The sequence below is a fragment of the Culex quinquefasciatus genome, chromosome 3 (genome assembly GCF_015732765.1).
Source record: "Culex quinquefasciatus strain JHB chromosome 3, VPISU_Cqui_1.0_pri_paternal, whole genome shotgun sequence".
In the NCBI taxonomy this organism is placed as follows: domain Eukaryota; kingdom Metazoa; phylum Arthropoda; class Insecta; order Diptera; family Culicidae; genus Culex; species Culex quinquefasciatus.
In genome coordinates, this window is record NC_051863.1 from 28,309,287 (window position 1) to 28,381,375 (window position 72,089).

The 72,089-nt window shown below is 38.0% G+C and overlaps 2 protein-coding genes across 4 annotated transcripts; one reads left to right on the plus strand and one right to left on the minus strand.

Annotated features, from left to right (window-relative positions):
• Positions 1-5,600: 5,600 nt before the first annotated feature.
• Positions 5,601-49,044, plus strand: LOC6042203 (protein tramtrack, beta isoform). 3 transcript variants are annotated; one of them, XM_038258624.1, is made up of 4 exons: positions 5,601-6,520; positions 30,402-30,650; positions 34,317-35,178; positions 47,937-49,044. In XM_038258624.1, the coding sequence occupies exons 2-4, from the start codon at positions 30,513-30,515 to the stop codon at positions 48,971-48,973; spliced, it is 2,037 nt and encodes a 678-aa protein (XP_038114552.1). In that variant the 5' UTR covers positions 5,601-6,520; positions 30,402-30,512; the 3' UTR covers positions 48,974-49,044. The 3 variants fall into 3 exon arrangements, with proteins under 3 accessions (XP_038114552.1, XP_038114550.1, XP_038114551.1); XM_038258622.1 differs by lacking the exon at positions 47,937-49,044 and adding an exon at positions 38,769-41,228 and having other exon boundaries at positions 5,602-6,520; XM_038258623.1 differs by lacking the exons at positions 5,601-6,520; positions 47,937-49,044 and adding exons at positions 21,637-21,881; positions 38,769-41,228.
• Positions 12,691-18,020, minus strand: LOC119768917. The gene is made up of 2 exons (XM_038260710.1): positions 16,098-18,020; positions 12,691-16,032 (listed from the first exon to the last, which is right to left on the minus strand). Exons 1-2 carry the CDS (start codon positions 18,018-18,020, stop codon positions 12,691-12,693), a joined length of 5,265 nt encoding a protein of 1,754 aa, XP_038116638.1.
• Positions 49,045-72,089: the final 23,045 nt, after the last annotated feature.

Below are 72,089 nucleotides of genomic sequence, written 5' to 3' on the forward strand. Positions count from 1 at the left end.
CAGCAAATGTCAGTAAGGGCCCATTTTGCCCCGTTACCCCATTTTATGTGTTTTTCGCGAATATCTTTAATTGCCATTGTTTTTACATTTTGAAAGTATACTATTTTATGAAAAAAATCACGAGAAATCGATTGGTGACACTCCCATTGGTGGTAAATGACGGCAAGGGCCCATTTTGCCCCATTTAACCCCTTTCTAATGTATTTTTCGAAAATACCTTGAAATTACATTATTTCTTACAGTTTCAACGTATATTATTTTATGAAGAAAATCACGAGGAATCGATTGGTGGTTTTCTCATAAGCGGCAAACGACGGCAAAGGCTCGTTTTATCCCATTTACCCCATTTTATGTATTTTCTTTTATATCTTGAATTGCCGTGGTTTTCCAAACCTTAAATAAATGTTATTTTATGCAGAAAATCACGAGAAATCGATTTAGAACACTCTAAATTGCGGCAAATGGCGACAGACTGTCTGTGGTTAAATTGAGCTGCTTACTTTTGAAAATGATTATTTGTTTTTCTTTTTCCAAACAATTAATAAAAATTTGATAAATCAGTTGTATTTTTTCTTCATCTTTTTTAAATCCTCCTTTCAAGCTCGAAAAAACCCTCGACGTGGAAAACCGTGCGGACGGCCTTTCGCTCACCCTCCCACATTTCCCCCAGCAGCTCTCGCTCTCCCTTTCTTCCTCCCCCTTCGTTCGCACTGGACACACAATGCTCCTTCTGTGCTGCTGCTGCTGCGCGCAACACCACATGGGAATCGGCTCATTGCGTGAGAAAAACTTCCTCTCCAACACACTCTCAAACGACGATGAAGAAAAAAGTTAGATTTTAATTTATTCTCCCCCTCGCTCGCGATCACACCGTTTCTCGTGCGATCGTGCTTCCTCGTGTCGTGTTTGTGCAAGGGATTTTTTCCCTCTTCTCTATGAGAATTTTATCCCCCCGAAGAAGGGCAAGAGCGGAGAACCTGCCAGGCACGATCCAGGCGCGCACACACACAAGTGCTAAACTTTGCTGGTGGTGGTGCTTTTAGCCTGTTGAATTCATTCATTTATTTTATCGCACTGTGTTGGTGCGCACCCTTCTAATAGGAATATTTATTCACCGCGATCGTGGCTTTTGATTCGACTTTTCCAAGCCCTTCACGATCAATAAAAAAGACAATAGAGTGTTTTTTTTTGCTTCTCACAATTGACATCGTCGTCGTCGTTTCCGTTGCAGCCCACGCACACTCACAAACACACAAGCGCACCGTAGTAGGCTGAGCTCCCCTTTTTTCGAAAGTGTGTGTGTGTGTGTGCGGGTAGGATCACCATCGCAGTAGTCGGGAGATGTGTGTGCGCGCGCTAGCCTATTTCTATGAAGAGTTGATGATTTTTTTTTCATTGCACGGACCTCGCGTTGTCGTCGTTGTTTGGTGGTGTGTGCGAGAGAGCGAGTGAGAGGCAAAAGGGGTTAAACGAACGAGTGAGCGAGATGGAGAGGGACAGAATTGAAAGGAATCGTGTGTCTATTTTATCTTGCCTGTGGTAAAATATAACCCCAAACCGAGCGTGTGGGGTGGACTGGGCGGGGGAGCAATGAAAGAGGACAAAAGGGGAACTTGCCATAGGAGAGAAAATTGGAATTAGAAAATCCCGAGATGTGAAATTGTTGGAGCTTCTTCTTTGGCCTGTTCCTCCTTGGTTCGGTGATTTCGTTGCCTTGAAGCAAGGAAGATAAGGGGAATTTGGTAGATCGTTCGTCAGGGATTGTGAACGAAACAGAAAAAATATATAGAAAGAAAGAACGTGTCCGTGGGACTGATGGGGGACCGAATTAGACGAAACGTGGTTGTAGTGGTAAGGAAAAGCACTCCGATGCTACGAGGAGAAAGAGGAATAAACGATTGAGCGACTTGACTTCCTACTTGACTTGCTTGATGATCGTCCCGCTAGAGTTAGCTACCCCCAAAAGAAGGAAAGGAATCAAGTGGATTTTATTGCGATGCATAGTTTTTTTTTAAATAATTTTATCTTTGACTATTCAAATTAATACCATTCGAATCAATACAGAAAACATCATGTTTTTACTTATCTGGAAGTTCATTATTTTTTTATAACATTAAAGGAATACAGTGGATAAATGAATTATTATCGAAAATCTAGTTAAAATTTGAATTTAGTACACTATTTTACACTAACAAATTTACTGTAACAAAATAAAATAAATAAGCAACTTAAAAATAAATAAAAATGACGAATTAACAATCAAAATTTAAATAGCGTTTAATCTGTTCTAACCCTCTCAAGATTCAGGTTTCTAATTGACCCGATAAAAATTTTATTTAAAGTTTTGGTAATCTTGTGATTCGATTAGTGAAATCTTCAGATAATAGAATCTGGACTGTTTATCAAACAATACAGTCCAGACTCGGTCATTAGTAGTCTCAATTATCTGAAATTTTGATTATCCGAAGTTCGATTAACCAAAGATCTTTATCGGCGATTAGTTGCATTGTTAATTCTTGTTCCCTGCTTCTTAGAGCAAATTTCAAAAAAAAGCGACAAAAATTTGAAGGGGCCATCCATATACCACGGGGACACTTTAAGGGGGCTATTGTCCACGCTCCATATAAAACATTTTTTGTATGGACAGTTATCCACCCAAAAAAAATCCCATTCAAAACTGCTTTCACCTTCTGTATTTTTTTTATTTTTTTTTTTTGCAATATTAAAAAAATGCACTTAAAAATCAGAAATCACTCACTCATCGTCGAACGAATCATTGCCGACTGGAGGGCGCAACCATTCGCGAGCGAACGCGACTCGACAGCTAGCTACCAGCGACTTGGTCAATCGCCTCACAAACCGAGCGAATATGTTCAGAGAAAAGAGAATCTATCAAAATACCAGCACCCGATTGATGTGAGAGGGAGAGCAAACGAGAGAGTTTTCAGTAGCGATTGGTGTGGAAGTGACACACGGTAGGGAAATGGATCAGAGTAGTTTTGCTTTGCGTTCCATTTGTGGTCACGAGAGAAAGGGTATGTTTTGAGCATTTATTTTGGTTCATTTCACTATGTCTATTATATTAGAGAATGAAAATCATGTTTGATTTTTGACTCAGTTTATACAAAAATGGTTAGAGTAAACTTTTTAAAACAACACTCAATTCACAAAAAAAAATTTGTTATTTTATAGACAACAAAATATTCAAAATTTACTAAGGCCATTGCAAATATTTTTCAAAGTTTATGTCGCCCCAATAATTCAACAAAAATCTTGATTTTCAAACCAACAAAATGTTTTGTTGATTCAAATATGCCTTATTTTTCTGCGTGAACTAATGATTGGAAAGCAACTGAACGCCTGTAAAATGCATTTTAAATCACTTTTTTTCATCCAATTGTTGAAACCTAGGCTTGTAATTTAAATTTTTTTTTTTTTTTGCCCCTCCTCGACTTTGGTCAGAGCCGAGGGACATAAGCTTCAATAAATATTTGCAACGGCCTTAATAGGATCGTTAGAAAATAAAAAAAAACGAAACAAATTTTTTTTGGTTGTATTTCGATTAGGCCGATGCAAATATTTAAAAAAGTTTTTGTCCCTCGGCCCTGGCCGAGGTCAAGGGGGAGGCAAAAAAATAAAAAAAATATAAAAATTTAAATAACAAGCCATTGTCTTCACATTTAAATGAAAAAAGTGTTTTAAAATGCATTTTACACTAGTTCAGTTGTTTTGCAATCATTAGTTTTCAAAAAATCTATGATCTGACAAAAACAAAAATTGTATCGAAAAAAAAGATTTTGCATCGAAAATTTTCAAAAAATCTTAGGATTTTTTAATAAAGCCAAACATGCTAAAAATGATTTTAAACGCAGAAGAATGTATTTTAATTTGATTTCAGCTGGTTGCACTTGAATTTTCATTGAAATTTTAAAGTTTAAGGCTGGTACAAATATTTTTGAAAGTTTTTGTCACCCCCCCCTTCAAAATTGGCCCGAAAAATCAGGGGGCAAAAAAAATATTTTTACAATAAACTTCAAAATTTCAATGAAAATTCAAGTGCAACCAGCTGAAATCAAATTAAAATACATTCTTCTGCGTTTAAAATCATGTTTAGCATGTTTGGGTTTACTAAAAAATCTTAAGATTTTTTGAAAATTTTCGATGCAAAATCTTTTTTTTTTTTCGATACAATTTTTGTTTTAGTCAGATCTTAGTATTTTTTGAAAACTAATGATTGCAAAACAACTGAACTAGTGTAAAATGCATTTTAAAACACTTTTTTCAATTAAATGTGAAGACTATGGCTTGTTATTTAAATTTTTATATTTTTTTATTTTTTTGCCCTCCCCTTGACCTCAGCTAGGGCCGAGGGACAAATTTTTTTTTAAATATTTGCATCGGCCTTATCCGAATTCTTATACCAACCATCGGATAATAGAACTTAGGATAATCGAAACTTCGAATAATCGAGGCTTCTGATCATTGTGTCTGGACCGCATTAATTTTTTTTGTCATTGCCGAAATTGTTATCCTTTTTTATTTTTATTAAAAAATTCTATTCTCTTTTCTATTAATTCTGTTCTATTCTATTAAATTTCTAATTTTTTTTCCTGGCCCTCGACTTCGTTTATAATCAAGGTACCTACATAAACTTTAAAAAATATTTACATCGCAATAAGGTTGTTGCACACATTATCTAGACTCGATCATCCGAAGCCTCGATTATGCGAAGTTTTCTTTAGGACGGAAAACCAAATCACAATTTAAAACAGACGTATTTTTTTTATTTTCATGCTTGCATTTTTGCAAATGCATTTTTTCAAAATTTCATCACCGCCTTTTTGGCTGCCATCTTGGTTTAATTTTTTTTAAGACTCGTAAGAGTAGTTAAGCGTTGATACTTAAACTCGACAATCAAAAATAAGACAGAGAAAAAAATATGTTTTTCGTTATTCGATTATATGAAGATTCGATTATCCGAAGTGATTTTTTTTCAAGGCCTCCGGATAATCGAGTCTGGACTAATTTTTTACAAGTTTTTGTCCTTTCAAAACCAAGTTAAACTTTTCACAATTACCGAATCAACCTATTAAATCCCCATTCAATTGACTGTTCACAAATTATAAACTGCGTTCCATTACGCAGAAAAGTGCCATTCAATCATACGACGACGACGACACACAACTTCTAACAACGATTCCAAAATTCACCCTCGCCCACTATCCTTTAGCCCGCATTCTCGTACACATTCACAGTCACACAACGCCGCATCGCCCATGCTCCACCGACTTAATCACACAGTCACACACAGTTTCAAAGAAACGCTCCCTCTCAATGAACACTGGGAGCTCATGAACCGTGAAGTCGATCCAAGTGTGCGTGCGCCTCTCCCTCTCCCACGGCTGCGCATGTATTGAGCGGAGGGTTGAAAAGTGCTTTCCACGCGATCCTGCCGAGTAGGCGCTTCGGGATCGTCGGCGCACTCACACTCATCTAATTGAACAAGAGAGAGAGGAGAGCAACGGTTCATCGTCGTCGTCGGTTGCTTCGGTGTGTGCGCGCGCGCTCGGCGGTGTGTGGTGGAAGTCAAAAAGTTAATTTTAACATACTTTTAGTTGGATTCGTGCCGCGGCTTGAGCAACACAGCGATTTTTCCACCCCGGGTCGACGGGGACTTCCGCGCAGGACCTTCTTGCATTTACACACCACTCTAGTGCCGGACGGGGAGAAGAGCAGAGGTTTCTTTTTGCTCACACTCTTTGCAATCGCGCTGACAAATCCTTTTCGGCAAAAAAAAACCCCGAGTGTCGTGCGCCGATCTAGTGAACTGGTTTTAGTTTAGTTTCTAACTTCTGCTGATTTTTTTTGAGCGGATTGGAGAGAAGAAGAAGAACAACCGATCTTGTGTGAGAGGAAAAAGGATTAAAAGTTGACGGCAAGCAAAAGAAGAATATTTTGAAAAATATTCAGTTGTGCAAGTTTGGGAAAAATACAAAAAAGTCACAAAATAAAATAATCAGCTCGTGCTCCGTGAGAGATTCGACAGTGTGTGAGAGAAGTTCCCCGAAAGTGTGTGCGTCTTTTATCAGAGATAACAAAAAAAAATAAAGAAGGAAGAAAAGTGTCCCGAAATCGAATTCGCCCGCAAGTTGAGAAAAAAAAAATCAAAAAGTTTTATCAAAGTGTCGAGGAAGTGACGAAGGAATTTACACACAACACAGTGCTTGGGCTTGGCCTGTTGTAACCACACACAGCAGCAAGTCAAAGTAGTCGCGCGCGCACACAGCAAGTCAAGCAAGCGAGTGTGCGAGAACGAACGGTGCTGTATCGGAACGTGAATCAAAGTAGTCGTCGTCAGCGGCAAGGAAGAACGACGACGACCGACGCCCGCCGCCGAGGGGAAAAGTTACAAGGAAGGCTGAAAAATATATAAAATATTGCCTTCGTGCTTCAAACTGAGTGCGTCGCGGCGCTGAGTTTGCGGTTCCAGACAGGACAGGAGAAGAAAAATGTAAAATAGGTACGTGGCGTGGCAAATAATGGGGCTTGGGAAATTGTGGGGAAAGTGTTGAAAAAATGTTTGTGTCGAAAAACTTAAACTCGTAAAAATATTGCTCCATTGGATGCATATGTTCATAGGACCTTTTGAAAAAGTATGCGAGAAATCTATACAAACAGAGTATTATTTCTTGTTTTGTAGAAACTAATAGTTCCAACTTTGGTAAACACGATTTAATCCTTAAAAATAAAGTGTAATAGGTAAATTTTGTCTAAACTTTGTAAACGTGTAGTTTTATGTCATGTAAATTTGTTAAAGATTCCAATGTGATCCGAGTTAATTTTAAAAAGAATGGCGATACTAATTATTTGTCAAACAGACAAAATATTGTTTGTAGATGCAAATTAGGCATAATATTGTCGTACAAACTTTGTCAGTATTGGCTCAAAACACAAGAAACGTCTAAACTTTAGAAAGTTAAAAAGTTTTTAAAAATAAAGTTGGCATTCCGTTTTAAATAATCTTTGTTGACTGTTTAAAACAATGAAAATCAACGAATATTTAGATTCGTCTTTTCTTATATTTTCAGGTGATAGTTTTTTTGACATAGGACTATGTCTTTACTTACTATATTGGGGGGCCAGTTCAGAAATTCGATCCAAAGCGTCACTTTTAAGCGTTAAAAAAGGGGACATTTTGAACGCTTATATCTTTTTTCCCTGTGAATCAATCCAGATGGTTGGACCACCAATCGAAAGAGGAAGACTTCAGCTATTGTTTAACTACATAGATAGTCTGACTAAACATAGTTAAAGCACTTAAAACATGCAATCAAAATGAGTAATTTTTCAGTACAAATCGGACAGATGACCAATCAGAGCGAGCGTATGCATTCGAGACCGCGCCCCTTTTGTGCCGTTCTCCGGCTGTGCCGCTATTTAAGCAGAAAATTTCGCAAAAGCAAGTCACTTTGGAACGAGCACTCGAACTGTGCACGTCGGGCCGGCGCGGAGCAGCAGCAGCAGCGGCCAATAGAAGAAGAGGACCAGCAACCAGAAGGAAGAACCACCGGCAGCAGAAGGAGGAAATTCGAGCGAAGCGGACGGCGTGGAAGTCGCTATGATGCGGCGGTTCTCATGAAAAATGGCCAATTCGACAGTGGTGGCCAAAACCAGGAGTGGCCGATGCCCTCAAAGAAGGTTCCCCCCGGGGCCTGGGGGGACATTTACAGAAACATACGAGTTGTGGCAATATGGGTATCAAAATTCATGGTTTTTGATACTGAACATAATAATGGCCATTTCGACAGTAGTGGCCACAACCTGGAGTGGCCGGTGATCTCAAAGCAGGTTTCCCCGGGGCCCGGAGGGTCTTTAACAGAACCATACGAGTTGTGGAAATATGGATATCAAAATTTATGGTTTTTGATACTGAACATGAAAATTGACATTTCGACCGTAGTGGCCACAACCTGGAGTTGCCGGTGCCCTCATAGAAGGTTCGCCTTGGGAGAACATTTATGACAATTTTGCCGACAAATCTATGAAACAAAATAAAATAATCTTATTTCAGATTTCACTAGCAATCCAAAAACACATTCAAATTGTTTGGTCCTATGTCTTTCGGTTATGTCTCTGACATACCATCTTGAACTTTTTTTTTGAATTCCCGACTTTTTCCCGACTTTCCCGATTTCCCGACATGAGTGGCCGCCCTGCATAAACTTTTGTTTTTCATAAACATATTTATGGGATTTAAAAAAACCTGTTCAAAATAAACTCTAGACATGTTTATGGAAAAGAAAATCTGAAAAATATATGTATAATTAAACGAATATATTTTCTCCTTTTTTTTTGGATTTTTTTTTTGTTATTTCCGATTGGTGTATCAGTTGACTGCAAATGTCAGGGTGGCCACTCAAGTCGGGAAAGTCGGGAAAAAGTCGGGAATTCGCCAAAATCCGCCAAAAATCGGGAAAAAGTCGGGAATTTATGATTTTATGTCAAAAAGTCGGGAAAAGTCGGGAATTCTGAGCTTTTTTAACTTTTGAATAAATTTTGTAATATTTTGTACAATTTTCAATTTGAATTCACTTATTTCTGCTTTAGTAACTTACTTTAAATTTAAGGTTATTTTCACTTTTTCAATATATTGAGTATGGAAAAGCTGTTTAAGACCTTTAAAATCTTTATGAATATTGGAGTCTTTCACACAGATTTCCAAAATATTTTTTTATGAATCAAATGATCGCTTTTAATTTTTGTTCACAAAACAAGAGGTAAAGTTGGTGAAAAACTAATATAAAAATAGAGCGTAATTGCCAGCTTAGAGTTATGATTCTATTCCATTTTGTCACATAATTGAATATTTGAAACAGGATTCGAACTTGAGTTTGGCAATAGTTTTTTTTTTGGGTAAATATTTGTAATTGTTTAACTAAATTCATTAAGTAATTTAAAATGTGTTTTTTCCCAATGTTGCCCTTGAACTTTTTTTTTGTGAGTATGGGTAAATTACCTTCCATAGATAAAGCTTGATTTTCAGTTTACGGAAAACTTAAATATCGAATAAAATCCAAAATTGAAAAACTTTTTAAGTGTTGAAAACATGAAGAAAATAATGAAATTGCAAAAAAAATTATCCAAGAAATTTTGAGTTCTTCGATAATTATTTAAAAAAATTGTCTCTTCAAACAGTCGCTTAAAATAAGTGGGAAAGCATAAAATCATATCAAACTGAATTTTCATTGAAAAAAAAAACAGTTAAATACTGACCACTAGAAAAATTAATATTCATTAAAAAATTCAATATCAAAAATTACATAATTAAAAAAGGGATCTTGGCAAAAACATTTTCTTTTATGAATTCCTTGACATTTTTCTAAACCCTTTGAATGAATAATAAAGCAATTAAGTTTTAATCATTCTTTGATTTAAAATGATTATGAAGTTAAAAAATATCAAAAACTATACGTTTGCCAATTTAAAAAATACCATGGATGGATACTTATAATTGTTGAACTTTCGATTATTTTTTCAAAGACTAATTGTTTGAGTTTCTACTCCGAATCATAATAATGAAATTACATTTTTGAAGTTTTCTTAATTTACTCGGATTAGTTTTTTGTTGTTTAGTTTCTGTATTTTCAAAAAATGCCTATATTTGGATGTTTTTTTAATTCATTGAGATTTTTTTTGTGTAATATTGACTTTTCTTATAGAAAGTTTTTTGTTTGAAATCATTCTTTAGATAAGAAATGCCTATTATTTGAGCATTCTGGAAAAGTCTGGAAAGAAGTCGGGAATTTTAAAATGGAATTTGAGTGGTCACCCTGTTTATGGGATTAAAAAAAACTCTAGATTTATTCAGTTAAAATATTATTAGGCAAACTAATACGTTTTTTTTTTAGCGAAAGACGAACATTTAGTTGCTCAATTTGTGAATGGCTGTTTTTATGCAAATAAAGCAAACACAAAACGCAGCTCAAACCAACTTTTCGCATTTTTTTTTTTTTACAAAAGTGAATTACGTGGTGAAAGACTATGAAGAAAAATATCCAAAACTTTCAAAAGAACATCAATGAGTGCACGATATTTTCATGAATTTCCAATATGACGCATGTATTGCGTGTAAGTACACGACAATGTTTGGGGAAGACTTTTGGTGTGCTAGTGTGTGTGAGATCAGGCATAGAAAACTATTTTTTCCTGTGAATGTCATACTAAGTCCTAGAGTTTTGCAATTTCTCTCTCAGTGAGTGCTCAGCAACGCGCAACGAGGGAAAGGAAAATGGTTTCGAAGACGGAAAGTGCTGATACTCTGAATTTTTAAGGGGACAAGTGAAATTCTCCACGGTTGTCCCCAAATAAGGTTTGCTTGGAGTTGGATAAGTTAGCAGAAAATTGTTGATCAAGTTGATAAAAATTTGCATGCACAGAAAAAAAAGTTGAGGTTTGGATGTTGTAAAATATGGAAGGTTGAATATTACCTCTTTTTTGAGTAATATTACATAAAAAATGTGTAAAAATGTGAACCTGATGAATATTCATCAAAAACTGATGAAAAATCATCATTTTCTGGGGTAAAATTAATCATTTTTTTGCCATAAAATCTGTCACCATTTCCTGATGAATATTACCATCATTTTTTTTTTTTTCTGTGTGAGGTAAGGAAGTTTATTTATCTAAAATAAGTGAATTTTCCAAAAAATAAGTACAATAAACTGGCCTAAAGATTCGATTTTTTAGAAAACTGACAGTAAAAAACTGGTGTCAGAACATGCAAATTACATTGGTTGTCAGTAATTTGTAGTATGGGTGTCTAGTTGATTTTTGTTAGAATTGTTTTTTTTTGTTTATATTTTGAACAATTCATTTAAACTGTGTGAAAGCAATCGATTTTATTCAAATGCAAGCTTTTCTTTTCACCCAAAGTTTCCGATTACCCCACACACTCTCTGACATCGATCCTCGACAGCTGATCGAGTGCCGGCACTGATTTCAGGCAGCTAATCGGCCTCCTCCCCCTCCCCCACCCAAACCCCCAGCGCTCCAAAGTTTAATGACTCGAAAACCGCACACTGGAAGTATGGTAAAATCGCTCTCTCACGTACAAACACACACACACACCAAGCCAAAAAGAGAGGTACTCGACAAAACCTTAACCTAAAGCAACAACAGCAACAACTTTGACGAAAAAAGGTGGAAGCAAAAGAAGAAGGAGGAAAAAAACTAGAAAATTGCATGCTTTATCACCTCCTCCTCCTGGCCACTGTTCGCTTCTCCTCCTCCTTTCGTTCGAGTTGGCCATTTTCCATTCCCAGCCCTCTTGGATGGTTTTTCCTTTTGGAGTTGTGTTTCTCTCTCTCTTTTTTCCTTCTTTTTTTATGGTGATTCCTTCTCTGCGGTTGGAAAACAGACCTCCTTGGCTTCTTGCGCGAAAAAAACAAGCAGGCCTAGCCTCCTTGCCTAGACCATAGAGAGCCGCGCACACGGTGATTGACCTCCATCGCCTGCTTGATTCTGCTTTCCTTGCTTCTCTCCTTCGTTGTTCGCCTTTGCGCTTCTTGTTGTTGTTGTGTCTGTTTCGCCACTATCCATTTTCTGCTTCACTGATTTCGTCACAGCCGTTGTCTTTCTTCCCCACCTCCTTCTTCTCTTTTTGAACTGACTTTTCTGTGTGAACCAAAAGCGTAAAGTTTGCAATACCGAAAAATTATCATTATCGGGTTAGAACTGCCGCCGACCGCAAAACTGGCGCAAATGCGCAGAGTTTCTGGTGTAATTTTTACACGAGTGCTGCAGCGGCGACGAAAAAAACGAACCTAATTCAATGAACGGATCGAAAGTGGAAAATCCAATCAATCTAACTGTATAATTGACGAAGTTTAGGGGCTGCGCTTGATTGGGCAAAAGTGTTTTTATGGCGACCAGCAGCGCAGTATTGTCGGTTGCGTCCACGATGTTCTGATTTTGATTTATGCCGAGAGCTAATGAAAGCGGAGTGTTTTTTTTTCTGTCTTGCTCTCTCTCTCTCTGGGGGTCTTTTTTGATGGGAAATCCGCTGATTAGCTAAGATTGGTGTGGCATCGATCTGGATTTTGGGACAATTTTCGGTGGAAATTGGAGCGGTTATTACAAATTTGGAGGGGAATCGGTGTCATGTAGATTGGACAATAGGTTATTGAGGTTAGATAACGAGATATTTGATTATCCTATTTGAAATTTTCCTGAGTCTTGGTTATCCAGAAGTAAAAAGGCTTGATTATCCGGACACAAATTTTAATTGAGTAAAACGATCAAGTCTAGATTAAATTTTCAAAAGGTCCTATCTGTATAGGAACCCATAGATTGTTTTAAAAATTTACTCTATAGAAGTATTTTTTTTTTGGTAGACATTGTTAGTGGACTGTATCGTAAATTGGCCAAGTTCCGTCGTCGGAAACAGTGGCGCGGGATTGAAGGAAGACTTTCCGGCGGATTAGCGACTTCGCGCACGAGAAAATAAAAAAGACGTCTTTCTCTGAAAAGCCTCCTTCCTGACTAACTTTTATTCTTCTTCCTCCTTTTCTCCTGCCGCAACGGCAAAAAGCGCGCAACGGCGTCAATGACGTTTGCGTTTGGTAGGCCGGCTGAGCCCAAGGGGTGGGCCACTTTTCTTCTGCAAACATCCTCCCGCCTTGAGACAGCGTCTCAATTCGGAAGCGGACAGATCTTCTGCACCGAGCGTTGGTACTCGTGCTTCCCACGACGCAGCGTCACGTTCCGAACTAGTCCTGCTCGATCCGGATGAACTGCTACGACACGGGCCAGCTCCCAGGCGGATGGTGGAGCGTTGTCATTCTTGACCAGGACCAGTTGCCCCGGCTTGATGTTCTCCTCACTTGCGCGCCACTTTCCTCTCGGCTGCAACGTCGCGATGTATTCATCACGCCAACGGTTCCAGAACTCGGTGGAGTAGCGCTGCATCTTCTGCCAACGATCGAGCTGATTCATCTTCAAGTGCATGACGTCGGGCTCTGGAATCATGTTCAACGGCTGGCCCACAAGAAAGTGCCCCGGCGTCAAAGCTTCGAGACTGTCCGGTGATGTTGACAACGGGCAGAGTGGTCTCGAATTCAAGCAGGCCTCGATTTGGCAGAGCACCGTACTGAGTTCTTCGAACGTCAGTTTTTCGTTCCCAACGACTGGACGCAGCAGGCTCTTGGCACTTTTGACGGCTGCTTCCCAGATGCCACCCTGGTGAGGGCTGGCCGGCGGAATAAACTTCCACTTGATGCCGAGATTGCAGAGGAATTGCTCGGCTTCCTTGCTGTGTGCCATAATCGCTTCGTAGATCTCCTGCAGCAGTCGGTCCGCACCAACCAGATTTGTGCCGTTGTCCGACCAGATTTCGCAACAGTAACCGCGACGTGCGATCATCCTCTTGAGTGCGGAAATGAATCCCTGCGACGTGAGGTCGCTGACCGCCTCCAGGTGTACGGCCTTGGTTGAGAGGCACACAAACACGACGATGTACCCCTTCATACAGCGTGTTCCTCGGGTGTTGCTGCAGCGCACTTGTATGGGCCCGGCGTAGTCCACCCCCACGTGAGTGAATGGCCGGCACGCCGTGACTCGAGCTGCAGGGAGGCTGCCCATCAGCTGCTGCGCCGTCTTGGCCTTCAGACGACGGCACCTCACACAGTTGTGAATCACCTGCTTGATTACCGATTGGCAGCCTTGAATCCAATAGCGTTGGTTGACCGTAGCAGTCAAGAGCGACGGTCCGGCGTGGCAGTTCTGCGAGTGGAGCTCCTCCACCAGCAGCTTCGTGAATTGATGAACCTTAGGAAGAATCACCGGGTGCTTGACCTCGAACGGTAGGGACGACTGCTGCAAACGACCGCCAATTCGGAGCGTTCCATCGCCGTCCAGGAACGGGTACAGGTTGGCAATCTTCGACTTCGGTGAAACCTCGCGACCCGCGGCGAGGGTTTTGATCTCCTTCTGGAAGACGTCGTGCTGAGCCAGCCTTACGAACTGCATTCGCGCGCTGTGCAGCTCAGCCGGGGCGATCGAACCGGAACGCTTCTCCTTGTTTCCCGGTCGCAGGTTGTAGAGGAACCGGTTGACCCGTGACAGCTGTCGGCACGCTCCAAGCAGTGAAGAACGCTTCTCAAGAATCTGCTTCTCCTCTTCGTACGTGGTTTTTGGTAGTCTGACCACAATGTTGAACGTTCGGAATTTCTTGCGTACCTCCAGCGTTGCTTCGTCGAATTCCTCGTCAGGCATCTCATGCTTCCAGGTTGACGCATGTGCCTTCAGCCACGGCGGGCCGAACCACCACAAGGGATGATTGACCAGCTCCGCCGGTGAGATTCCACGGGAGGCACAGTCTGCCGGATTCTCTTCTGACTTGACGTGGAACCAGCGAGACCGTGGCAGTACTTCCAGGATCGATGCCGTTCTGTTGGCCACGTACGTGTCAAGTTTGCGTGGGTGGATAGCAAGTTGGTGCAGAACGATTGTTGAGTCTGTGTATGCAAACATCTCCACCTTGAACCGCTCGAACGCCTTGGCCACCCGTTTCATCAACCTTGCTAAAAGCCACGCTCCGTTCAACTCCAGCCGAGGTAGTGAAACCTGCCGGATTGGTGCGACCTTCGTTTTGGCCGCGACTATGTTGACGTAGGCACCGTCAATCTCGTTGAACGTTCGGATGTAGACGACGGCAGAGTAGGCTTCCTCGGAGGCATCCGAGAAGCCGTGTAGCTCGACGCGTCCATTGTAGCTCGACATCCACCTTGGTATCTTGACCTGCTCCAGGCGCGGCAGGTTCTCCTTAAACTCGATCCACATTTGCTCGACCGCGGCGGGCAGCGGGTCGTGCCAATTCATGTCGTACAGCCAACACTGTTGAAACAGGATCTTCGCTCGCACTGTCACTGGCGCCAGCCATCCGATGGGGTCGAACAGCTTCGCCGAGTCGGACAGCAACTGGTGCTTCGTGTTTGGTCCATCCGTTTTCATGTTGACCTTGAAGGTGAACGCATCCTCTTGCGGCAACCAGTGGATCCCCAACGCCTTGATGGCGTTGCGTTCGTCGGGGAACTGGATTGGCACCGCTGCGTTCTTCACGTCGGCGAGTGGTAGAAGCGCTTCGTCCACGTTGGAGCACCACTTGCGGAGAGTGAAGCCGGCCTTACCAGCAATCTCGTCGATCTGCTCCACCAACCGCGCTGCTTCTGCCGCCGAATCTGCACCGGAGACCAGGTCGTCCACGTACGTGTGTTCCTTGATCCGCTCAGCAGCCCCAGGGTAATGCTGCTCGAAGTCCTCTGCTGCTTTCTTGAGCGCTGACATCGCCAGGAACCCGGAGTTCTTCAGCCCGTACGTTACGGTCAGCAGACGAAAGTGCCGGATCGGTTCGTCGGGCGACTCTCTCCAGACGATGCGCTGATAGTCCGTGTCGTCGCGGTGCACCCAGACCTGGCGGTACATTTTTTCAACATCCGCCGTGAACACTACCGGGTAGGTTCTGAATCGCAGCAGCACATCGAAGAGATCTGCGTTGACGTTGGGTGCGTTCAAGAGTAGGTCGTTTAGTGAGACCCCGGTCGTGGTGGCGCAAGAGCCGTCGAAAACGACCCGGAGTTTGGTCGTGGAGCTGTCCTCCTTCACGACCCCGTGGTGTGGGAGATAGTAGGACTTGGTGCAGTCTGCTTGAACCTCCGTCTCGGGAATTTCCTCCATGTGGCCCAGCTTCTGGTACTCGCGCATGAAGGCAACGTACCGTTCCTTGAAGTTGGGATCCCGTTGGAACTTGCGTTCCATGGCCCGCAGGCGCTTGGTTGCTGCGTTGAGCGATTCTCCCAGTTTGCACTTTGAATCGTCGAGGGGGAGTCTGACGATAAAGTGGCCATCCTTCTCTGAGCGCGTGAGAGTCGAATCGAAGTGTTCGATGACCCTTTTCTCCTCGGTTGTCAGCAGCTTGCCTTCAGGGATCTCCTGGTCCTCCCAGAACAACCGCAAGGTGCGGTCGATGTCAAACTCCTGGGCGACGTTGAGAACTGCATGGTGACTGCTTGTGCGACACGGCTGGGAGATCTTCCCGATACCATCCACCCAAAGATGGAACGCTGGGCCACGGGGATTCCTTGGCGATTCTTGACCTGTCCGGCTTGTAGGATGGACAGGAAGACATCTGCTCCGAGAATAACGTCCATCTCGCCTGGACTGTTGAAGCTCGGATCCGCTAACTCCAGCCCCTCCAGGAAGGGCAGGTCTGCTACGTTGAAGCGCTGGTTGGGCAGGGTTGCCGTCAGCCTTCCCAACACGTAGGCTTGCGTGGTGAGCTTGGTCTCTCCGTCGAAACGCGAAGACATCACCAGCGTGACTGCACCGGCCGTGGTGCCGACGACTTCTCCGTTCACTCCGGTGACTTCCAGGGAGGCGTTCGTGCGCTTCAGCCCAATGCGCTTGACACATGCCTCCGTAATCAGCGACGCTTGTGATCCGCTGTCGACGAGACATCGCACCTGGTGCAACTTCCCGTCCTTCCCTTCCAGGTTGGCGATCACCGTGGGCAGCAGTGCCACCGACGACGGTTCGTGCTTGGTCGCCTTGGCTTGAGCTGCGTTGGCCGAGACCGACGAGGCCTCCTCCGTCTCTTCGGGTTGGCGTGGAGGATGGTCGCGGTCAGCCTTCTCGGGTTCCTGACTGTGCTGCTGCCGCTGCTGGCACAGCGTCGTGTGATGTCGCTGCTTACAATCGGGCGTGCGGCACGTTGACTTCGACGGACACTTGTTCGCCGTGTGGAGCGGCTTCAGACAGTTGAAGCACAGCTTTTTAGAGAGGACTAGCTCCCGCCGTCCGGCCACGTCCATGGCCTTGAACAGGTCGCAGTGATACGTCGGGTGATCTTTACTGCATTTCGCGCAGCTCACAGCAGCGCTCGTGTGAAACGCTTGCACTTTTCTTTGGGTTGGCTTTTGAGACTCCTTCTTCGAAACTTCAGGGCCCGTCTTCTTGCTGAACGCCGAGCACGTCTCCAACGCGTCACACCGCTGCTCCAGGAACTCTTGGAAGTTTGCAAAAGTCGGGTTCTCCACGGTGATGATCTTCTGCGCCCACAGTGAGCGCGTCTCTCGATCCACCTTCTCCAGCAGCAAGTGAATAAGCCACGGATCCCGTGACTCGTACTCCCGTCCTAGGGCCTTCAACTGGCGGACGACGTCGTCGGATGTGGCCACGAGGTGCTTCAATTCCTTGGCGTTGGTGACTGGTTGCTGGTCGACAAACTCCCGGACGAGAGCAAACACCGTGTATTTGTGTTTGTCATAGTAGGTCACGAGTGCGTCCCACGCCTCACGGTAGTTGCCATCGTTGATCGAGAACGAGTCGACTTTCCCCTTCGCTTCGCCGTCCAGGTAGGAGAACAGGTACTGCATCTTTACCGAATCCCGCAGGTCGGTACGGCTGTGAATTGTGCACACGAAGAGGTCCTTAAATGAGCGCCAGTGCTTACGCTCCCCGGTGAACTTCGGAATGTCGATTTGTGGCAGCTTGACGACGTTATGGGGTACCGGGTTCGATACCTGGCTCCCCGCCGCTAGCGCCAGCGTTTGTGGTGGTGGTTTTTGGCACTGCGCGAGCAGCATCTGCTGCTGGGATTCAAGGAGCGCCTTGACGGCGTCTCGCAGATCGTCCTGCCGGTCTTCCGGCCTAACTTCCGGCTCCTCAACATGCTGGTCCAAATACTCCGTGTAGATGTCCTTGATCTGGAAGTAGGCGTCCTCGAACAGGATTCGGTGGTTGAACACCGTGACCACCTCCTCCAGGTTCGGCGTGGCCTCCTCGATCTCAGTCTGTACGTCGTCAAAACACTGAGCGAGGCCGGTCAACTTGTCCCGCCGTTCCGCCACTTCACCGAGGGACGGGTTGCGGGTTTTGATGGCTTTCGCGACGGACAGCTCCCACTTCACCTTCGCGAGGATGACTTCTCGCTTGCTGGTGAGGGACTTCAACCGCTCTTGATCCATATCCGCGCCGCGAAGGACCAATGTTAGTGGACTGTATCGTAAATTGGCCAAGTTCCGTCGTCGGAAACAGTGGCGCGGGATTGAAGGAAGACTTTCCGGCGGATTAGCGACTTCGCGCACGAGAAAATAAAAAAGACGTCTTTCTCTGAAAAGCCTCCTTCCTGACTAACTTTTATTCTTCTTCCTCCTTTTCTCCTGCCGCAACGGCAAAAAGCGCGCAACGGCGTCAATGACGTTTGCGTTTGGTAGGCCGGCTGAGCCCAAGGGGTGGGCCACTTTTCTTCTGCAAACAGACATTTTACAGCTTTTTAGCATAAATTCCTTGGAAAATAGTTTGAATTTTGCTGAACCAATTGTCTTCATTCACACAATTTATCACTAGAATCAGACTAGCCCGAAATGTCTACTGTTATTTTTGAAGCACGCTAACACAGTGCCGTTTACGCCAATTGGAACATCAAAATTTCCCTTTTTCAAGAAACGAGCAATCAAACATTTCATGTGATAGCTTTGAAAAACATTTTTTTTCTTTTGCGTTGTAAAATTACTTAATTTTCTTGTAAGGTCATTGCAAATTTTATTGCGAGTGTTGGGCCCCCTTCAAAATTTCCAAAAAACTATTATTAACTAAAATATACACTTTAATTGGAAAATCTTGTAAAATCGATGGCAAATTATTCAAGATACACTGCATAATTCTTATTTACGAATTTTCAATAAAAAAAGATATTGTAATCTTTTGAAAAATTAGGGATTTGGAATAATTGAAGATTTTTTTTTTGAAAAAAATGTTTTCGTAAATTCATCGATATTAAGATATTTTTTTATATTAATATACAGTAGACTCTCTGGCTGTCGATATTATCGATATCAGTATTGCTCCAAAAAAAAAAAAAAAAGCAGAAATAAGTGAATTCAAATTGAAAATTGTACAAAATATTACAAAATTTATTCAAGAGTTAAAAAAGCTCAGAATTCCCGACTTTTCCCGACTTTTTGACATAAAATCATAAATTTCCGACTTTTTCCCGATTTTTGGCGGATTTTGACGAATTCCCGACTTTTTCCCGACTTTCCCGATTTCCCGACTTGAGTGGCCGCCCTGCATAAACTTTTGTTTTTCATAAACATATTTATGGGATTTAAAAAAAAACCTGTTCAAAATAAACTCTAGACATGTTTATGGAAAAGAAAATCTGAAAAATATATGTATAATTAAACGAATATATTTTCTCTTTTTTTTTGGAATTTTTTTGTTATTTCCGATTGGTGTATCAGTTGACTGCAAATGTCAGGGTGGCCACTCAAGTCGGGAAAGTCGGGAAAAAGTCGGGAATTCGCCAAAATCCGCCAAAAATCGGGAAAAAGTCGGGAATTTATGATTTTTTGTCAAAAAGTCGGGAAAAGTCGGGAATTCTGAGCATACTTGATTGAAAATTATTTTTAACTCTTGAATAATTTTGTAATATTTTGTAAAATTTTCAAATTGAATTCACTCATTTCTGCTTTAGTAACTTACTATAAATTGAGGGTTCTTTTCACTATTTCAATATATTTGAGTATAGAAAAGCTGTTAAAAGGCATTCAAAATCTTAATGAATATTGGAGTCTTTGACACAGATTTTCATAATATTTTTTATGAATCAAATGATCGCTTTAATTTTTGTTCATCAAACAAGAGGTAAAGTTAATGAAAAACTAATAATAAAAATAGAGCATAATGGCCAGCTTAAAATTCTGATTCTATTTCATTTTGTCACATAATTGGATATTTGTTAACAGATTCCAACTTGAGTTTGGCAATGGGTTTTTTTTGGTAAATATTTTTAATTGTTTAACTAAATTCATTTAGTAATTTAAAATATATTTTTTCCAAATGTTGCCCTTGAACTTTTTTTGTGAGTATGGCTAAATTACCTACCATAGATAAAGCTTGATTTTCAGTTTTCGGAAAACCTAAAAATCGAATAAAATCCAAAATTGAAAAACTTTTTTTCGTTTTGGAAACGTAAAAAAAATTGAAATTGCAAAAAAAAAATCCAAGAAATTTTTAGTTATTGCAAAATTGTTTAAAAAAATAGTTTCTTCAATTATGTTGCTTAAAATAAGTGGGAAAACATAAAATAATATATCAAACTTAATTTGCATTTAAAAAAAATGTTAAATACTGACCACTAGATAAATTAAAATTGATTAGAAAATTTAATATCAAAAATTCCAAAATTAAAATTAAATTTTATGAATTCCTTGAAATTTTTCTAATTCTTTGAATGAATAATAACAGCAATTATGTTTCAATCATTCTTTGGTTTAAAATGATGATGAAGTTTTGAAAAAATAGGAACGCTATTTTAAGTTCAGTTATCTTTAACTTTTTGTCATTTTCAGTTGAAACGAAGTATCAAAAACTATACGTTTGCCAATTTAAAAAAAATAACATGGAAGTTATAAGTATTGTTGAACTTTCGGTTATTTTTTCAAAGACTTATTGTTTGTGTTTCTACTCTGAATCATAATAACGAAATTCCATTTTTGAAGTGTTTTTTTTTTATTTATTGTTTAGTTTTTGTATTTACAAAAAATGCCTTTATTTGGATTTTCATTGAAGTCATTGTGATTTTTTTTTCGCTGGTTAATATTGACTTTTCTTATAGAAAGTTTTTTGTTTGAAATCATTTTTTAAAAATGCCTATTATTTGAGCATTCTTCAAAAGTCTAGAAAAAGTCGGGAATTTGAAAATGGAATTTGAGTGGTCACCCTGAAATGTGTATTTTTCAGTTCAAATCGAAAAAATAAAACAACAAATAAGTAAATTTTAAACATTTGTAAAACGAGATCACACTTCCTATCTTTTAAAAGGGTTCGAAACGTGCAATCGCAAGAAATAGATCGAAAAAGTCACTGAAAATTGTAAAACCGACAGAAAAGTAGATGGAAATCAAATACCGATAAAATATACAAAGTTTGTATTCAAAATTTGTGTGTCGACTAATTTGCTTAAATTATTCCATTTCAACCACACTCATTACCAAGATATTCCAGCTCGCTCAGGATCTTTCCACGCGCGCTGACTCAACCGGGAATTCTACCCAAACTTATCGCGTTTCAGTGCGTTCTCCACACTCAAATCACTCGACCAATCAGTGTGATCCTGTCGATCGCAGCAACACTCTTGATCGCTCTCTAACAAAACTCTAACGCCGAGTCGACTCCGTCACGGCCTACTACATCAAACCCGTCCATTTCGTGATCAAACGATTACGAAAGAATCCTCCAGCGCTCCAAGTCGCCGTCGAGTTGGCAATTCCTGGAGAGAGCGAGCGGTTTACGGTTCTTCGGAACCCCCCTTCTTCTTCTTCTTTCGATGTTTGCTTTGCTGACGTAACCCCCGCCTCGAGAACGCTGCTACCGCTGAGAGTCGTCGCAGCGTTCTTCGCCGGTTCGCTCTCAACGAGAGTTCGATGTGTGCTAGTCGAGATCTGTTTTGGTTTCGATTCTGGTATTGGTGGGCACGTTCTTATGGGGCAAGTTGGTGGTGTTGGTGCGGATCCCCCGTCCTGGTTGGTAGCGCGATTCCTTGGGTCGAGTCAATTGCTGCGTTGGCCGTGCCGCGCACGGATCGTGTAGTCTCTCGGTCGACCAGGAATCGCGAAGAACGTCGCGGGAGGTGTAATGTGAGAGGGGGGGATGTTTCTTTAAATACACAGCACAGGAAGGTTCAAGTGGATATACCAGCGCGTTGAGTCTCGTTTAGTGTTGTGTCTCTCCATGTGTGTGGGATTGACTCGACGTCAAGGACAGTAAAAGGACATCGCGCGCGTCAGGATCGAGTGTCGCGCCGTAAGCCGGAAACCCGTCAAGTGAGTTTCGAGTTGGTTTTTTTTTCGCAGAATCGATTTGTGGGACGAGGACTCAGAAGGATATATCCAATTATGGGGACGAAAGCGGGAACAAAGAAGACGGCAAGAATTCCAAGGATATCCAGCGGACAGGACCGGCCGGGGATTAAAATTTTACTGCCTTCTTCGTCGGTGCTGTGCCAATTTCGTCCTACACTTGTAAGGTTTGACTCGTCGAGGACCGGCGACGCCCATCTGCGATAAGGACTGTTTCATGATGAGTTCGCGCGGCTTCCGGAATCTGGCTTGGTTTCCACTGTTGCCGCTGTACAGAGTCAGACCGACCGACATCCATCAGCGATGAGAAACAGTTATGCAACTCACGGTGGGGTTGCGAGACGCTCTTCCTAATTCCCAGTGTGATCGCGAGCACTCCGTGCTCCAAACACACACAGCCACGCGACAAAGGATGGAAGCGATAGATATTGCGGCAGCTTCAGCTTGTCGGAGCTCGCGGAGGGAGTGGCGCAAGCGGACGGCAACAACAACTCTGGGAAAACAGAAGAAACAACACAAAATGAGATTATTATTTTCTCATGATTTTTCTCCCCCCTCTTTTGCTTCTTTTCTATGTGAACTCGACGCTGACTTCGACTCCCCGCGCTCAATCCTCAATCCCCCAGCAGATCTTGGCAAGATCGACTGGTAATTCCATCATTCCAAAAGGGGGCACCAATTTGTACCGTCTCGAGCCAAGTCCTGCGCTTTGAAATTAATCCTTTTGTAACACGACTCCACCAGCGATTCGAGTCAAGGAGCGCGGCCACACCCCAGCAGTGCGTGGTCGTCGGAATGTGTCACCCGTAAGCCACGTGGCCTCCGATACAGCACTGTGTCAACCTACGGACCTGGCAATTACACGACGGATCCAAAATAGACGGCGGCGGCGGTCCCACGCAGAGGAAGGGTCGAACCCTATGAATACCGAGCGTGCAGCGAGGCTGAAAAGAAGAAGAAGAGAGGAAAATGCTCGTAAAAAAAAGCGCAACAGTTAGCTTTTGGATCCGGAGTTTGTTTTGTTTTGCCCTGGCGTTCTCATTCCTTTGGAGCTGGGTTTGTTTCTGAGTGGTGGTGGAGTTGGAAAGGGGAGGGGCCGAGGGAGTTCATTCTTGTTTTGTTTATTGCTGTAACAATGGGCATTTTTTTCCATGTAAATCAGCGTCCGCGAAGGGTTCCGGTTTATAACGTGGCTGGCGAAATATCTCGGCAATGGACGGTGCTCCTTGTACATCTGAATTTTTTTTTGAGTAAATCTACTCAAAGCTTTCACTGATCACAGTTTAGCGTGTAAAGCAGTCGTGCTTTACCTCATTTTGATGAATCTTCGTGAGTGGATTTGACAGTTACCGCGAAAACGTAAACAAAGACAGGGTTGAACATCCGAGCATCGAAAGTGGGGAAAAAACGCAGTGACAAAACTTTTCGGCACCCTCAGCAAACGTCAAATCAGTACAAACTTTACGCAACGGGACTCGAACTCGCGTCAGAGCCGACGCCTTCCACAAATTTGTGAGGGTCGCAAAGAATCACGAAACGCTCCGCCCGTGTTTTCATGGCCTGCTAAACCGATCTCCAGCACACCACAATCATCGCGTTGAAATAGGAGGATGGAGAGCGCTGTTTTTCCACATTTTTATCGCCCTCTGTCTGTGTGAATCGACGATTTTGTTTAGTCGTCCTCTTACTGCCCCCGTAGCACGCTGTACTAACACGCCTAGAACGCCTTTGGGTGGATTCATGCTTTTCAAAAAGGTGAGGTTATTTTTAAGGATAAGTTATACCAAAAACGGTCAAGTTACGGTAAAAACGTCAGCACTAGATCATGCAGTTTGGTCGTCTTTGGGTAAAGAGTACATAGAAAGCGATTCAGTACATAGCGGAGACGACGGTAAAGGTCTCCACGTTCACTTCCCAGCACGGCCTACTAGCGTTAGACGGGGCTGCTGGAAGCTCTCCAAACTACGTGGTGAAAGAGGACGGGACGTTTTTTTGTGCGATGATACTCGTTTTCGTTCCAGTCAGCAACTCGCAGCATCCAGGGGTTGTCAATACCAGGACGACCCGGAGGGGCGTAACTCGACGCTAGGGGGAAAAATAAATATGGCGAACTCTTCACCAATACAGTCGCGCTATTCTAGGAATAGCCGCTGGATTCGCAGGATTGCGAGGAGAGGAATCTACCCGGCACTGCGCATGTACCGGTAATCCAGGCCTGCTACGAATCGCAGGCCTGGGAAAAATCACAATGGAACATCGGCCCTAGACACGGCATATTTTCCCATCAACCGCGCGTCTCGCCCCTTTCGGATTTCCAGCAGTCGACCGTGGAAGCCAAAAACTGGGCAGGCTGTGCGATTGTGTCGTCGTCGTTCCCCCCCCCTCCCCCCCCTCCCCATCCAAGTAGACGGGCCGCGGAGTTCAAATTGAATCCGAGAGGAATAGACCAGGGGCGGCGGCAAGGCATGCTTGGATGCGCAATTGCCGCGCGGCCTCTGCGCTCGTTTTTTACGACCGGACCCCGCGCGCACAGCTTCTTCCTGCCTTTTGTGTGTTTGCTGGGTTCCCCTCCACGACCGGACGACCGGCACGAGAGGAAGCTGAGGATGTGTTGGTGTGCGCTAGCCAATATCCGCCATTAGGGCGAAAAATGGTGGGTTGCAAACGGGATTGGCCTGGACGACTAGCGATCGCGGCGTGTGTCTGTCTGTGTGAGAAGCTAGGAATAATGGGGACGCGACTAGTCGCAGAACTAGGCGGGTTGGGAGCGGGGAACGCGCCGTGGAGTGGCAGCTATAATTAAATGTAGCATTTCCGGAAGTTGTTGGCTCATCGCGCGTCTCTGTCATTCTACGAAGCGATGCCACTGCGCACACACACACGCCGACTGTACGTGTGCTAGCGGACGTGAGCGTATCTCGCGGCCTGATCGTCGTCTTCCGCTCTGCGGCAGAGCGATGATGCTCTCTATTACGGATAGCTGTCCAGTTTGTGGAAATCTGGGGATTTGTTCAAGGAAGAACTTTGCCGACGAATCAAATTGCAGCCTGATATAAAACAGTAGGCCTGGCCATTTTGACAGTTCTACAACGCTCATCTATGGCAGATCGATCTCTTTAGAAAAGAACACATCTACAAGCAGATCAACGCAGTCAACCTCGACGACGCTGAACGCATGACAAACGCTGACTGCAGCACCCTGTACTGTCGCGATGCTATCGTGTCTCTTTTTGTACCCCGGAATGGCAGTCGACGCGCTGTAGATTTCCTTCATTCGTCTTAGTTTTTCTTCTCGGCCACAGCACAGACTCAGTCGGCGGCTCACTCTGGATATTTAGGTCACGAACCGTACGGTCTTCATAGGACATCTTCTCTCCGTTTTCTGTGACTGACGCGTTCACGCATCGCTAACGGGCTTCGTGTTCAGACAAAGCAGCAAAAACAGGGACGTTCTGGACGTACAATCACGCGAATTGTTGTCAATTAAAATCTCCGTCAACCAGGAAACAGCTGTTTAACAGAGTCCGTCACTACACCCAAACGGCGCGCGCTGGAGATCCGCTGACCTTGAAGCTGTCAACCTGCCGAACCCATCAATGTAAACGCAGCAGGCTGCGATGCAAAACTTGTTGCCACTCTTGACAGCGCCGCATCCGTTCAGTTCTTGTTGTATCGTGTTATTTATTCGCTGCCTCCTCCGCGATCCACCGAAACGAGAGGTTAGGAAGAGCGATAAGGTGTGCACACCTTCACACACACACACGAGAGCGATTCATTAAAATAAAGCGCTAAATTAATGACGTAATTTGAGTGTGTGCGACGAAGAGTAGGCGTCGGCGAATGGAAGCTGCGTTGTGTGCTTGCACTACTACCAGCTAGATGGCGCCGCGCACACTACGATCGCTTGATGTGAGTGAAGTCGCGCTTTTTATACAGTTACATCATAGTGTGCGGCGGCGGCGTCGCGTCGATAAGCATTACAAGCGCTCGCTGAATGGCGGCGGCGGCGGCGTCGGTGTAATTTGTTTCTTATGGGAGTGTGTTTGTGTGGATTTATGTGAATGTTTGTGCCGTTGGATGGTGGGTGGGTTTCGATTGTTATTTGCTGAATGGATGCGAAAGAGCAAAACACGACTAACAAAAAAATACAGTCCAGACTCGGTTATCCGAAATTCCGAAGTTCACCGTAGAAACTGGGTCGTCCATACAATTCTAAATACCAATTTGACAGATGGCCGTACAAAAATTGTACCTAAATACTAATAAATAATCCGTATATTGAGAATTTAACTTCTGAGCGTTTTTCTGTCTTCGGGAAAGATGTACAGTCTAGACTCGATTATCCGAAGTTTCGATAATTGGAAGTTTGATTATCCGAAGGTTTGTGTAGGACTTCGGACAATCAAATCATGAACAAAACAATTTTCTTATTTTTTATTTAATCACCGCCATTTGGCCGCCATCTCGGATCTATCAAAAAAATCCTGGTTTTATAAGAGCAGTTCTTTACGGAATCGGTCTTTTTTCGTCGATTTTAATTTTTGTATTTTTTAATCCGGCTGAAACTTTTTTGGTGCCTTCGGTATGTCCAAAGAAGCCATTTTGCATCATTAGTTTGTCCATATAATTTTCCATACAAATTTGGCAGCTGTCCATACAAAATGATATGTGAAAATTCAAAAATCTGTATCTTTTGAAGGAATTTTTTGATCGATTTGGTGGAAAAAAATGGATCGATTTACACTGGAAAAAAATAATACACCGTTAAAAAAATTTGGTGATTTTTAGTGATTTTTTTCCAAGGCCTTCGGATAACTGTCATAAAATGGCTAGTGTTGCCAGATTTTCCATATATTCAGTCATTGGAAAAAAATATATCGAAAATCCGGCAACACTAGCCAAAGCTATGACAGTTTGCACAGTTTTTCAATGCAGAATTTCGCAAATTTCGACTTATACTTCAAAGTTGGTAAGTTGCTGTTTAAAAAACCTCTTGGATTAGTCATAAAATGTAATGCTCTGGCAACCCTGTTTTGGAATGTCGGCACTTAAAATGAAGTTATCCAACCTTTTAAAATCGCTTTCGGAACCCTCTCTGACTGCACATTGCTGGTAATTCAAATTTCTTTCATTGATTTTGGACAAATGGCAACCTTGTCTTCTTGTGTTTTTATTTTAATTTTGAAAGCTAGATGTTTTAAGTTTTGAGAAAATTTAGGATTGGTTCTTATTACATCGCAGGGCTGCGGAATCGGGTCATGTTTTAGACGACTCCGACTCCGACTCCGGCTTTCTGAGATTAGCCGACTCCGACTCCGGCTTTCAGCTCAAACCGACTCCGACTCCAACTCCGGCCTACAAACTCTAGCCGACTCCAACTCCGACTCCGACTCCAGCTTTCAACAAATGGTTAGCTCCGACTCCGGCTCCACATATTTTTAAATGTTTCTAAAGTTACTTGCCTTTTTTTTTGAAAACATTGATAAATAGGATTATTTAAATACTCTCTAATTGTTATGTATTTCTCAATGAAAATAAGTTCAAATCACAAAACTGAAAAAAAATTCCAGGTGACAAGTTTTAAACGTAATTGACAAAAGAAATCAAAAAATATCTCCAGTTTTGAAATCATTTTTACAAGAACAATTCAGAAGTATGGACCAAAATTTTGCCGACGGTATATGATTTGCTAAAAAAGGTGATTTTTGTGAAAAAAAATAAATCACGTACTTAAAATTTGTTGATCTCCTTTTTATGTAAAATTGAATTTGCAATCGAAAAGTACTGTACACATTTTTTTATTACGTGCACGGTTTTAAAAATATAGCATTCAAAGTTAAATTTTGTTCGAAAAATTCCGTTTTTATTTTATTTTTTTAAATAGTGTCCATGATTGTCCACTTCTGAAAATATTTTTTACAAAAAGTTCAGAAAATTTCCTACTTTTTTGTCTAAGGAGATTGGACCACTGGTTGCTGAGGTATAGCGGATTAAAGAAACAGGAAAATTGATTTAATAAGTCTAATAAGTCTAATGTCTATATATCAGCAATGAATGGTCTGATTTTCAATATAGAAAAATGAAACATTCGTGAAACTTTCTAAATACAAACATTTCAAAAGGGCCAAACATTCATTATTTTTAGAAGTGGACATTTCAAAAAGCAAAAGCGGATTTTTCGGCAAAATTTAACTTTGAATGGATATATTTTTAAAACGACGTACTTAATCAAAAAATGTGTGATGTACTTTTCGATGGCAAATTCGATTTAACATAAAAAATTAGTTCAGAAAATGTTATGTACAAGATTTCAAATTTTACATAAATCATTATTTAAAAAAATCATAACTCTTCGACAAAATTTGGTTAATACTTCAAAATGGCTAAAAAGAAGCGGGATGTCCCCGAAAATATACAAAAAACTAAAAAAAATAAAATACCGATTTTGGGAAATTTAAATTTTGTAAATAAAAGGTAAAATCACAAATTTTTTGTCCGTGAACCTGTTTTTTAATAGTTCTCATCAATACCTACAACTTTGTCGAAGACACCAAATCAATTAAAAAATTCCTTGAAAAGTTACAGATCTTCGAATGTTTTCGTTTCATATTTATATGAATTTCTGTCAAAATTGTATGGAGATTACTTGAAGTGAATCAATGGCACAAGATGGTTTCTTCTGGGAAGGCTCCATAAAGTTTGAGTCAAATAGCAAACAAAAAAAACAGAAAAAATAGATTGAAATCAGCCAAATTCGTAGAGAATTGCTTATCTGATAAATCTATTAAAAAAAAGAAAAAATGGCAACGCAATGCATGCGACTTAAAAAAAAACAATTAAAGAATAAGAAGTTTTGTGAATTTACCTGCATTACAACAAATACTGAAAAATAAAAAAAAACATAATTTTTGTTGAAGTTTAGAAAACTCCGACTCCGACTCCGGGTTATCAGAAATTTTCGGCTCTGACTCCGACTCCAGCTTATAAAATTTAGCCGACTCCGACTCCAGCTGTTCGATTTTTGACGACTCCGACTCCAGGTCCCCAAAAAGACCCGAATCATCCGACTCCGGCTCCGACTCCGACTCCGACTCCACAGCCCTGCATATAAGTACATGCTTATTGGAAAGACATTTTGAAAACCTGGGAACACTGCCAGAAGATTACGATATTATTTCGTTTTTAAAAGAAGTTAGTAATGTAACATTTTATTGTTTAATTTTTGATATTTTTTGTTGTATTCAAATTTTGATACTGCTTATAAGTTTTCAATATTTCTAGATGGCAAGTTGAAAGCATATGAAATTAATTATTGTTGCTTGATCCTAAGAAATACCCTGTTCAAAAGTGAGATTTGATTGTTTGATGTACTGAACTCGACGCAATTTCGCACTGCTCCTGTGTACTTAAATTTCGCAATACCAATTTGTGCTTGAATTGTTCTCCAAAGGGTTTTCCCCTGCTGCCCTGTTACTCCCCTCATGAAACTATAGTAATTATTATTTATGAGGGAGGGTTTTTCTCCTTGTACTTGTACTCTCCTTCTCTCTCTCTGTTTTAAGTGGATGTACGGCATTTTTGTGATTTTTTTTTCTTCTTTCGACCTCACAATTGAATAGGATGAGATCGTGTAGGATGATGGGAACTCGACACTCGGAGGATTGCGAAACCAAAGGGGGGAAACACGGAATTAAATTAGATTTCCTACCAGTGGAAGTAGTCTTGTTGGAAACGTTTTGAAATCCTGTTGGCATTCCGTCGAATAAGAATTCATAGACAAACAGAAGTTGAGATGTTGGTTTTTCGAACGTTCAATCGCTCAAAGTTCCAATAATGATCCAATCTCCGAAGTAAAAAAAGAGTCGTAAAACCAAACAAACAAACCAAGAAGTGAAGCAACGCACATAGACCACACCAAAACGGCCCTATGTTTACCCATCAAAAAAAGAAGACTCCGCGACCATCCGAAAATCATTTATCACCTCACCTCTTTTTTTTTTCGGAGGTTTTTCGGACATTTGTCATCCCCCAAGAGCCAAAAACCGGCTTTCGGCTTAGCTTCCAATGTTTGCGTTTGCTCTTCAAGCGGATTTCGTCATTTCGAAGATCTTCGAATTGCGCGCGCTCCTGGAGACGTTGCGCTCAAGGTTGCGCGGTTTAGCATTCCGATTTTTGAGTCCTTTTAAGATTTGCTCCGGAGGTTGTTGCTTGAATATTCAACACTCTTAAGGTATAGCTGCGACGGAGTATCTACAGCGCGCGCTGCCAGATAACAAGTGGGTGTATTCTAGCGCGATTGTTGGTTTTGGTCGTACGCCCCGGGACTGGTTTCGAAGGGAATTGTGTATCGCCAGCTAGAGGAGAGATATTCTCTCTGTGTGAGTGTGTAGCTCGTGGGAGGATTCCCACTTTGGGACGCGACTCGAAATTGCGCAACAAAACACTAATCGATCGTTTTTTTCTCCCCTTCTTCTTCTTCCACAGAACCACGAGTAGCAGAACAAACTCCAAGACAGACGAGTAGCCCTCCAAGGACGGGGCCCACCTTTGTTCCAACAAACTTGACGTAACGTAACACACACACAACTGGTAACCATGTCGTCCCAAAGATTCTGCCTCCGGTGGAACAACCACCAGACCAACATGCTGTCCGTGTTCGACCAGCTGCTGCACGCGGAAACCTTCACCGACGTGACGCTGGCCATCGAGGGACAGTACCTGAAGGCACACAAGGTTAGTCAATGCGTTATCACTCAGTGTCTGTCACATGATGTCCCTCCTCGAAGCCGAAAATCAATTCTTCCTCTGATAACGCGCACAGAGCACTTACACCCGCTGATAACAGGACCACGATGGGCACCAAAAAAGGACTCCCAAACCACACGGGGTTGAACTCAGTGTGGAATATGGAATGTGATGCTTGTGGTCTTATCAGCGCCAGACCACTCACAAGGGTGAGCTATCTCGTCCTGATAAGGGTGTCGAGCTCTGCAGGACTAGAGAGAGAGAGAGAGAGAGTCCGGTCCTATCAATGGTGTGTGTTTGCGGTGTCGCGTTTATCGATACGAGGACTAGCTTTCTTGTTTGTTTTGGCTGGGTGGGTTTGTTCCTGAAGGCTGGCATGATTTGAGAAATGAGATTCATTTGGTTGAAGTGGAAGATAAATTCATTACTTCGTCTGAAGAATTACAGTTCAAATTTGACGGATCCAATTCATTGTTATGTTGAATAATCGCGACGATTTGATGAGTTTTTTTCCAATATGGTTAAACAACTTCATTGTTTGGAAAAAAAAACGGGATACCAACAAAACTTTTTATGTTTTCGTCATTCTGGTCATGTTAACGACATAAGATCACAACTGATTGTTTTGTCATTTTGGTCATGTTAATGACATAACATCACAACTAATTTGAATACAAAATGATTTCATTTTATAATTAAGAAAACATTTTATTGTTAAAAGATCAATATCAAGTTTCACGAAAATTTGGTTTTTGGAATTGAAAATTGGACACTTAAAAACTCTTTTTCAGGGTGGTCACTTAGGGCGGAAAATTATATAGTTGGGAATTTGTGAATTTCTCGAAACGTTTGGAATACAATTCTCTTGTACTGAAACATTATTTTTATTTTATACAATTATCACCAAATTACACTCAGTTCGTCAGTAACAATTCACTTAAATTTGTGGATTATTTGTTGATACCGTCGACTCTCTGGTTGTCAATATCCAAGGGACCGTCGAGGAAGAGAATCATCAGTTTACAGAACGAAGCAAAATGAAGACTCGATTGAAAATATGTTTTTCTTGGTACCCAGCTATGGGAGAGAATCATGGCAACGTCCAGCAAACAAAAACAAACCAATGCCAAACACCCTTCAAAGCTTCCTTTCGCAAAGAAAAATGTCTATGCAAGCCATGAGATAGTGACAATATTGACAACCGGAAGAGATTTTTAAAGCAAACAGAATCCAAGGGACCGTCGAGGAAGAGATCCTTCAAGCAAGAGAAAATATCGAGGAACAAAGCCAATCGAAGTAAGCAGTTTGAAGGGACTGAAGAATTCATCGATAGATGGAGCAATATTGATATCGAGAAGATCGACAGCCAGAGAGTCGACTGTATTTCAACTTTTTTAGAATAACAAGACATGGATTTTACACAAATTATTATTATTTTCATGAACTAAATAATTTGAATTTATTTTTGAATTAACTCAGAAATTAATACGGAATTTCAACATTTCTCTGGTTAGTTTGCAATACGTCGTAAGAGCCATCGCGACCTCAGACAATTATTTGAATTTTTCTCTGAAACAAACCAAATTTTCATTGTGTTTCAGTAAAGAGCCTTTAGAGGACGTGCAGATGAACAATTCAAAGCATTTTTGAATTTGGGAATTCGAAATTTGAACGAGAACCAATCGAAAAACTGCTTTGTTTACAACTGGACCATTTGAAAACTAACCGATTTATTGTCAGTTTTACGTCATTTGACACTTAATTGAGCAATCAATTCTTCTTATCTTTCTGAAACGAATTTTGAAAAAAAAATGTATATGTTCAAATAATACTTTGTTAATTTGAACCAAATATGTCTACTGTTTGATACTTTCTTTTTTAATAAATATAAATAAAAAAAAACATGGATTAGAAAATTAAATTCAAGTCGTCACCCTGTCCTTCTTACAATTTACATTATTCAGGGTGGCCACTCAAGTCGGAAAATCGGTAAAGAGAATTTGTGATTTTTTTTTGACAGAAATTTGGGAATTTTAAGCTTAAAATTATTTTCTAGCTCTTGAACCGTTTTTTTATTATTTTGTTCAATTCCAAACTAGTTTCACTTTATTCGTTATTAGCATAAATTTTGATTCCTTAAAAGTGGATTAATAACTATGTATAAATCCTAATTTTTAATTCAGAAAGAATTTAAATATCAAATTAAATCCAAATGTTTCTCGTTTTGAAGAATAAATGGAAATTTGTTTACGTGTTGAAAATATGAAAAAATATTAAAATTACATAAATTGAAAATACAAGGTATTTTTTCAGACTGAATTTTTCATTTAAATTCTGACAACTCGATAAATCAATATTGATCCAATAAATTAAAAATCAAAGTTTGAAAGGGAACTTGGTTATAATAAACAAATTCCTAGATATTTTGACATTCTTCGGAATAATAATAACTGTAATGATGTTTTGTTTTTTATTCAAAAATCAAATAATAAAACACTTTTTCTCAGTTAAACCTAGACAATTTTTCCAATAAACATTTAAATTATATGTTCTGTTAAGCTCTCAGTTATTTGTGAAGACTGATGGCTTGTTTCAGGCGTTTTTTTTTTGTTCAAGAAATTGATATTGATTTTTTTATAAACAGTTTTTGATTTCAATTCATTTTCAAGGTAAGAAATGCCTATAATTTGAGGTACTGAAAAAGTCGGGAATTTGAGAATTATATTTGAGAGTGTTCACTCTGAATGTTACCTATAAAATCACAACCATAATGTATTAAAGAGAAGGACATTTTCTGATTTTTTAGATGATTTTTTTAAGTAAAAAAAAGAACTTGTAGTCCAATACAAAATTGGATTATTTTTTATGTTTCAAATATTTTTATGTTATATCCACTTTAATTATGCTGGGTTAATTTTAAAGTTATGCCTATATTATTCAAGTAACGGAAAAAATATAAAAAAAGTTCATCAAAATTTGTTTTTTTTTTTGTAATGAAATTTGGACATTTACTTAAGCAGGTATTAGACTATGACAACACACACAAACAGCCTCGCACTTTTTGACAGTTTGGCAGTTTGATTGCTTTGTATGTTTACCTGCATTTATTTGCAGAAACGTCAGGCTGTATACATTTTTAATTGTTTGCAAGTTTGGCAACCTGTCAAACACGAAAGAGTGCCCGTTTGTTTGTTTGTTTGTTTGTCAAAGTCTAATACCTGCTTTAATGTAATTAGACAGTTCTGATATTTTTTTTAATTTATTGCAGATGTTGCAAAATAGCTTCAATTGACATAAAGAACTGACCAATCGAAAAATTTCATACAATTATCTTGCTCGAATATAAACCTCAAAATATTTCTAAAGAAATTTGGAAAATTTCAAATCCAAGATGGCGGACAAAATGGCGAAATATTGAGAAAATGCATTTGGTAATGTAACAGGCAATCCACCACACAAATTTTACTGAAATGGAGTCGCAAAATCTAAAGTTTGTTCAATTATTTTAAGGCCGTTGCAAATATTTTTTTTTGAAGTTTATGTTATTTATTGTGCAATCTATTTTAAATAGGTTTGTCTAAATTTTGCAACGCTCTGTTACAACAAACAAAACTAAGATATCTAACTAATTCTTCGTCTAATATCTCATTCCAGATGGTCCTCTCGGCCTGCAGTCCGTACTTCCAGCAGATCTTCGTCAACCACCCGGAGAAGCACCCGATCGTGATCCTGAAGGACGTCCCGTTCAAGGACATGAAGTGCCTGCTCGACTTTATGTACCGCGGCGAGGTGTCCGTCGACCAGGACCGGCTAGCGGCGTTCCTCCGGGTAGCGGAAAGCCTCCGGATAAAGGGCCTCACCGAGGTGAACGACGACAAGCCCCCACTCCCCACGGCATCGCTCACCAGCAGCGGAGTCACGGCGACGAGCGGTCAGAACGCCGGTGCGACGGCACCATCCACACCCACGCAGCAACAGTTGCAGCAGCAGCTGGCGGCCGCCGCCAGCCGGAACACCCAACTGGCCTCGCTGCAGCAGCAGCCGAAGCAAAAGTCGAACGGGGGTGGCCAGAGCATGCTGCTGACGAATCCGCTGCTGGGGTCGGCGCTGTCCCAGCAGAAGCGCAAACGCGGCAGGCCGCGGAAACTGTCCGGCAGTGACAATGGGGACGGGGAGTACGACGGGTACGAGAGCGACACGCAGGGTTCGCCGGATCTTATGGAGGTGAAGCTGGCCGCCGATGGTATGTCGAACTCGGGGGATGAGAACGTGATTAGCCGATCGGCGATTGGTGGTGAGGAGGACGCGGAAGACTCGATGGACACGACGACCGGAAGTCCGCCTACGGCGGTCAACAACAACGTCAGCAGCATCAACAAGAACGCCAACAGCAGCAGCAGTCCCGCCCCTTCCGGTCCAGCGGCCAACGCGACCACCAACAACACCAACGCCACGAACAACAGCCACAATGCCAAGAGTTCGGCCAGTAGTCTGAGGAACGAAAACAGCATGTCAGGTATGTTGCGTTCCTTTTTTTTCTTGCTGGTTTCGTTTGGGGTCTATCTCTCGTATTCACACACGCTCCATGACCTCCCCAAGCCCCCCCATGTAAATTCAACCTCTGTCTGGTTCATCATAATGATCACCCCACCAACCAACGACAGCAACAACGTTCTCATGTCCATACACTTTCATTTCTGTGAACGCAGGGAAAAAAGAACCACCGTTACCCGATTGTAATCTGCGCTACTCTGAAGAATAGGAACAAAAAAAAAACAGACTAGAATTTCCCCACTCATTAAGCTCTCTCTCTCTCTAACACCCCATCACACCATCATCAGTTCGTTCTCTCCCTAAAACTCTTTTTTTTTTTTTGTTGCTCGTTGTTGTTTTATCTCTACGTTCCTGTACATATAATATTATAATGTATTCTCCTATTGTTGTGATCCTCCCTCCCCACCCACCAAGCGCCTTCCCAAGCCAGGAAAAGCAATTCTGTCCCAACTAATCACAGCTCAAAAAAAGCAGTTAGCATTTAATTACCACACATTTGAACCCAAATTTTGTAAAAAATGATTCCCCTCCCAACTCGACTCACTCATAGTACCCCTTCGAGCGCGATCGCGCGCTCGAGACCACCTCTTTCAAGCGCGTGTGTGTGTTATTCCGGAAAAGCTAAAAGGGATTGTTTCTCGAAAATTTGAAAATCAAAAATTTCAACAAAAAAAAAGTTCGCGAACGCGTCATTGTCATGTGTTTTGTTAAAAGTTACAATCGTATACCAATAATCGTAGGGCAGCGTCAGTCAATCAATCAGTGTGAAAGATTTGTCGAATCTCTTGTTGCTTACTCATGCCCGGAACGGTTACGGAACAAAACTCAATGAGGTGAGTTTCCGGCTTCCCAAGCGCCGCAGCCGCAGTCGAAAATTAATAAGAGGAATGCTACATACAAATTTCACTTAAAAAAAAAAGAAAAAACAAAAGGAAAAAAATACTCCCGCCGGGAAGGGAAGTGGTGTCGTTGCGGGTTAGGATGTGTTGTAAAAAAGATGTGATTTCGAAAGTTGGAGGAGTTTGAGGTTGGAAAACGTACAAAATAACACAATTTTCTTTGAAAATCAGAAAAAAATATATTCTATTAAATTTTTGGTTAAATTCTTGAAATTTATCACGTGAAGCTGCCAGTTCAATGAATCATCTCTGCGGTAAACTTATGGCAGTAGGCCTGACCGGTTCGATATTTGTGACGTTTCAAAATCACATTCCATAAAGTGCTATAATTCGTCTAGTAATCCGATAATAATATTTACCTTTTTTGACATTAGTGGCGGTGTAGCATGTGTTCACGGCAAAAACAAACCACCACTACTGTCAAAAAGGTAAATATTATGATTGGATTACGATATTTGAAAGTGAAGCTGGCAGATTTGGATAGATTTAACTTAGCATAAAAACTTGAAGTTTTTGAAAATAATATCTTCTTTTTAGCATGCTAAAATATTCTACAGAAAAAAATCCGGCCCGAATAATGCTAAAATTTTCTTAAAAATCTCCTTATAAAATTAGATTTTGCTATTAACAGCTGGAATACTCATATCTGAGTAGGTTAAGACTTGACAAAATATGTGTGATTTTGGATGTGTGTGCTTACACGCAGAAAAATGATGCATATTTGATTCAACAAAACGTTTTGATTGTTTAAAAATCACGATTTTTGTTGAATTGAGGGTAAACGTAAACGTTACTATTTTCAAAATAAAAAAAACGGATTTTGTGGAGTATTTTTGTTAATATTCAACAAATTTTTATTTTTCTAAGTGTACTTTTTAAGGGGGTTTTAGACTATGACAAACAAACTCGCATTTTTTTGCGTTTGACTGTTTGGCATTTGCCAAACAAAGAAAATCTTTGAAAGCTGACGTTTCTGCAAACAATTGCATGTAAACTGTTAAAAAGTGCGCGTTTGTTTTTTTGTCAAAGTATAATACCTCCTTTAAGCCACAATCCAATCTTTTTGGAGGGAAATCTTTGGCTTATGTATGGAAAGATTATCTTCTCTTTCAAACCCAATAAGAATTACACCGTCCATTTGTCCATGTTTCCGTGTTTGTCTAAAAAGTTTTCCAGGAACTTTTTCTTTTGAAATATAGGAGAGAAGACCGGAACAAGAGTGGACGTTAATATTTTTTTTAAAAAATTTTCTCCAGCTTGAGAGCTTTGGTGTTAAATGAATAAAATGTAATGTGTAATAGTCAACGAAATTTGAAATCTGGGTTATATTTCCGCTGAATCCAAACAAAATTTGTTTCAAATTGTCACAGCGCTTTGAAATGTTGATATTTGAGATATTGAGTTATGCAAATACATTTATATTTTTAAAAAATAACATAACCTTGCAGGAACATTTTTCTTCCATTTTGTCAAAAATTGCAATAAAGTGTTTTGTTGATTTTCTGAAGAAAAACATCGAATTTTCCAAATATATGTTCTTCTTTACAGAACTTGCACACAAGTTTGCTAAAGAGAATTACAAAACTTTGGTATATCAGTAGTATCTTTGCGATTTTATCAATAATTTTTTGAAAATTTGAAAAAAAAAATGAATCCTCTAACTTTAGATTATGATATTTTTGTATTTTTCAAGTATTTGCTTTGAGATCAGAGAATCCTTTAAAAGTACCAATCTGTCAAAAAAATGTAAACATCGAGCAAAAGAAATGTCACTATTTTTTCTATATATTTTTTTTGCTGGATTAGTTGCGCAGCATCTCAAGGAGGCATTAGACTGCGGCAAACAAACAAACTCGCAAATTTTGACAGTTTGTCTGCGTTGTTTGTTCGCCAACATTTGTCTGCAAAAACAAATTTGCGTGTTTGTCAAACTGTAAAACGTGAAAAAATGCGAGTTTGTTTGTTTGCCACAGTGTAATAGCTCTTTCAGTTTAACATTTAAAAAAAATCAGTTTGTTTTGGTTCAATAAACTGTTTAAAACAGAACATAAGACAGAGTCATGCTCGGACTTTGACAAGTGCAGTGCTGCAAGCTAATTTCACAAATGTAAATGCATTGTGGCCAGTTTTTTTTTCCTTTTAAGATGGCTTTCAGTCTTAAAAGTCAACAAAAGTTGACTGTTTTTGCAAAATCTCAACTACCAACTCCACATCTCAGACATCTTCAAAATTTGAAAGCAATTACTACATCCTAGCCCAAAGAACAACCACACCATCACCACCACCACCACCACATCTGTAAACGCCTCTGGAAGTGATCCCTCTTAGCTTTTCCTGAAAAATCAGTAGTAGTCACTCTTCGCGCAACCAAACCAACGGATATTAGCGTCTAGTCCTAAGCTCAGCTCACATTTTGTACATATATTTACAATGAAAAACAAAAAAAAACACTGTGTCTAATAATTTTACTTGTTGGTGTTGGAAGCAAACAAAAAGCCCTTCCTAGCGGAAGTTAACTTTTAAATGCAAATATCTCATTAATTTTTACTGAAGTGCGGCCTGGGAAAATGGAATTTATACATGTTTTCAAACTTAACCCCCCCGGAAGAGCGTTGAATCAAAGTCCCGTTTTTGCTTGTTTTTTTCGTTGTAGATTCCAAAGATTCGTTCAACGAGGACGACGTAGCGCTCGACGACGAGGACGAGGACGGCGAGAATGGCGCGGAAGATTCGGACGAGGAGCGCGAGCTCAACTCGAGCTACATGGAACCGCTGATGCAGCTGGACGAGTACGACGAGCCGGTTGAGTTCAAGTACGACCCGAAGGCGGAGTCGGGCGAGCGGGCAGATTCGACGTCGAACAGTTTTCCGCCGCCGCTGCAGGCGAAACCGGGCACGCCCCCGGTTGCGGGGAGTACGGGCCGGATGCCGTTGATCAACGTGGTGCCGACGATGTCGCTGCTGAACCAGCAGCTGCCCAAGTTGGCGCCGCTCTCGTCGGCAGCGGCTGCGGCGGCCGCGGCTGCAGCCGGTCTGTTCAGCCCCAAATCTCTACCAAAGCTACACAAACGGCCCCGACTGATGGGCAAGGGGAACGGGATCACTGCGACGCAGACCATCCTGAACAACCTCAACAACAACCTGAACGAAAGCTTGATCTCGACCAGCGGCGGCGCTGGCTCCGGCAGCAGTGGGCTGCAAATCTCGAACGTCCTGTCGGGGCTGAACACGTCCGACATGTACGAGATGTTCTCGAACAACGTGATGAACTCGCCCAACACGCGCTCCAACTCGAACTCGCCGTCGACGAAGGGTCGCGTCCGAGGAGGAGGAGGAGACGGTGGGGACGCCGGTTCCGGCAGCGAGGGAGGCAGTGGCCGCACCCACAAGTACACTGTGATTGAAGATACCGAGGGCAGCGTGCGGGATTTCTGTACCAAAGAGGGTGACCACGTGTACCGTTGTAAGGTATGCTCGCGGGTCTACACCCACATCAGCAACTTCTGCCGGCACTACGTGACGTCGCACAAGCGCAACGTCAAGGTCTACCCGTGCCCGTACTGCTTCAAGGAGTTTACCCGCAAGGACAACATGACGGCCCACGTCAAGATCATCCACAAGACGGAGTACGCGCAGCACGCCTCGTCCGGCGGTTCGGAAGCCGCGCCCTGCAACGTCAACACCAACAGCAACAGCAGCACGAACGGGTCCACGACACCGGTTCCTTCGTCCGCCGCCCTGACCTTCCCCACCAGCGCCGCGCTCATCAACGCCGTCGCCAACGCCGTAGGTCTCCAGCCAAAGAATTCCACCTCCTCCGCCGCAAACTCTCCCGGCGGCGGCATCCGGATAGTATTCCCCCCGATCGGTGCCTCCTCCCCGTCCGCCGCCGCCGCCCCGACCTCATCCCCATCCGGCACCATCACCATCAAGAAAGAGTTCCAGGAGAAACCGACCTCGTCGTCATCGCGGCCCTCCTCCCCGACCTCGTCCAGCACGGCCACCTCGCCCAGCTCGACGACGCTGACCAACAGCGGAGCGACGGCCACGGCCACCGTTTGAAACCCTTCTTCCCCTCCGCACACACAATCACACACACACACACAACAAGAGGCTACTAACACTAAAGTCTGTCGGATGGCGCACAAATGACGTGGGATCACGCAGAACGAGATAGAGAGAGAGGAAGCGAGCTGCAATAACTGTTTTTTTCTTTTTAGTTTTTATTTTATGTTTTTGTTGTTTATTTAATTGATTTATTATTTTTCTTCGCGCAGACCGAGATCGTTAATCATTCCTTCTAAAGGGTATTTGTAATTTTAATGTAATTGGAATTGTACAGAACACACAAACACACAGAGAGAAACACACGAACACATGTGAATGCATCAAACGCAAACATAGTACTACGGTAGGACAAAAGTTGATAAACCCAAGAAACAAGGCTCTTACATTAATTTAACAAAAAAAATGTACTGTTTGTAATATTTTTTCTTCTTTTTTTGTAATAAACCTCACGAAACAATGCTAGAAATTCACCCCCTCACAAAATCACCCACAAAACACGTACTGAAATGTGCGTTGAAACAACCAACTTCACGCAAGTCTTCCCACTTAGAGAAAGTTAAACAATGCTAAAAACAAGCAGCATAAAAGTAGTACAATAAAAAAAACTAAAATAATCGAAACAGCAAGCGAAAACAAAAATATTTAACTAGTTCTTAGTCGAAATCATCAAATCTACAATTTTGTTATGTTTTCCTCCCCCTTTCCCCACCTAACCTTCTTGTGTAATCAAAGTATTTCGCCCTCGAAATCCAAACGTACTAAAACGAACCACAGAAAACACACGCGCGTCTCGCGAAGCATTAGGAAATTCTGTGATGATGTTACTTTTTTTAGTCGAGAGAAAGTACTATTACTTACCCTTAAAAAAAATCGTTTTCGAAGCTTTTTTTTTCTTTAAGTTCGCTTTGTGTTGTTGAACACACTTTTACGAAAATTAAAAGGTTGTTAATGGTTGAAATTATTGAAGAGTGAATAAATCGGTCAGCGATAACGATAAAATTAAACTTTATATTGTCGTCATCGTTATCGATTCCCGGGGCAGACGGTTATTACAATATTCATGTCACTGTAATAACCCATGCTGTTAAAATAACAGAAATAGTTATTTAAACCTTTTGCAAAATTAATTTTTGCATTAGTGTTTAATAACAGTTTATATTATCACAACAAACATTTAAATTGGTCTGATATTGGTTGAAAGCGGTTGAAATTTGGCAATACTTGGCCAATAACATTTTATGTTATTTATAACAAGTTTTGTTATTTGTTAATTTTGATTTTATTGTTATTGATTTTAATAATTGAAATAACAGATTGATAACATCTTAAGTTATTTTTCGAACTGACCTTTCTAGGTTTTTATTAAACTTAACAAAAAAATTTATTTCCAAGTTATTTTCGTCTGCTCGGGACGTCAGCAGTTGTTAATGAAAATATATCTTTTGTGATTTTCCTTTAGTTGAATGTATTGCTCACTCTGAAATTTCAAATTAAATATTTTTTTGAACTAGAAGTAAAGTACAAAAATATCAACTTTATCAAATTTCATCTTATTGATAATAGATTTCAAATTTTCAAAATTATTTTCAAAATACAGTTTTATTTTTTTGAAAATACAGGTTCATCAAAATTTGCTAAAAGTTGCCTTCTAACTTTTTAAACTTTTTTTTTGTATTTGAAAAATCTGTGTTTTGAAAACTTTTTTTTTCTGTCCATTACATGTAAAAAATATCATCAGGCTTTTGAAAAAAATTATCATCAGTTTTATTGGAAAAATCATTTCAAAATTTCATCCTATTTTTGTCTACTACTATTACCACAAAATATAAGTTACGTATTTTGAGATAACTATTTAATGATTAATTTTTACATAAATTATCAGATTCAGAAAAATCTGCAAAGCAAACTGTCTTTCTGTGAAACTCACATTTACCATTTCTTTTTTCTTTTTTTTTTCAAACTGTATTTTGTGATTTTTCAAATTTTGTTATACGTCTTCATTGAAAAAATTCAAAAATAGTTAAATTTTTTGTTTATAATTTTTCACTAAATTTAAGGAGATATTAAATTATGGCAAACAAATAAACAAACAAACTTTTTGACAGTTTGGCAGTTTAGGAGTGCAAGTTTGTTTGTCATAGTCTGATACGTCCTTTATCAGATTTCAGAAAATTTTATAAATCTCATCAGTTTTATTATGTTATTTTTTTTTCAAATTAGTTTTTGTCAACCAACAAATTTGTCAAATTGGACGTTCAAAACCGTTTATTTAAAACATGTTTAATTATTTTTGTTCTCAAATGTCATCGAATTTCTTGAAATCTGCTAAAAAGTCACCCTCGTTTGACCAAAAACTGAGAACTAAAACCACAGACACAAAGTATTTATAGCTGCGTGTGTTAAAAAAAAGTTTAGCGAACTGTATTTTGCATAATTTTATAAAAATGGTCCGATATTTTGACTACTGACATTTTAATGACAGTAAACATTTTAATTTTTTTGAAACCGACTTTTTTTATATTAGCATTTGTAAAATGAAACAATTTGGCAATTAAAAGAAAAACTTGTCTTGAAAAATATATATTTTTTAAAGAACTTTCGAATTTAAAATTTAAGCATTTAAAACAGTTTTCAAAAGATATATTTTTTTAATAATTTGCAATCATAAATTTATTTTAGTACATATTGCATTTTTCCAAAATATGTGAATTTTGAAAACTGATAAATTTTGTGAATGTTTTTATACTTCGGCCAAATCAGAGCTCTGAAAAATGGATTTGTCTCTCAAATTGAAAATTTACTCTGAAAAAATTGTTTTGCCGATGAAGTGTTCGGTGATAGATGACGATGACGATAATATCATGTTAAACGTTATCGTCTCCCAATCAAATAATTGTTAACAACCTTGACTTTTAGCTTCTTCTCAACCATATTTCTCCAACACTTTTTGGGACGCCCACTTTTCTCAGATTCAGCAAAGGGGCAAAAAGCGAAAAATTAATCAAATAATAAAAAATTACATTATAAAAATTCAAAGTCTGAGATAGTAGTTAAATCGACAACAGCAAAAAGTTTAAAAAATAAAAGCAAAAAAAAGAGTCTATATTTTACCGCAAAAACATTTTAAAACGACTTTAAACCAGAACCACTAACAAGTAAGCGAGTGTAACGGCAAAACACAAACACGAGAAATAATTCTAGTGTCTAAGGGCAATTTATTAGTGGAAGTAAGTGTAGTAGGTCTTTAGCTAGTAATATTTATACACCACAAACACACACGTAGAGAGCTAGTTTGTTTTCTTGTTTTAACAAAGCGCGAATTCACGCAGATTCATAAAGTTGACGGATCCCCTTTTAAAGTGGAGACTTTGGCGCGAAAATAATCAAATATATATATTTAAATAATCAAAAATTATGTATTTTAAGTAAACTTAGGTTAGGTGGTTTTAAATGTCGTGTTTTAAATACCTGTTGTATTTTTTTGGTTATTACTTCTCCTATTAGATCACACTTACACAAACACATAAGCACACCTCTGTACATATTTATTCGATTGGAGTTTACTAGTGGAGAAAAAACAGAAACAGTACTGCAATACGATAATAATATTTTGCTCTTATTTTTCACGAGCACCGATCCTCACACCTCCGCACTAATCAAGTTAATTTTAACCAACGTCATGCAAAGGTAGATAGTGCAATTTTAACGTTTAAGAGCCTTTCACACACTCTCACACAGCTCACACAGTTTGTTTTTTTAGCAGAGCTAGGCCGTAGGAACAGTGTGCGAGAAGCAGTTAGTTGAATTTTTATCAAACAAAAAAAAATGCAAAATATTTTTTTAATGCAACCAATTTGTTTTTATTCTTGTAGTTTAGTAGCTTTTCACCTGTGCACCCCTAGTAACGTAACGTACTTTTGCATAACCTGGCACAGCCTGCTTGACTGCTAGCGTTTAACACACACACAACCACACACTACTATTGTTTCTACTGATCTACAACAAAACAAAAACAAGAAAAAAAGTGACAATTGAGAGGAAAAAAAAAGCAACAAGTAATTACTATGTTTTAATCGTAGCATAATTATTAATCATTTTTGTATTCTTTATCGAATATATACATGGTAAAATATTATATTTTATAATTATTAATATATCAACGCATAATTACACGCAAACACACACACCCCCTACACAAAGCATATATTTAAAAGGAGTAAACATAAAAGCAAAAATGCAACCCTTCAATAAAGAGAAAAATGTATATGTACAAAAAAATAACAAGACTTTTTTTTCATTCAGACAAAGTTCCGAAACAGAATCAAACCTGCTTTGAAATGTAGACTCCCCGGACCTGGTAAAAGCTACTGTCAAAAAAGGGTGAACATTGTTTTCGTGACACTCCTCAAGAAAACAAAAAAAAACAGATCTGTTTAGTGAACCCAACAATTGGGAAATCTAAATCTTTAAAAATTACCTGGAATAAAAAAAATCTATATTTTTCAAATCCAGAAAAAAAAAATATCAAATTCTGTACATTTTCAAGTTTTAAAAGTAAAAAAATAAAAAAAATGCTCAACGGAGCACATCAACCAGAGCTTTTGCACCAAAACTTTTGTTACAGACATATAAGTATCTTGAAAACTACGGGAACTATCGATATAATTTTTGATTCATCCCCTAAAGTACAGTCTACCCAATAATTTACAACAAAGTTTGACAATTTATACAATCACATTTTTGCAGAATTGGGTTCGTAAGTTTGACAATTTTGATATAAGAAGACAGCAAACTTCCTTGGTTGCTGTGCACCCTTTTTAAGACCAAATTTGTAAAATCAGATTTTATTTCAAGAAAATGTTGAAATTAATAATATTAATAAATCTTCATTTTTTTAAATTTCGATTCATAAGTTACTAAATTTAAAAAAAAACATGGTAAATTCTTCAAAACATCATATTTAAAAATACTTAATAAATTAGCAAATCCAATTTTTCATAATTTTTATGATTATATAATTTTATGATTATCGAATTCTTTGATTTCAACATTTAAAAGTGGCAATTATTTTAATAATGAAATTTCAACATTTTAAAGATCACTTTTTTTGCAATTAATTAATATTTTAGAAATGTAAAAACTTCTAAAATTAGGTTCGTAAATTCTTGATTTCTAAATCTACATAATCTTCAACTTAATTTTTGTAATTGTTAATTTAAAAAAAAATCTTGCTTTAAAAAAATATCAATTTAAAAAAAAAGAAAAAAATATAATGAGGAAATATTTTTTCTTAATTCTAATTTGTTAAAAACCTGAAATTTTAAAATTTGCGAGCTCACAAACAAAATCCTCAAAATTTTTAAATTGCCGAGCTCCAAAACTCAACAATATTACGATTATTTTCAAACTCTGGATCTACAAAAAAATTGTTATTTTAAAAATTTCTAAATTTAGAAAAATAAGACAATCAAACTCTTAAATTGTTCATAAAACTTAATAATATTTGTGAATTCACAATTACAAAACTTCGAAATTCTAAAAACAAAAGTCTAGAATTCTATAGTTTAATGTTTTATGATGTAAAAAAATCTGTTCCGAAATTTGAAAATTTAGAAATTAACATATATGATATTCTGAAACTAACAATTTCTTCTTAACTTATCTAGTCTAAAATAAAATATTTAAACAAAATATAAGAGTTCTAAAATCGTTAACTTCACTATCAAATTAAAATATTTTAGAATTTCATGCCAAAAAAATAATAAGTTTTAGAATCTTAAATTTTAAAATTTTAAAGAGCTTATCTTTTTATTCCTCTTCTTCAAAATGTATTAATTTCACAATTTAAAAAATCTCAGATTTTCAGAATTTAAATCTAACAATTTTAGTAATTTTTTTTAATGTTCTGGAGCTTTGAGTTCTAAAATCAAAATTTAACAAAAAAAACTTCTAATTATTTGAATCCACAATACTTAAAAAAACAAAAATAAAAAATAAACAAAAATAAAGAAAAGATTTTTCTAATTGAAATTTCAAGAATTTAAAACTTCAAATTAACTACGAACAGAAAATTACAAATATACAAAACCAAATTATAGCCTGCTTCATTTTAGGCTCTGAAATTTTAAATTGTGCAGCCCTATTATTTTTTTTATTCATAAGCAAAAACAAAAATGAAATAAGAAAAACCAAGCTTTGTGGACATTTTAAGCTTCTTCAATTCTCACATGCTTAAGGTCTTCAATTTAAAAATTTTCATTTCCCGGATTCTGAAACTCACCAACTCCTAACTTCGAAATATCTTATTTCTGAAACTCTGAAATTAAAAATTTTGAAAACATACAATTTCAAAAGAGAATTTTGAATTCTGAGGTGAATATCGTAAAAATAAATATAATTTTACAATGCTTGAATATCAAAATTTAAATTTTTTACAATATCATATATTTCTAAATTGCTAAAATAAAAAAAAGTGGAATCTAAAAATTTCAATTTCTGAAATTTCTTAAATATTATAACTTCGAATTTTCAACACCATAAAATTTTTCAATTTCAAAGCTCTAAAATTATTTTTCTTTGCATACATTCTTTGAGTAATAATTTTTTAACTGTACTAGGTATTGCTTATTTGTTAAAATTCTTTAATTTTTATTTTCTCAAATTTCAAGATACCGTAAAACAGGGTGACTTTGATAGCTGGGGTGACTTTGATAGGTTTGATATTTTTCCGTAAAATGAAGAGTACAAATTAAATACGTACGGAATGGTATGGAATCATACTGACCGTGGTAGAGAAGTATTCAAAGTACGTCTAGAAACAGTTTAAAAAATGAAAAATAAAATAAAACGTTAGTTGAATATATTTAGGAAAATGATTGATGATTAGTATTGTTTTAACATTCTCAAAGTGTCATGATTTACTCAATAAATATGATTTCGAATCGGAAAACGGAATGTCATTTCGGATTCTCTGGACAATGTTCCACTAGAAGAAGGTAAAATAAGTTTGTAAATAATTAATAATAAGTGTTTGGAAACATTATTCAAAAAATTCTCCAAATTTATAGACATTTTAAGTAGTACAAATTTCATATAAAATGTGAAAACTTATGATTTATGTTTCGAATTCAGTTACAAATGAAATATAAATCGATAATAATATAAACAAAACTAGTTTCAACGAATTTAAAGCAAATTTTTTACTTTTCAACAATTCTAGCTTAAATTTATATGTATTTTGTTAAAAAAAAAATTAAACTTAGTTAAATAATTATAAACATTTATTTTTTTTTTCTTAAAATAATATATCAGCATCTTTAGCGATGGTACATTTACGTAAACATAAAAATTAAACACATTAAATTTGATTTTAACAAGAAAAACTATGACTATCAAAGTCACCCCGGAATTCAACATAAGTATTTTTAAGATAACTATTTTTTTACTATTAAAAAAAACTATTTTTTCAAATATAGTGCATGGACGTTATGTGGCCTATTTCAGTACATGCATTAAAAATAATAATCATGAGAAAAAACCTTACCAGTTGGAAAATATTCCAAAAACAAAGTGAAATCCTATCAATGTCTCCCCGGTTTACGGTTCATAAGCAATTCATAATTGATTAAAATATTTAGATCGGTCATTTAAATAAAAATAGCGTTATATTTAGATAACTTGCAATAATTAGCGTGCAAATCAAACCGGCTTTAAAAGAAGAAGAAAAACTAAAAATCCGTTATTCTTGTTTCAGCCCTCGCCGACAAACCGGAAATCACCATCATCCCGCAGTTCAGCAAGCCCGCCCAAACGATCCCCAATCCGCCTTCACCACCAACCGCGACGATCACCCCGATGGACATCACTACGGACGAGGTCGAGGCCATCGACGACGACGACGCCGAAGACGAGGAGGACTCGGACTCGGAGCTGGAGTTCATCATGCCCAAGTTTGAACCCGCACCAGAGGAGGACTGCTCGATCGTGGAGCAACCGGAAAGTCAGGATCAAACAAAGCAGCAACAGCAGCTCTTCTTACACCAACTGCAGCAGCAACATCTCCAGAACCTGCACCAGGCCAAGATGCGACTGATTCAGCAGAACGGCAACGGTAACGTCACCATCGGTAGCGACCCGGAGGACCAGGAATTGGGTTCGCCCGAGACTCCGCTGTCCTCGGGCCGCACGCCGTCACAGGACTCGTTCGACGGGACACCGCATGCGAAGCAACCGTCTCGGCGTCGCGCCCGCAGGAAGAATCTCTCGCCGGACGACCAGGCGGAAGCGCTGACGGAGATGTCCGTCCGCGGCTTGAACCTGTTCCGGTACGCGCAAATCACCGACGGCGTCTACCAGTGCATGGAGTGCGCCAAAGAAAGCGTCCAGAAAACGTTCAAGAACAAGTACAGCTTCCAGCGGCACGCCTTCCTGTACCACGAGGGCGCCCAGCGGAAGGTTTTCCCGTGCCCGGTGTGCAACAAAGAGTTCAGCCGGCCGGACAAGATGAAAAACCACCTCAAAACCACCCACGAGTCGTACACGGCCAAGGTGGACAACGGTGCCGTCGCCGGAGGTTACCCGCTAAACTTTGTCATCGAACAACACCCGCAGCAGCCGCCAAACAAGATCGACTCCGCCGTACTGAGCGCCATCCAGCTGCACCAGCATCTCAACATGCAAAAGGAACTGCACAGCCAGCAGGCCAAGTTCCACCAACTGATCTCACCGAACAAAGACGGCGGCGTCGCGCCTGCGACCATCGTCGTCGGCACGCACAACGGCTCGCAGTAGGCGACGCGACTAGATTTCTCAAATTAACTGCATTTTTAACCATTTTACTAGCTGTAAGCCACCCCAAAAAACACCCACAGACTGCAACTAGTCTTCCACGTGCTTGAAAAGAGCGTCGATTTTCGCGACGCCACATGCATTTATTCTCGAATCGTGGCGTCATTTTGTTTTGGTTCGTTTGCAGCGGTAAATGCTGATCACCACCACCGCACGAGTGCCTTAGCCTACTGCGACCGCGCGCGAGACAAACAAGCACGTTTTTTCTTTGTAACAAACGCAACAACAAGACTGTCGGTAGTAGTTTCTTAGCGTATAAGTCGAAAGAAAGGGTTGCAAAAAGTAGCCTACTTTGCACAAATGAAACGATTTCGGAACGCAAAACGCACAGTTATCTCAGTAAACAAAAAACGTATCAAGTCAATGATTAAACTACCCAGTCTTAGAGAGGATAAATACAACAAGTAAACATACTTCCGATCTCGTCATTTTACTAAGTTTAAGATTTTTGCTCGTGGTAAGGATTAAAATATCGAATCAAATCTATCTCTAATCATTATCCAGTACCCCCTACTTTTAGTATCGAGTTTTCTAGTTTTGTGATATGATTTCTTCCCACCACCACCACTCTTACGCGCCGCTAGGTAGTAGTTTGTAAGGTTTGAAAGTTGCATTTTTCTATATCGCCGTAAAACTGTAAAAAAAAAAACAAGCTGACATTAGTGTTAAATGAAAATGTCTCTTTATGAAAGAGATCCCAGCAACAAAGCATTTAAATCAAAGTGACGAGCAGTTCTCAAGTCGTTCGCAAAAACATGCAATTTTGTTTTGTCCAGAGTAGCCATTTTGCTTCATTTGCTTCAACAAAAACGATAGCTATATTTTAACAGAATCTTTTCCCAATTTTCTGATCGATTTGGTGTTTTCTACAAAGTTTTAGGTTATTATGATTACAAAAAGTCAATGTGACGACTTTACCCGCTTCGAATTTTTCTTGCTTTTCATGATTAAGCATGAGCATGAGCATGAGCATGAGCATGAGCATGAGAGACCACCCATGGTTGTCCTTCTCCGTTGCTGAACAGGACCGTAATATCCTATCAACACAACCGGTCATACGCTTCAACGATCAAATAATGTTTCCCTTATCAACAGCATGCATGAATGCGCTGAAAAGATAAAACACCACGGTCATCAAAACTAGAGCCGTTGCTAATAGGAAACAGTAATTGGCCACCAACGGCGCCCGCCATGTCAGTTTGTAGATCTCGAGGGAATGGGACGGGAATGTTAGTTAGCACAGGCTGCTACCAAGGGTGGGTTCTATACGATATCCACACCCCCGCGTGTGCCGGAAAACTACTTCTACTTGGGATTTTGTTAGTGGGTAAGGGTAATGGCCAGGTTTCATCATAGAGGATGATGATGTGGCCCAATAATCAATGAATTTCGTTGAGTGATAGGGTAATGTATTATGTATTCTCAAGGCAAACAATCGGATGATGCGGATGAGACCATTCCCGGTTATTTGGTGTTGAGTTTAGCACAGATGATTTAATCTTAGACAGCCGGCTGTGGAAAGATAGAATCAAAATTGTGTGTGATTAAAAGGTGGAATATTATACTAAGCGTAACACATTTACGTAGAGTTGACCTGAGGCTATTTATACTTTTATGTTTTTATAAGATGAGCGACCAATTAATTGCTGATGAGTTATGAGTTATCTGAAGGACTTGAACAATCGCGTTGAAACAATATTTGTCACCGTGCTTTACGAGCTATAATGCTAAAAGGTGATTTCGCGGGAAACGAAAGGTCAAATATAATTTATATTATGCTAACGCAATCAAGATCGAATCTTCCCATGAAACAATCGCAAATCATAGAACAAAGAAACCCGACTGACTAACGAGAAAGACGATCGCGATATTTGAACTTTACAATCTAACTAAGAAGAAAAAAGCCACGTCAATAGAAAGGAATAGACAAACATACAGGCATCGCAAAACGGACTGCTTTTTCTTGCTTTTCATGATTAAGTGCATTAAAAAATTGCAACTTTTGAGACATGATTTTTTTTTATTGACAGTTCATCTCATCGTCTTTCAGATCGGTGCGTTTGACCATCTAATGGTGACTGAAACTGAGCGCTTCGTTCATCTCCCCTACGGGTCATTCCATCTCAACTGTGCACGAAAAAGTGCAAATTTGAAAATTACCCTCTCCGATCCTACTCAAATTTGGCAGGGTTGTTGATACTATCAAAACATGCAAAAATCCCAAATTTCATCCAAATCGGACCACCCCCTCCATTTTTGTACCTCCCCAAAAAATCGACTTTTTGGCGATTTTTGTGCGAAACCCCTATTTTCAAACGGTGATAGCTCAGGAACCACAAATCTTAGAAGGTCGGTCTTAGACTCAATTTTGAAGGAAATTGGACGTAGAATCCATTTCGGAGATCAAAATTTGGATTAATTTATTTTTTCTACCTGTATTGCGCAATTGAAAACTTTAAACGGCCGTATCTCAAAACACCCCATCTTATTTTTTTGATTTGACCTCACCATCGTGTTCCCCGGCCAATTTTACATAAGAATCACTTATCGACAGAAAGGAATATGTTTCGTTCCAGAGATATCGAATTTTAAAGTTTTGAGTATTTGAGATTACCTACATTAGCTTCATTCGCCGCATATACTAGAAGCACTCAGGAGCACATTATTGTTCGGACGGTGTCTAAATCATCGCTACTAAATTTTGGGAACTAGCTGAACTTTGTGATTTTCTTACATTTTTCAGTTTTATACTTTCCAGAAATCCTTTTCCTACTCCTTGTGATCGTCCTTCACTAGAGTACAACGTATCAACAAATTTTATTCATTTTAATTCATATTTTTTACTCAATAATGTATCGTGCACTTATTGTTCAGTAAATCTTGCAAGTAACAAGATCAATTGCATTTTTCTGCTCGCTGCATCGGAATCCAATTCTGCCCTGTACTGTGTGTCGTTATTGCTCTATCCTGTGGGTTAGCACAGAAATTCATCTTATTTTTTTAAGCGGATAAACATTTGCGATTTAAGGTGAAGCCTTTGATCATTTTCGAAGAAAATTGATCATCACTCTAAATTGTTCTGTACTGAATTCAATTTAACGAATTTCTGCACCAAATGTAATCAGCATGTGCCGGTTGTTGCCTTCTTAAAGCCACTGAAAGAATTGTTGGTCTAAATCAAATGTGTTTCAAAAGTTACATAATTTTGAGGTACAATCATTGACATCCTAGTTGGCAATCATTGATCAATGGCGATTTCCATAACTTTGCAATTATTGGGATAATCGTTACCAAAAGGAATCAGCTTGTTTAGGGACTATTCTAAACAACTTGTAAAAGAAATGTTGTCAAAATATTAATAGCGACGCACAATTTATATCCAGAACGAAAATCATGGCAAAGATGGAAGTCTTCACGTTAACGCCAGATGCCTACAGTGTTATACAGTTATTTTGCCCAATTTGCTAAAGATTATTTAATATGAAATCTTATTCCAATAAATGACCAGGTAGCAGTTATTGAACAGCGCTTATGAGTGCTTCTAGCAGATACGGCGAAAGAAGCTAATGTAGGTAATCTCAAATACTCAAAACTTTAAAATTCGATATCTCTGGAACGAAACATATTCCTTTCTGTCGATAAGTGATTCTTATGTAAAATTGGCCGGGGAACACGATGGTGAGGTCAAATCAAAAAAATAAGATGGGGTGTTTTGAGATACGGCCGTTTAAAGTTTTCAATTGCGCAATACAGGTAGAAACAATAAATTAATCCAAATTTTGATCTCGGAAATGGATTCTAAGTCCAATTTCCTTCAAAATTGAGTCTAAGACCGACCTTCTAAGATTTGTGGTTCCTGAGCTATCGCCGTTTGAAAATAGGGGTTTCGCACAAAAATCGCCAAAAAGTCGATTTTTTGGGGAGGTACAAAAATAAAGGGGGTGGTCCGATTTGGATGAAATTCGGAATTCTTGCATGTTTCGATAGTATCAACAGCCCTGCCAAATTTGAGTAGGATCGGAGAGGGTAATTTTCAAATGCTGTTCCGCTTCAGCTGGAATGACCCCTACGTCAACCTGACTTTGACATTTTGCCTTTGTTGTCACTCACACAGTCCTCTCACCAGAGAGAAAAAAAAGCCACGTGCGCTTTTTTCCTCTCTGGTGAGTGGACTGTCAGGCGAGTGCTTGAGTGCTGCGCTCGGTTTCGTTTGGTGCAACTTCGTGTGCGTTCACTGACGGTCGCTTCGTAGTGACGCTCATGGCAAATTTTGACTTTCATTCAAATAAAAAAAAAAACAATTTATAGCGTTATTCATGTAACCAAATATGTTATGACATTTTATTTTTAAAAATTTTATTTTGAAAATTTTGACCAACTTTCCGTAACCAAATTTGTTATTTTTTGTTATTTTTGCTTCGATATATATGGCTAAAACTATGGGAAAAATTAGACTTAAAATGTGGTAATAAAACTAAAACATTTATAAATATTTGTAAAATTTAAAGATGATTTTTTTAAATTATTGTTATATAACCCCCCAAGAAAATCAATAATTTGTTAGACAATTTGTGTAAGTGTCCATAGAGAAATATATTTTATTATTTTATATTGCTTGGACTTTGGGATTTGGTAATTAATTTTTATTGTTAACTATTTTGATTATTTGCCTCACTTGAATAGCTTTCTGTTTTTTTAAAGTGTTATACAATGTTTGTCTGCAGCCCATTGGTTACTGATTTTGTTCAGCATTCGAAAATATGTAATAACTTATTGGACCTGGGTAAATATTAAAATTTTGTAAAAAAAACTTATAAAAACAATGTAACATCAAAATCAATTATTTACCGTATCATAAAACATATCGCAATTATTTTATTTTCTTGTTATATTTTTTGTTAACAGAATGAGTTATTTTTCGAACAAATCTCTGTTTTTATTTTGTGTTCTGTCCAAGGTTGTTTAAGGAGCTATTAGACTATGGCAAACAAACTCGCACATTTTTGTATTTGTTAGTTTGCCAAACGCCGATATTGGACGATAACTCATTTTTAAATCTTTCTAAAATCGACCTTATTGAACCATATCATGCTTAAGTTTCAATGCTTTCAATAAGAAATTTATTTTTAAATGTAGTAACGAAACGAAATTTGTATGCCTTTTCACTACCTAAAATTGTTAAAAATTACCGTTTTTTTTCGAAAGTTTCAAAATTTTCATAATTTGCAATATGGGAACCAAATGAAGCAAAATTTTGTATGGTTTTTCACTTTATTAAATTTTTTAGAAAAATACTAAAAAAATTGCAAAATGCTGTATTTTCTCTAAAATACTAAAATTTTTACAATTTGAAAATGGGTGCCAAATGAAGCGAAATTTTGTATGCCTTTCTTCTTATTAGAGTTTTTCAACAGCTAAAATTTCGCAAAATACCGTATTTTTTCTAAAATACTCAAATTTTCTGAATTTGCAAAATTTTCTAAATTTGCAAAATAGATATCAAATGAAGCGAAATTTTATGTGTTTTAACTTAATTAGAAATTTTTAACTATTTTTTACAAAATACCGTATTTTTCAAACGAAGCAAAATTTTATATGAAGCATACAAAATTTAAATTTATGTATGAAGCATGCAAAATTTCTCTTCGTATCAAACTTTGGGTGTTAAACCCATATTGCAAATTCGAGTAATTTCGAAAAATACGGTATTTTATGAAAATTCTTGTATTTTCTAGAAAGTAAAAAATGTAGTAAATTTTTGCTTCGTTTAGGCTGGTACAAATATTTTTTTAAGTTTTGTCTTTCTTTTTTGCCCAAAGAACTATGTAATGGAAAGCTTCTCAATTTATATGAAGACTTGGAGGAATCAATGATGCAAAATGGCTACTTGGACTTCGAGCAAAGAAAAAAAATGCAATGAAATATCGATTTGCGAAAACTTATAGAATTGCTCTACTGCAAGACTACAAAGAGAGTGCTGAGAAACAATATCTCTTCAGGTGTTAGACTTTTATAATTTTATATAACTAAATAGTTAAGCAAAGCCAGTAAACTGAAACCGCCGTACTAGCTGTTAGGAAGGAGACACAACTCGCTTTGAAAACGGAAGCGCACACCGAGAGAGCACAAGCACACAAAAATGGCCATTTAAAAGTAGGTTTAAAACGTAAGTTTTTTTTCGAACTTGAATCTATCTTTAAGAATTATTGTATGTTGAGGACGAACAAACACACAAACCCCAAGTGAAGTGAAGTGTAATGTTAGGTTATGTTTTGTCCTGCACACCACTACTATTACCATTTATTGGCGAATAATACACCGAGAGTTGTTTGATTGAACACTGACTTCCTTTGTAATGGCAGAAAATAGATGAAGTTACTAAAGCATTTAAAAAAGCACCCACCTGTTTTCGTATTCTTCTGAAACTGGTCACACTCCCCTTTTCGTCCCAGGTAGTCTTTCCCTCCGGAACGAGTTCAATCAAGCTTAAAAAATCGACAAGACCAACCGGGGCCCGGTTGCCGGCCCCAACTTTTGTGTTTTGTTTATCTTCCTCACATGAGCGAGAGAAAGCCAACCAAGCCTGGTTCCGAAGTCCGCAGACTGATTTCTTCCACGCCCTCCCCCAATTTATGACCTGGCTCTCTCCCTCTCGTCCCGCCGAGGTAGAATTTTTTCGTTTGAACAAAGTCTCCGTGCGGATCGTAAAACCGGGAGACCCTTCCCGGGGGAAATCCCGACATTAAGTCCCGGGACAAGTCCTCGACACAAAATCGGATCAAGTTGCGCCCTCGGAGAGGAGCGGCGGGAGAAGCCGGAATTTCCCGCACTATAACCGTAAAGGATTCGGAGCGGTCTGGGGAATTCCCAGATTCGGCTCGGGGCAGCACTTGTTCGGTCTGGTTGGTTGGTTTCGACACAAGTGGCTTCCAACAAAGGAGCAATTAGATGCAACAAACAGACTGGCCGGGCCAAGTGGGCAGATTATTGAGCGTGACAATCGTTCGAGGAGCTTAGGGGACAGGTTGTTTTGAAGGGGGTTAATATAATATGTAAATAAGGGTCCAATTTGGTGGCAGCTTGAAAAGCTGTTGAAATTTAATTGTTTGAGAGATTTCTTTCGTTTTGGCATGTCTAAAACCACGTGTTCCGATATTTGCTGGCCACTATGCAGCATTCCGCTTCCGCATGACATATTACATATCTGTTAAACGACCTAAAGCTTCAATATCTCTAAGAAACTTGTCAACCATCTAAAAGCCCTTTTCCGATGAGCCAACAAGATTAGAGGAGATCTAAAATCCTCTAAAAATTGAAACGTCATTTGTGAATAGCGAGAATAAATAAATTTTAAGACTATTATTTTAAAAATAATCTCACCAAGCTCATCGTATTTACTTTAAAAAAATATATTTTATGTAATTTTCTATGCATTGAAATTTGAAGTACACCAATCTTTAAATAGAACGAACTTTTTCAGTTGCGCCTATCTCAATTTTTTTCAAGGGTTCGAATGCCTACATTTTTTTTAATAAATTGGATAGTAGAATAGTATTTCAGTAAGAAAAGTTTTGAGTTGAATTTGCTTTACAATGTAATATTTTCAAAAAAAAACATGTAAATGTGCGTTAGTGAAATTTTACGATTTCGCGGAAAACGTGAAGTTTGTGATATTTGCAAATTTCCATAAAACTAACAGCATTCAACTATTTTTCTTACAAAGGTTTTTTTTTGTAAATTATTTAATTTTCAATTGAAAAGCGTGATATAAACTATTTGATGATTTAAAAATAAAACATATCAAATGAAATTAATAAGATTCAGTCAAATGAAAAGACAATATTTTCGAAAACACCAAGTTACGGTCGACTCTCTGGCTGTCGATCTTCTCGATATCAATATTGCTCCATCCATCGATGAATCCTTCAGTCCCTTCAATCTGCATACTCCAATTCTCTTCATTCCTCGATATTTTCTCCTGCTTGAAGGATCTCTTCCTCGACGGTCCCTTGGATTCTGTTTGCTTTAAAAACCTCTTCCGGTTGTCAATAATTTCACTTTCTCATGGCTTGCACAGACATTTTTGTTTGCCAAACGAAGCTTTGAAGGGTGTTTGACATTAGTTTGTTTTTGTTTGCGGGACGTTGCCATGATTCTCTCCCATAGCTGGGTATCAAGAAAAAAATATTTTCAATCGAGTCTTCATTCTGCATCGTTCTGTAAACTAATGATTCTCTTCCTCGACGGTCCCTTGGATATTGACAACCAGAGAGTCGACTGTATCAACAAATGCAAAGGGTAGGATGATTGCAGTTGTTCTACTACAAAATACAATTTTGTATTTTTTTGTTGTTATGCTATATGAACATGGCTAATCCCGCTAATCCTAATGTTTATTTGATAATATAAAAGTTTTTCAATAAAAACTTTTGAAATTAACAAGTTTATTTTGATTGGTTTTTAACAAATTTCCAAATTTTTTTCTGAGTGAAATTATTTTTTTTTTTTTGAAAGATTGAATAATGGTTTTTTTTTTGAAAAAGTAACATTAAATAAATATATCACAGGATATAGATTCGTATTATTAGACTGGAAGTTCCGTTGGAGTAGTGATAAAAATATCAAGAAATATGAGCAATCAATTTAAAGCATCGATAGTATATTTTCAATCCACCATTTTATTTTTAAGGGAGCCTTACAAAAGAAAGAGCAGTTCCAAACTTGGTTCTTTCAAGATAAAAAAAAACTTTATTATATTATAATTGATCTTAGAATTAAAAGATTAATAAAATTCTGAACCCCGTGAATTTTCACGAAACTTGATAATTGGGTTAACAGTCCCCGTCAGTATTTGCCTATGTCTCGAAATTTTAAAGATATATATTTTGTTCCTTGATTTTTTAAAGAAACTTTTGAAGGGGAAATGTAAACTTCTTTTACTATTCTGTTAGGCAAGACCGTTAAAATTTGTTTTGATATGGATTTGAATAAAATGTAAAATTAAAAAAGATCGGAGAGAACTTTTCAGCTTTAGAAATCAATTCTGTTTACAACTTGCCCAATAATTTACTTTTATATATAAATTAACGGTTCACATCAACCAGAGCTTTTGCACTAAAACTGCTGTCAATCAAATAATTTACTACATAATTTGTCTATTTTTACAATCATATTTATGCAGGATTGGGTCCGTAAGTTTGACAATTTTCGAATAAGAAGACAACAACTTCTTTGGTTGCTGTGTACCCTAAGGCTACATGAATGTTACGAATGTTAAAATTTGGTGATGACTTTGGTCAGAGTCGAAGGACATAAACTTCAAAAAATATTTGCTACGATCTTAACAATCTGAATCCTCAAAGTACGTATTTTTATCTTTTGCGCTTGAGTTTAGAAACAAAAAAACAAATGAAATTTGCAATTGAGATTTGCTTTTATGAATTCCATTATATTAATAATGAAATGCACCTACAGTGAATCAAATATTTGTCCGTACCCCTAATAAAAGTACAAAATCTGATCGATTTAAGTGAATTCATTTATGAAATGTTGTTTCTGTGTCAAATACTAGTACCTGTAGCCAGTTTGTGACAACTTTGAACTTCTGATAACTTTGTTAAGTTAGTTTATATTAAAAATTGGTTTAAATTTAGTTTTTTAAAGTAAAACTTATCAAAACATTAGTTTATAAACAACTATTTTTATAAAATTGCTATTTTCTGTTGTAAGAGTTTCTATTGAACAAGTTTTAACAATATTTGTTCGAAATATACACTGTTTTCATCTTTTTTATTGACATTTTTCGACCAAAAATACTGTTTCGGAACAATACCGTTAAACAATCCGGATTGTCCCGGAACCAGTTTAACCTCTCGGAGGGAAATTTTGTGGTGGTCAGATAGAGGACAAAAAACCCACCTCTTGCAATTTGAAGCATCCAATTTCGTCCACTACAGCCCGATTACGAGTCCCTAGACTGAAATTTGAAATTTTCACTTTCCGTGCTGAGAATTTCTGTACCGGTTTTGCTTAAGGAATTTGTGAAATTTTGATTTCCAATACCGCATTATGTTTTTTTTTTCGCAGAAAATGTTTGTCAAAACATAGCCAAAGCAAACGTTAAAAAAAAAACATTAACAAAACACAATTATCTAGGTCAGTGGATACAAATATTAATATCATCGAATAAAATTTATTTTTAATTTTTATTGAAATTCCATGTGCATGCCATCAACGGGAATTATTCCATGTGCATGCCATCGATAGTATTGTCTGGAAATATTTTTTATGGTGCATACTTTACATTTTATCGTTTTGTGCTCTTTTGAAATGTTAGCTTCAAATTGAAATTAAAGTAATAGTTAAAAAAACATAATAATTCGAATAAGAAAATTACACATAATTCCAAGATTTGTTTTATACATTTTTTTCTCTTAGTTAGGCCGTTGCAAATATTTTTCAATATTTTTGTATTTTGTAATTTGAATTTGCTGTATCTCGGAGCCGTTGCATCGTATCAAAAAGTGGTCAAAGACAAACTTGTAGGAAATTAGACGAGCTTTTTGGAAAAAAATACACTGAAAGAAAAATGCACGCCAATTCTATGAGATTTTCCAGTTTTTAAGTTTAAAAGTTCAATTTTAAGGTGATGTCACAATTTTTTTTCGTTCACAATTTTTGTGAAAATAGCCTAAAATGTGACAAAAAGACTCACGAAAAATGCAGGATGGTCGGTCTCTCCTTAACAAAACACAAAAATCATTTACTAAAATTGTTTTTTTAAGTGTTCTAAACGTCAACATTTTCAAAAACTGATAGTGGGAATCGATGTCCCAGACAATTTCACATAAAAATCTCCATATTTACCATTGTCGTATGTCTTATCCTTGGGAAGATACAGAGTTTTTTTAAATAAAAATGTTAAAAAATAGGTTTTTGGAAATTTCTATATGACAGACATGATTTTTCAGTCTCGACAATATTTTTACCGGAAAGCTCGCCCAACTTCCCATAAGTATGCCTTTGACAGCTTTTTAATTTGACTCGTTTGAGTATTAACGTAAGCTTATTTTCTATCCAAGTTTCTACCACACTGAATATTCTATGTTCAGTTACTGTTCAGTTATGTTCAGTTATGAGCAATGTAATGAAGCTTAAATCAATTGAAATGCTGTCAAAGGCAAACTTATGGGAAATTGGAAATATAGAAATTGCCAAAAACCACTAAAACCCTATTTTTTCAACATTTTTACTTTTAAAAAACATTTTTATTTTTAAAAATTTAAAATTGTCTGGGAAATCGATTCCCACTATGGGGTCGTGCATAAACCACGTGGCCTTTTTTTGGTGAATTTTTGACCCCCCCTCCCCCCTCATGGTTTTTCGTGGTTTCACGCCAACCCCCCCCCCCTATATGGCCACGTGGCTTTTTCCTCCCAGGTGAAAAATCTTAAAAAAACAAAATAAATATAGATTTCAAAAATGTTTATCCACAAATGATGTACCGTCAGTGGTGGTGACTTTGGTCAAAAACGATATTACTGTTGTTATTTTAACACAATAAAAACATTTCAAATTATATCGAAATAAATATTGCTGGGGAATGCTCCTAAATTTACCAACATTTTCCCAGAATATGGCTAGTATAATCACACCGTTCATAAATGCCAATCGTTTTAAAATTAACTCAAACTCACCCTTTAGAGGGGTGACATTGGGTCAAACAGAAAACATTTTAATTTGTGTAGGTGCTGTAACACCATTAAAACCAATTTAATAATATATATAAAAACAGAAATTCACTTAAAAGTGTGAAAAAGTATCATGTCACAAAGTTTAAGGTAAATAATAACAGTATAACAATTTTTGAAATGGTACAGAAAGTAAAAAATACTCTCAACAAAACAAGCAACTTAGTAAAACATATGTATTCAAAATTATGGAATTGCAGTGCAATTAATTGCATCCAGAATAAATATGCTTTAAGAATTAAAGCTATTTTGATATATAAACAGCATTCCTGATTTAATTTAAATGCGCTTTAAAATATTTTCTTAAAATCGAAATTAATTAAATAGAAAATTTTTGTTTCAGGAAAAAATATTTTCATTTTATTTTAAGGAAAATATCTAGTTATGAAAGCTCCTAGTTAATATTTATTTTATTCCAAACATTCATAAAAATCCAAACTAAAGCAACTTTTCTTTTAATTAAGCATGATTGATTCCAATGATTCAGTGTGTCCAAAAAAGTCGAGCTGTTTAATTTTTTTCTCCATACCAGAATCAGAGACAGGGACAAACATTCAATATTACGACCTTTTGAAATGTTAGTCTTATTTTTTTGAAAATATTGATTTCGAAAAGATTGGAAAATTTCACGAAAGTTTTATTTATAAACATTGAAAATCGCACCATTAGTTGCTGAGATATCGACATAAGAAAATTATCGGTTGTTTGGGTAGTAAAAATCCATTTTTCTGTTTTAAAATCTTTGCATGGCAATATCTTAGCAACAAAGCAACAAAGAATTTTCTCAGCATTTCAAAAATATTTTTTTTCAAAATTAGGCAAACATGGGCACTTATTTTTTAAATTAATAACTGCAACTAATTAAAAAAAAAGTTACCTAAAAATAGCTTTAACTTGAAAACGGTGCACTTTGATTAGTGTGGTGCTTTTCGGGACGCGCAGTCCTGTTTTTTTCGTGTTATTTTCCGTCTCTTTTGTGTCGCTGTTCGAGTGAGTGCATAATTGGCAAAGGGAGCGCGTGGTCGTAAAAAAAATTCGGAGTGAATGGTGATTTTTTTTGTGTTCCTTTTGTTTCGCATTTTTGTCGTGAATTGTGTGCTGCGAGGAGAAGATTACCCTCTGAAAATGTAGCGTCATCAGTGCATAATTGGCAAAGGGAGCACGTGGTCGTAAAAAAATATTCAGAGTGAAAAGTGATGTTTTGTGATTTTCAAAGCCCTTCCTATATCATCGTTGATCGGAAGGCACGGCGTCGGGTGGAATGTGTTTAAATTTTTCGAATAAGGTTTTATTTTTTGCGGTGAAAAAGCTATTTCTATATAATGATCGAAAGACGCACTGACAATTTGGATCGTCGAGTTAATAGTGGAGCAAAATAACTGTGTGATTTTGTGTGTTAACCAGAAAGACTTTCCCATAGCATCGTTGCTCGGAAGGCTCGCCGACGGGTCTGTTATGAAAGTCCTTCCCATAGCATCGTAGCTCGGGAGGCATCGAAAAGCCAATACCTTATCCTACTAACCCAAAAATAATAATCACGTGATGCTTGAAGGAGATGCTGTGGATTCAACGGTCTCAAGCGGTATCAACAAGTATATAGCGAAAAACTATGTGCTTGATGAGTCTGCAACTTCAACTATCGGACTTACATTCCTCCCTTTTGTTGAACTGAAGGCTTCTTGGGAGGGCGCCGGTATTGACTTATAAAGTAGGGATCTTCAGAGGTTAAACAGTGAACGGATGGTTGGCTCCCACTGATCATTTTTGATTCATTGTTTAACTTCAGCTGATCCGTCAATAAAGGAGTAGCAGCTCAATGGCAGCCAACCATGCTCATGCTCATGCTCATGCTCAACTTGAAAACGTTGCACTTTATGAAAATTTCACTAATGTACTTTTAGATTGCAAATTCGATTTTACATCGAAAAATAAAATTGAAATTAAGTTGCGGTCAATACTTCGATTTTTTTTAATCAGTATTGATTCAAACATTCATAACTCAAACAACGATTTTTTGCCCATTCTGAAAATTTCTGAAAAATTGGCAAAATTTAAAAAAATAAAAATAGTGTTTTTTTGCAAATCATTTTAAGTGACAAAAAGTGAAATTAAAAATAAGCAAAGTAAATTACCATTTATCATTTTTTTCAGTGTAGTCCTTATCCATACCTACAACTTTGCCGAAGACACCAAATCGACCAAAAATTTCTTCAAAAGATACAGATTTTTTTAATTTTCATTGCTGCCAAATTTGTATGGAAAACTATATGGACAAACTAATGATGCAAAATGGCTTGGGCACCAAAAAGGTTTCAGACGGATTAAAAAATCAAAAATAAATTTAAGAATAAAGACCGATTTTGTATAGAATTGCTCGAAAATCGATTTCGTATCTTTGGAAAAGTTGTAGACAACGCTTTTAGTCATGGACATCCTAATTGTTTACGTCTTACTCTTACTTTAAATTGATTTTGCTATCGACTACGTGTTTTGATAAATTTAAAAAAGATTAAGCTAAAATTTTGAATTTATTTTACATTTTTTTCAGTTGTTTAAATAGGCAATTAGGGGAAATATACCCATTTTAATCAGTCTAAGCCGTTCGACCAATTCTCATCACTTTTGCCGTTTTGCGCTATTAAATCAACATTTTCAGATGTATCAACAACGAAGAGTTGCTTGCTCACTTTTGTTTGAGCTATTTATTACTTTGGAACAGTCAAAAACACTTTATGAAAGCTGTAATTCATGATCAAAGTGCTGATAGGCCGATAATAGAAATAGGCTGAGAAATGGTATATTTCCCCTATCTACGATTTAAGATTTTTGATCCAACTTTTGGTTGGAGATATTACCTCAAAATAAAAACAAAAAAAAAATTAAATAAGTTAATTTTTCAATCTTTTCAAAATCTTTGAAATTATTAACACTGGGACGCCCAACGCATGTCCCACGGATGCCAAAGCCTCCCTAAAACGTTGGAACGGTAACTTCAACTCACAGGTTTTCGGGCTTGTCTCCGCGGATTTTCGAGCGATTTTTTTTACTAGAGCAAACAAAAGTTGGAACGACGTTTTTGATCGCATAAATTACAGATTTGATCATATCGAGTTCTGCAAAGTTTAAGGATCATCTAGACATCCTTATAATTCACTCAAAAAAAATGTCCCGGTTGGTTGAGTTATGCCCGAGAACCAGCGAGTTGAAAGTACCGTTCCATCTTTTTAATGAATTTTATTTATGTTGATCTTGACGGCATTGTATTGAAATTTATTTCACAAATTGATATCGGCATTTGAAAATTAAGTGACTCTTTCAAACTTAAATTATTTTAATGTGTCTATATATTTGAGTGGTTTTATCTCAAATATGAAGTTGAGGGTATAGTATATTTTCTCAGCTTAAAGAAAAACCAATATTTTCAGGAAAGGGCACCTTTGGTCCCTATTTATTTAATCTTCAAATTAATTGAGAAACAAAAACAATGTTTGCTTGAAGCTCTTTTTTCTCTAAAATCTAAAATGTTTGCCCATGATTCTCTTTGGCTCAAGAGATGGTCCCTATTAACATAAAAAAAATAACCTACAACTTTGACGATGGATAGTAAACGTGTATTTTATGAAATGTTATGTAATATAACAATCCGAATTGTGTAACCCATGAAATAAGGAATATATTTTAGATCAAAATATTCATCAAATTTTTTGGTAAATCTTAAAGTATGTATCGTTTGTTTTTTCGTTACTGGTTTCTTTTTAATGCAAGACGTTTCACTTGCAAATGAGGTAGTGAAACTGATATTTTGCGCAATAATCTTGAAATTGGGGTTTTTAGTTTCTTTGAACTTAAAAAAATATTGCATGAGATAGGAGATACAAGATATCTTGAGTTTGTTTTAAGTGTCAAAAGGAAATCTTTCGATTAAGATTCTTCGATCACTTATAGGACCAGCTACGGTAATTAGCTAAGATCTGAGATTTTGATTATTTTTTTTTTGCAGAGAATCATTTTTAGACACTTAATTTATAATACATATTTAGTTTTTTGCCTTGTTATGAAAATCTTATAAAATTGTCAGCAATATTTATTTTTTAAGTTGTTCCAAAATAGAACTATCGAAGACTACATCTACTTTCAATGCAAATTTGCAAGCACATTTTTAGCTACTTGATACCATCAACAAAAAAATTAATTAGTGTTTGCATTTTGGTACGCATTTTTAGGGTATATTAACATTGGATACTGTCACTTTATTTTTTAACAGCGTTTAAACTTTTGCAAAACGTAGTTACATGAGTACTGAAAAGTGTACATTCAATTACAGGCTCAAAGTATTGATATATATATAATTCAATATTGAATTTGAAAATATTATGACATTGAAATATAAGTAATAATTTTAAACACAATAATTGTATGGTTTTGAAGTGTAACAAAAAATGTATGCATATAAGTAAATTCAAAGCGCGTATTTTTTTGTTTTTTTTTTAAGAAAAGATTTTTTTAAAGGCCACGTGGTCAGCCGTCGACCCCCTCCCCCCCATGGTTTTTCATGGTTTTTTTCGGTCGGATTTCGGACCTCCTCCCCCCCCCCTAAGGAGACCACGTGGTTTATGCACGACCCCTATCGGTTTTTGAAAATTTTGACGTTTAGACCGCTTTTCAAAAAATCAGTTTTAGTAAATGATTTTTGATTTATTTTTAGGAGAGACATACCATTCTGCATTTTTCGTGAGTCTTTTTGTCACATTTCAGGCTATTTTCACAAAAATTTTGAACGAAAAAAAATCGTGACATCACCTTAAAATTTAATATTTAAACTTAAAAATTGAAAAATCTCATAGAATTGACGTGCATTTTTCTTACAGTGTATTTTTTTAAAAAGGCTCGTCCAATTTCCTACAAGTGTGTCTTTTTGATACGATGTAACGGCTCCGAGATACAGCAATATTTTTTTTTTAGAAAATGTCTAAAAAGTTTCATTGAAATCGGAGGGGATCGGGAACAAAAGTACCAGAAAAATACCTGATTTGAGCTGAAATTGCTCTAAAGCCATTTTGACCAAACACATTGTAGAAAAAATCGTGGATTTTGGCAACGATATTAAATTAAAAGAATCTGTGGAATAAATTAAGTAGATTCTACGATCGCCTATTCACCAAATTTAAATTCAAACTGTTTTCTCTACAGCATTGCCTACGCGTTCTTGATTGTGAGATTCCTACTCGAAACTAGGGTTGATTGTTGAGGCAATTACAAACCTCTTTTTACACCTTAGCTTCCATCCACCTCGGGGTTTGAACTGACGACCTTTGGATTGTGAGACCCAGGGAGACGACCTGGACTGAGCTAAGGATCTAACCTTTTTTTTCCTTGCTTAAAAATAAAAAAATGCATATTTAGTCCAAATCCAAGCACAAAAGTAGATATTATTTGTTTACAAATCATTTAGAAATTGGTTCAAACTGCATCTTCAGCTAAGAATTCCGTTTACGAAAAATTTAATCTATCAATTAAAATTAACACTAGTTTCAGAGACAGTAAGAAAGCAGAGATCAAGTCTCTCATGAGGCACATTTTAAAACAATTGTTTGTACAAATAGTAAAAATTTTAATCTGAAAAAAACATTAAGTGCGTTAGGGTTAAAAGTTGATATTTTCAAAAAAAATATCAGGTATTATTTTGTTTGGATTTTATGAAAACCATAAAACACGCGGACCAACCGTTTTTTTTACAAAACCATATCTAGTTCATTCATGAAAAATCCACAAGATGTTTGAAAACAAACGACGCCGTCGCTGCAGATTTCAATAGCGACAAAATTAATGTCCTTTAACAATAAAGAAGCCAAATACTTGACGATTATGCTGACATAGGGTCACGCCCAGTTTCAACAAGTAAAAACACACATAACGAGCAAAAGTCTCGACCCTACCTGCCGGGAGGTATTGAAGAGAGAGTGGGATGCAGGAACTAACCACCTAAATAATGAGGCACTATTTTTTTCTGGGACGACAGGTAACCGTTTCGTATCCTTTTCGCAGGCAAAATCCAATCGGGAACCGTTAGTATAAAAACCCTTCGTATCCTTTCGAACGGTATCATTCATTGTTTGAACAGTCAGCAAGCAACATCCCCAGCAAGCTTCCTTCAGCTCAGAACAGAAAACTTCAACCATGGATTCCCGCCAATCGCCACTCCGCCGTGCCGTGACCCAGCGCCGCTCGATTCGCTCGGCCAAGCGGCTGGCCCGATCCACGTCCGGAATTTCACCGTTGGCCATGTCGCTGCTCAAATCTCAGCACGAGCAAAAGAAGGCGGCCCTGCTGCGGGAACGTGCCTACCGGAGGGAACTGTTCAACCCGCTGACCCACGTCAGCTACGCCGAAGACGACATCGACGTTGATCGGCCAGAGGAGGAGCTCGAAGATCTGGCCACGCTTGATAGCTCGTTAATGCCGCTGTGCAGCAACACCGACGACAGTGTCAGCGACGAAAAGAAGACCACCAAGAGTGGCAAACGGTTCCGAGCGGTCCGGAGGCGAGTGTCCAAGGTGGTGGCCCGAGTGTTCCTGCGGAAATCCTCGAAGAAGGCCGAGGAGGCGGAAGTGATGGAATCGTACGCCGAATTGAAGGCGTTTCGGAGGTTTCCAGTCACGGAGTTGTGAGAGGCGATAGTTGGGATGGGAGTATTAGTTAAATATTTATTACAAATGTGCAATCGTGAGTTAGAATAAGAGTTAGATTTAGTTAGTCAGTGGATATCCCGGTGGGTTCCACGTTTTTAGACCGTCCTTTTCTGAATAATAAAATTTTAAAATCAAATCGAACGATGTATTTTAACATTTCATATAATATCACATTCCTCGGATTTGAAAAACAAACTTTAATTAGAAGTGATAACCAACAGGGCCACAAGGATGCCATATATGTAGCGGTTGCCTCGAATTACAGTGGCTCAGACTTAAAGGGAGCATCTTCAAATTACTGTCATATGAAGGACCGCACCCGTAAACCAACTCGGTTTGTAGAGAAAAACGCATGGCAAAATTTTGACACTAAACCGTCTTTTACTCAGTTCAATCATGAAATGGAATATGAAATTTTGTGATTTCTTACATGTATGTAACCCCTTAATAATCTATTTCCCCCTTGTGACGTAGTTCTGGTCTTCCACTACCCACATCCAGTCTCCACCATTACCGTACACTGCCCTGATGCTCCCTCCCCGACCCCCGGCATTGATTTTAACTACACTGAAACCCCGATGGTTTGACAACTGTTGTCAAACGAACGGGGTCACTATTCAGTTTGACAGACAGTTGAAGTTTGAAAGAAGAACAGGAAAAAAAACTTTGTCTTGTTATTGTTAGGGACCTACGTAGGGAAATGAAATGTTCTGGGAGAAATTTCAAACACTCAAAGTCATTCAAATTTAAGGTTGAAAAACTTGTAGTTTTTCTTTGGTGCTGGCACTATTCTTGTACCGAACAAGCACAAACATAACAAAAACTATCAGATTATCATCAACAACAGTTTTACAATACTTTTGATTGTTATAAGTCTCGTTTTTTTGCTAAAATGATTTTAAAATTGATTCCGACCTTGTTCTTACATGACCTTGTTGCTCGATTGGAACCCCGATTTGACAGTTCGATTGGAACCCTGAGAGTGACATTTCGCCTCTCCATATAGGCTCTCTAGTTATTGTAAGTATTTGATAAAACATTAATTTATAAGAAAATAACATAAAATCCTCTAAAAAATCATATTTTTTTTAAATTTTGCCAATATTTTTTCTAAGAACTGATGTAGCAATCAACAAATTAAAAAATAAACAAATATACTGGCCTTGTTCGCGTGAGTGTAAAATTTCTGTATTTATTTTATTTGATATATTTTTGAAGACCACAAAAGACAAGTTTTGAGCTATAGCTCAGTAAAGGCAAAACATTTTTGGCGATTTGGACTAATTTGTATCAATTTAAATATATTTTATTTTATTTTTTGAACTCGTTGTGAGAAATGTGATAACTAGAGGGTGACGAGCGGGAATTCCCGGGATAAATTTTCCGGGAAATCCACAATTTTTGGACCTCTCGAATACCGGGAAATTCGATCGAGACTCCCGAGAAATTTTAAACATACAAATTTTGAAGCAAATTTATATAAACTAATCAAAAAAATATTTGAAAAATTCTAAGTTGTTTAGAATATTGGAAGCTCAATGTTCGATGTCCAAGTTCGAAATTGGACCCCAATATTTATCTTGAAGCATACAGTTACACCCCAGAAATGAAATCTGAAGTTTTTTTTTTTAAATTTTTGTTTATTATTTCTAAGAAGAAGAGCTTTTTCAAAATAAGTTCAATTTCCATATACTCTCTCGGGCATAGCAGTCCTCATAATCTGTTTTTGTTTTAATTCTGAGTCCCTAGGGTAATTTCGCTGTATCAAGGTAATTTAGTTTTTTGATGTCAATAAGTCATTTTGTGTTCCACGTCACCTCAATATTCAATTATATTTTGGAAAAAAAACACTCTATCAATCTTTGTAAAATTAAGGTCCACCAATTGTGAACATTCGGGTTCTCTTGATAACTGTAAATATTTCTACAATTAATATTTATAGTTGACCTTAAAAAGGAAAGGTTTAAATTGTTGTCTATGTAGTTGTTTGGCATATTGCAAATATCCCGATACTGGGAAATTATATGTTAGCTATTTTTTATTTTGCTTCACAAAAATCTAATTAGTAGTTAATGCAACCAGCTTGTGAAACTTTGGAAAAATCACTCAGTGCGAATAAAGATTCGTTAACATTTTAAACTACAATTTTGAGTCCCAAATAGCACACGAAACGATCTTGTATTAAATTTGAATTCTGTGATTTATCTGTAATGTATATAAGGCCGATGCAAATATTTAAAAAAGTTTTTGTCCCTCGGCCCTGGCCGAGGTCAAGGGGGGGGGGGGCAAAAAAATAAAAAAATATAAAAATTTAAATAACAAGCCATAATCTTCACATTTAAATGAAAAAAGTGTTTTAAAATGCATTTTACACTAGTTCAGTTGTTTTGCAATCATTAGTTTTCAAAAAATCTAAGATCTGACAAAAACAAAAATTGTATCGAAAAAAAAGATTTTACATCGAAAATTTTCAAAAAATCTTAAGATTTTTTAATCAACCCAAACATGCTAAAAATGATTTTAAACGCAGGAGAATGTATTTTAGTTTGATTTCAGCTGGTTGCACTTGAATTTTCATTGTAATTTTGAAGTTTATTGTAAAAATATTTTTTTGCCCCCTGATTTTTCGGGCCAATTTTGAAGGTGACAAAAACTTTTAAAAATATTTGTACCAGCCTAATGTCTGAAATACTATTTCTGCGCTCAGACAATTTTCTATGATTTTTTCCAAGATTTTTAAAGTTTGAAAATATTGGACATTTGGTTGCTGAGACAAAACCACAAAATTAAAACGAAACAAGAAAAAAATACTACGCAATTTCAATAGGAAACTACTTACAAAAGCTTTTGTATTCAGCTCGTAGAAAACTTGATTTTTTCAGCACTCAACGTATATATCTAACTCGGTAGTCCTCGGTATGGGCTAAAATAAATCTTTTTGTTTTTCTAAAACTTGCTGCATAACTATTAATATCTCAGCAACTTTTGGGCGGATTTTAGTATCAATATTAACAATACCAGCATTTTAAAAGGGCATTTGAATCAAAAACTTTTTTTTTGTAACAATCTCAAATATGTTATGATCTTAGCAAAGTGAAAAATCGGTTGTAGGATAATGATGAAATTTGTATGGGAAAAATCGAAAAAAAATGTAGGAAAAACACAATTTTCAATGATTTTTCAATTAATCAAAAATAGAGGGTGACGATTCTCGAGAATTTTTTTAACTACACAGATCTGGGGGGTCTCGTGGCGCAGGGGTAGCGGCTTCGGCTGCCGATCCCGATGATGCTCTGAGACGCGGGTTCGATTCCCGCCTTATCCACTGAGCTTCTATCGGATGGTGAAGTAAAACGTCGGTCCCGGTTTCTCCTGTCTCGTCAGAGGCGCTGGAGCAGAAATCTCACGTTAGAGGAAGGCCATGCCCCGGGGGGCGTAGTGCCAATAGTTTCGTTTAGAAAAAAATAATGTAAATTTGGAAGCTGTAATTTTGGAAGGTTGAATATTACCTCTTTTATGATGTAATTTTACCTCAATTTAGACTGAAAAAGTGACATTACACCAGAAAAGTGGTAAAATTACACATTTCCAGAGGTAAAATTACACATTTTTTCTGACATAAAGATGTACCCCTTCCCAGATGTAATATTACCATGATTTTTTTTTCTGTGTAGCCAATAGTGTTCCCTCAATCTATAAATACAAAATCGTTTCTCGAGCCTTTTTGAGACTCGAATTGCAGTTTAAAATGTTTACGAATCTTCATTCGCACTGATTGATTTTTCCAAAGTTGCACAAAATTTTTGTTGAACTTGTTTTAGATTTTTTGAGAGTAAAAAAATAACAAATCCATTTATGCAATATGGCATTCTGCAATATGATATATAACGACTCAAAACAAAAACTTTAAGTTGATTTTTTCCTTGTTAAGGTCAACTGTAAATGTTCACAATTCGCGGACTTAGTGTCCGCTTACAAAAAAATGTCTGATTTTTAATCTTTAAATATAATTTAATATGCCAAACACAAAATGACTCGATAAAGCGAAATTGACTTACTTAGAATTAAAAAAAAATAGACTATGAGTTATGCTATGCTCGAGAGGGAATATGGAAATTAAACTTATCTTGAAAAGGCTTTTCCCTCTTAGAAATAACAAATATTTCATTTATGGTGTGTAACTGCTAATTATGCTTCAATGTTAATTTTGGGTTCCACATTTTTTGGTTACACTCAATAAAAGTTATTGGAATTTTTGAAAAGTTAAAATTCACACTTTTAGAATAATAAGATTAGAGAAGCATTGATCAATTCAATCTTGGAAATCGAACATTGAACATCCAATGTTCTAAATAATTTCGAATTTTTCAAATGTTTTTCTGATTAGTTTATTAATTTTGGTTCGATATTTATAAGTATAAAATTTCCCGGGAGTCTCGACCAAATTTCCCGGGAATCGAGAGGTCAAAAAATTGCCGATTTCCCGGGAAATTTTTCCCGGGAATTCCCGCTCGTCACCCTGAAATCAAAAATGATCAGTGGGAGCCAACCTTAAGTTCACTGTTTAACCTCTGAAGTTCCCTACTTTATTAGTCAATACCGGCGCCCTCCCAAGAAGC

Bases quoted from the DNA above. Each gene is read 5' to 3' on its own strand.
- LOC6042203 (XM_038258622.1), top strand. From the start codon at position 30,513: ATGTCGTCCCAAAGATTCTGCCTCCGGTGGAACAACCACCAGACCAAC. The intron at 30,651-34,316 runs GTTAGTCAATGC...ATCTCATTCCAG, and splicing joins AGTACCTGAAGGCACACAAG to ATGGTCCTCTCGGCCTGCAG. The intron at 35,179-38,768 runs GTATGTTGCGTT...TTTTCGTTGTAG, and splicing joins GAACGAAAACAGCATGTCAG to ATTCCAAAGATTCGTTCAAC.
- LOC119768917 (XM_038260710.1), bottom strand. From the start codon at position 18,020: ATGGATCAAGAGCGGTTGAAGTCCCTCACCAGCAAGCGAGAAGTCATC. The intron at 16,033-16,097 runs GTATCGGGAAGA...AACGTCGCCCAG, and splicing joins GTTCCATCTTTGGGTGGATG to GAGTTTGACATCGACCGCAC.